The sequence below is a fragment of the Salvelinus namaycush genome, chromosome 19 (assembly GCF_016432855.1).
Source record: "Salvelinus namaycush isolate Seneca chromosome 19, SaNama_1.0, whole genome shotgun sequence".
Lineage (NCBI taxonomy): Eukaryota > Metazoa > Chordata > Actinopteri > Salmoniformes > Salmonidae > Salvelinus > Salvelinus namaycush.
In genome coordinates, this window is record NC_052325.1 from 29,534,910 (window position 1) to 29,606,998 (window position 72,089).

General features: G+C 43.1%; 3 protein-coding genes across 14 annotated transcripts in view; 1 reads left to right on the forward strand and 2 right to left on the reverse strand.

Moving 5' to 3' along the window:
* The first annotated feature begins 5,167 nt into the window (after positions 1–5,167).
* Positions 5,168–12,234, forward strand: LOC120064298 (RCC1 and BTB domain-containing protein 1-like). 7 transcript variants are annotated; one of them, XM_039014761.1, is made up of 13 exons: positions 5,176–5,283; positions 5,385–5,416; positions 6,396–6,624; positions 6,768–6,918; positions 7,095–7,261; positions 7,809–7,967; positions 8,122–8,229; positions 8,297–8,439; positions 8,542–8,735; positions 8,815–8,941; positions 9,485–9,636; positions 9,859–10,018; positions 10,221–12,234. In XM_039014761.1, the coding sequence occupies exons 2-13, from the start codon at positions 5,400–5,402 to the stop codon at positions 10,252–10,254; spliced, it is 1,641 nt and encodes a 546-aa protein (XP_038870689.1). In that variant the 5' UTR covers positions 5,176–5,283; positions 5,385–5,399; the 3' UTR covers positions 10,255–12,234. The 7 variants fall into 7 exon arrangements, with proteins under 7 accessions (XP_038870690.1, XP_038870691.1, XP_038870692.1 ...); XM_039014762.1 differs by lacking the exon at positions 5,385–5,416 and having other exon boundaries at positions 5,168–5,313; positions 9,859–9,989; XM_039014763.1 differs by lacking the exon at positions 5,385–5,416 and having other exon boundaries at positions 5,168–5,313; positions 6,408–6,624; positions 9,859–9,989.
* A 3,492-nt stretch (positions 12,235–15,726) lies between these two features.
* On the reverse strand, positions 15,727–26,613 carry LOC120064299. 3 transcript variants are annotated; one of them, XM_039014767.1, is made up of 17 exons: positions 26,239–26,613; positions 24,922–25,026; positions 24,614–24,747; positions 24,416–24,450; positions 22,882–22,958; positions 21,128–21,195; positions 20,959–21,008; positions 20,742–20,827; positions 20,605–20,627; positions 20,320–20,384; positions 20,115–20,193; positions 18,695–18,729; positions 18,555–18,601; positions 17,178–17,250; positions 16,621–17,025; positions 16,407–16,478; positions 15,727–16,179 (listed from the first exon to the last, which is right to left on the reverse strand). In XM_039014767.1, exons 1-17 carry the CDS (start codon positions 26,356–26,358, stop codon positions 16,103–16,105), a joined length of 1,551 nt encoding a protein of 516 aa, XP_038870695.1. In that variant the 5' UTR covers positions 26,359–26,613; the 3' UTR covers positions 15,727–16,102. The 3 variants fall into 3 exon arrangements, with proteins under 3 accessions (XP_038870695.1, XP_038870696.1, XP_038870694.1); XM_039014768.1 differs by having other exon boundaries at positions 20,748–20,827; positions 21,128–21,198; XM_039014766.1 differs by having other exon boundaries at positions 21,128–21,198.
* Positions 26,614–67,619: 41,006 nt separating this feature from the next.
* Positions 67,620–72,089, reverse strand: part of LOC120063793 — an 8,955-nt gene continuing 4,485 nt past the window's right edge. For 2 of the 4 annotated variants that reach the window (XM_039014089.1, XM_039014091.1), the window contains exons 3-8: positions 69,640–69,677; positions 69,436–69,512; positions 69,230–69,296; positions 68,892–69,089; positions 68,633–68,704; positions 67,620–68,311 (exon numbers count right to left, since the gene is read on the reverse strand). In XM_039014089.1, coding sequence (XP_038870017.1) covers positions 68,208–68,311; positions 68,633–68,704; positions 68,892–69,089; positions 69,230–69,296; positions 69,436–69,512; positions 69,640–69,677 — 556 coding nt within the window. In that variant the 3' untranslated portion in view covers positions 67,620–68,207. The remainder of the gene's footprint in view (positions 68,312–68,632; positions 68,705–68,891; positions 69,090–69,229; positions 69,297–69,435; positions 69,513–69,639; positions 69,678–72,089) is intronic. The other 2 variants (XM_039014092.1, XM_039014093.1) reach the window with 1 other exon arrangement.

Genomic DNA, 72,089 nt, shown 5'->3' on the forward strand with positions numbered 1-72,089 from the left:
CATGCACGCACGCACGTGCACACAGCCAGACATGCACGCACGCACGCGCACACAGCCAGACATGCACGCGCGCACACAGCCAGACATGCACGCACGCACGCGCACACAGCCAGGCGCACGCGCACAGCCAGGCGCACGCGCACAGCCAGGCGCACACGCGCACAGCCAGACACAGGCAGCTACACGCACACACACACAGCCAGCTACACGCACAGACACACACAGCCAGACACACACACAGTGCCCCCCAATTGAAGACGTTTAACCCTAGAGCTAAGCAAAGAATAGCCACGGACCCCACCCCCCTTCCCAAAGACTTAGGACAGGAAAGGGCGGGCTTTAGGCAGGAAGAGGATTCTGTGACTGACTGAAACATGTTATTACTTTTTCCTTTTTTTCCCCCTTTTGTATGATTTGTATGTATCTAAAAAAAAAAAAAAAGGAAATTTGTAAAAAATATACTTATACTGCAAAACTCCTACATAAAGAAGTATACAATTGTTTTGTAATTTTGCTCTAATTCAGGAGAGAGCAAAATAAAAAAGCAACCTGAAGTTGGAGGAAAATACCTCTGGGTATTGTGATGGAATATCGCTACTGTAGCCCTGTTCCCTAGAGGACATTAAATTCTGCTGCACAAGTGATGTCACGTCCTGTGGAAGGGTGGGTAGTGATGTCTCTGTTGGGATATCCAACAAAGTAGTTGACAGGTGAATATCACCTGAATTCTTCAACACCAGAACAGTCAAACTCAAAAAAAACTATATTTGGAAATGCTCAGTGCTATCCGGGATCCTTGGGACGTCCCTACCCTTAACCCTAATCTTAAACATAACCTTTACCCATTTTAAATATCTACTTCAATGGGGGTTATTGACGTCCCAAGGATTCCGGCTTGTACGGACCATTTGGCAAATCAGATTTTTGGGGGGGGTTTCTCTTTTTAAATTCTCCCATTCTTTTAAAAATGTACTTTATGTTGAAATTGAAAAATATCTACTTGGCTTGTTCTGGTCCAGGCTGTGGAGCTTCCAGATTTGCCATTTTTACTTTTATCATTTCGTCCTACGCACACGTCTGAGAGGTAGTTTTTTTTCTCTCTTCCTGCGGAAAGAGACAGATACTGAAGACAGGACTGAGGATAGAACACGACCTCTGACCTTTGCAGAACTTAACTTTTTTTTTTTTTTGGTGCTTTTTATTTTATTTTGTCACGTCATCAACAACCTGAATAATTGTACAAAATGCAATGTGTATCTCTTAAACGAGTCTCTTGAGAATATACAAATATATATTTCCATAATGCCTGTACAAAGCTGCTGCAGCTGACAAGTCATTGTTGGAACTGGACTCACTCTGCAGAACGATAACCTACGTACTATCAAAGACGGACGGAGTGTTCAGTTTTTTTGATTTTTGTTTTGTCTTTATTTTTTAACATTCATGTGTATTATGATGACATGCTGATGAACCTGCTTGTCTATCTGCAGGGACTGACTGTCATTTTGCCATCGCAGAGCCGTCCCAGTTGGTCTCTGGTCTGGACTTGTTTTCCTCTGTTTATGACCTGTTCAAACAGTGCACAGCAAAAGCAGGGAAGTTGTTATTTTCAATGGAAGCCTGGCAGCAGTAGCAATGAAGGTCCAGTCATCTGGTCACTACTGTAGATGGTCAAATAAGTTGCTACTCTGCCACCACAAGGCATAATACTCTTTTGCAGCTGTATGTTTGAATGGGCCATTAGGCTGCTAACTACTGATAGACAGTGGGTGGGGGGAGGCAGGAGTGGGTTTGGATTAGGGGAGGGGGTGGGGGAAAGTTTATTGCTAATGAACAAAACCTTAGGAGGGGGAGGGGGAGGGGGGGGGGGGGGGGGGGGGTGTACAGTCATGAACTATCCGCCTAGACGGACCGAGCCACTTTAAAGAATTACAATTTCTTTGTCTTGTATCGGAAAACGATACAAGCTTATGTTACTTGCAAGATTTTTACTTGCTGGAGAAAAGTTGTTTTAAATAAGAGAATAGAGAGAAATAGCAACAGACTGTGTTTTGGCCTCCAATGTTTATATCTTTTTTATAAATTTTTGATTGAATTCTTCTCTTTAAGGTGGCTCACTGATACTTTCAACTCTTGTGCATATTAAAAACGAGAATGAGTTGAAATTCATTGACATTGTGCCTTTTTGTTTTTCATTTATACGAAACAAACAAGTTTTTTCTCAGATGTATTATGAAAAAAAAATGCTAGAAGCTGTTGGCGCATCTGAAATTGGTGTGTGTTGTCTCCCTAATTACTGGAGTCTGCCATGGGATTAGTCAATGCTGCTCTCTGCTGTAGTGATTGTTCTACTCCTATTTTATTGGCTGAGCCATAGAGATCCTATTAATACTATTCTAATTCCTAATTCTATGGGCTGAGCATTGTAACCCATTATGACATATCCACCCATACCTACATTCACCACAAACAAACCCATCAATGCCACAATCTGCTAACCAATAAGGGGATTATGATATCACTTCCTCCCATCTCGCCCTCAGGACATGGTCTCTGTATTACTGATCCTAACCAAAATAAACTTCCTGTTAGCTGTTGGATCCTCACTGCTGCAAGTGTTCTGATTTGTACACTAAAATCAAGGCATGTGTGTCTGGGGGGGAAAAAGGGGAGAGCGAATGTGTCGTATTAAGGGACAAAGTGACTATGCTCGCATGTATGTGATTGAGTTGCTGTCCATGGTACCTAGAGAAATATACCTGATGTAAAATACCAATCAATCATAAGCTTTACTGAAAGTACGACTAAAGTTTTTTTTTTAAAGTCATTGTATGTCACCAGTCCCTTCAGACTGGCAGAATCAATATGTAAATCAGTAGTAACCGTTAATCCAACTTCGAGAGAGAAACTACAATACCCAGCAGGGTTGAGTTGGAGACCACATTGTGGTGTAGAGGGGTACTGCATCTTCTGTAAATGGTACAAATTAGTGGCACTCAAGTGACATTGCTGTGAGGAGATTTGTTTAATGTATAATTGTTACAATGAGTGTAAAAAAAGGGTGGATAATCCCATTGGATTTTTGTCCTTTTGATAAGTAGCTATTTCATTCCAATCTTCTCTGCAAACAATTCTCGTGTCCCATTTTAACAGTTTCCTTTAGAGTGAATGTCACAACTGGTTCTATATTAAAATAACCTACTGGCCTGATACATTCTGAGGCATGGAGCTAGTTAGTCATAGGAACACAGTATGCTTATGAAAAGCTTCACATCCTCATATTGGTTGTGTGCCTACCCTTTTAGCTCTGTGTGTGTATGAAAGGGCAAGAGGATACTTAGTCAGTTGCACAACTGAAATGTCAACCGAAATGTCTTTCGCATTTAACCCAAACCGTATGGGCATCCATGCTTTGTCTATTGATCAGTTTGCATTGTGTATTTGTGAATGTGTTTCATATCCGTGTGTGTTACCCCTCAACGGTCTCTGAGTGTGGCCAGTGAGCCCAGGGCATCTGCACCTCCCAGTCTATGTCCCAGGACTGCTCCAGTCCATCCATCCATCACTTCCTGGAGCCCCATGGCCTCGGCGAGGTCCATCTTACTAACCAACACCAAGGGAGACCCCTCCCCCCCGCACCCTCTCGTCCCCAAGCACTCTCCCCAATGCCTCCCCCAGTCTACTCCAACACCAGGGCATCGCAGCCCTCCATGTGGTCTTTCCACAGGGCTTGCGTATCCCCCTATGTCCCACACGGTAAGCTCCGGACCAGAGTCCAGCTCCAACGAGCCAACATTGAAGCCCATGGTGGGGGTCACCCTTCTGAAGACAGTGGAGGGGTGGACTTCATTGCCCCATCCAGGCCCACTAGAACCACTTTGGATGTATGCATGTGAGACTGTCTGCACAGGGCCATGCCCATGACAGACAGGATATTGAGGTTTATATGAAGGATGGAGGTTTCTGCAGATCTCTGATGTTTGGAGTCCATCCAAGCTTTTCCCTTAATAGTAAAGAGTGGAGCAGATCAGTCAAGCATCCAAGGCCTTGAAATGTATAATAGCTTCAGTTATCAGCAAGGTCCTGATTCCTCTTCGTAGTGTTGGTTTGTGATCCAGTTGCTTGCCATTACACCTCTGTGCTGAAATGGATGGTCCTACAAGCAGAGCTGAATGCCACTGAACAGTCAACCAAATAAGGAGATAACATCTACTTATTTTCATGTGTTTGCATGCAGCTTTCTTAACCAGCTCTCTCCCTTGGACTGATCTACCCAGCTGACTGGGATTTCAATCACTGGGAATGGTAACCATGGCAGTAGCTTCACCTGGTTATACCTGTGGCACCAGCTGAAGTGAAATTAAATAATTCAATGAGTTGATAAGTTGTTTGTGTGGTTTGTTTATTTCAGAGCTACTAAAGAAATGGTAGATGGATGTGCCATTGACTGACATGAGGATATCATAAGGAACAACAACATGAGGCGGGACAACATGAGTAAAACGTGCTCGTTTAATCAAACAAATAGAAGGGCAGAGTCAAGATTAAATTCGCCTCTGCTCTGGTATTGATTAGAGAAAACAAAACAAAAGAATCACCCACTGAATCACCTGATAACCCCCATGATTAACTGAGAGCAAAACTGGATCAGGAAAGCGATCAGGCTTCTTGCAAAACCTGAAATAAGAGGATTATGTTGAGAAATGTAAATGTTTAACATATGTTTTGGGGGTGTTTATTATATGGTCAGACAGCCATCTAGTGACCTTTGTTCTATTTATTTAGGGTATATTGACAATATACATCTCTCCGCCCCAACAATGGGAGTCATTGTCCACGATCTAGCGCCCTCCTGTCTTTTCTTTAGGTTGATGGATAACCCTATTTTTGAAATCGACATGAGGGTTGTCGGTGTCAACCGCCTGTATTCAATTGAGAGATGCTATACTACTAGCCTCATGTCATGAATATGCATAGCTATCTCGAGACTGATATAAAGTGTTTTTTTTCTCACAAAGTTGCAGTAATGTCACGTGTCCTACTTCTATCAGTGCACTCGTAACAACTGGGCGAAACAACGAAAAAACGCCACCTGCTGGAGGGTGACAGATTTTCCATCGAGTTGGGCCTCTCTTGGTTGAATGTTGATCACGTGACATGTATTGGGTCTCACTTCCGGACACACCAACATCGGAGGGAGATGCTAACATTATCGGAGAGGTGGTAGCGGCGGCGGCAGGAGAAAGCGTTTCAGTGACCGGGAGGCTAGCTACGCGTCCACCGGTAATAGCACCAAACTAACGCATCTCATAGGTAGGCTTGGTGGTGTTACGCTTTTAAACATACTTTCATTTTGATCTATTTTGTTTTCCTCCCCGGAAAAGTTGTCATTATTGACTATGGAACGCTCTTGTAGGTCAGTGAATGCACGTTGTTGTCAGCTGGCATACTCGTTTACTAGCAGTAGCTAACTTAGCTACAACTAGAATGTTTTGTTGGCTTGCTTTCTAGATAACGTTATCTAGCCAGGTTCACAGTAATTTAAGGCGAGTGTGGCACTGTGTGAAATCTCTGATCACTGTATAGGTAACTTTAGATGGCTAACTAATCAGCTAATGTTCCACTAGCTAACTAGCTACTAATTTCATCAATAGACTCAATAAAATGTGTATGCGTTTTCGGTTGTAGTATTAACATTATTTACTCTCTTTTCTGATACACTAAACTGGCTAGTTGAGAGTTTTGCTTGTGTAGAGTCAGAAAATTGACTCTAGTCTTGATCTTTTTCGATTGACGTGTTTTGTGTGGTAATCCCTAGGGGTGAGATCAAGGGTCTGCAATCGATCCTAAAGCAACGCTCTAACTGAGCAACTATTCCCAGCCTAGCTGCCTGCTTTAAAACAGTATCAAGTAATTTTTTTACATATGTCTCAGTTCACTGGACATAGAACCCACCACATGTAAGGTCAGTGTTTCCAAATCTGTTCCTAGGATTGCGCATATTTATTCCACCCCAACACTAACCCACTGGATTCATATAGTGCTTGGCAATTACTCGGGTTTGTGCTGGGATAGAATAAAAATGTGAAACCCTGCGGTTCGTGGGGAACAGATTAAATTATAATCTGGAAACGTTTAGAGATTATAGGCCAGGACAATGGTCTGTTCTCTCTGTTCTGTCTGCTCAATTTCACCAACCCAAAACACTGGTGGTCTGAGGTTGCAGAGTATCTGAGTTATACAGTATGTGTGTGCGTGTCACTGTTTGTGCCCACATGTGCTCTGATGATTGTGAATGCGTGTGTGTTTGATCTCTGACTTCGAGTTGTGTGTTCTCTGGTGGTTGTGTAAGCTCTCTCTGTGTGTTCTCTCGATGTCTCTTGACTAATATTCAGTGTGAAAAGCAGGGATAGCATCACCCACCAAGACCACGCACCTGCTCCTCCCTGTAGCCGGGGACACACCCCTCCACCGTCGCAACGGAGATCAAGACGCACTATGGTGGATGTGACAAAATGGCCGCTGTTTAGCCTGATGGAAGGCGAGGAGCTCTCGTCCATACGACAGGCCTGCGTGTTTGGAACCTCCGCCAACGAGGTCATCTACATCACCCACAATGATGACGTAAGTGGTCAGATGATTGGTGTAGTCAGTGTGTTTTATCTGGAGTGACCCCAAGGTCTCTCTTCTGGAATACACATGCACAGCACATGCTGACTGGTGTCTGCTTGTTCAAACAGTGACCCATCTCTCTTTCTCTTCCTTAGGTGTATGTGTTTGGGCTGAACTGCAGTAACTGCCTGGGAACAGGGGATAGCCAAAGCACCATCCTACCTAAGAAGCTGGACTTTCTGAGTGGGAGGAAAGTGGTCAGCCTCAGCTATGGCAGCGGACCCCACATCCTCCTGGCCACTGAGGGTACTACAGCACATAACAGGGATACACCGTTCAAGAGGATGGCACAGAATGTTGGACATAGAAATGTCTTCAATAGAGCTGACATGATTCCCTAATCCCTATCCCAGATGTCTGTTCAAAGGATTTCTACCACTATTTGGGGTTTCTAACTCACCGTTTTCTCCATTGTGTGTCAGAGGGCGAGCTGTTTGCCTGGGGCCACAATGGTTACAGTCAGCTGGGGAATGGGACCACCAACCAGGGGGTCGCTCCTGTGCTGGTGTCTGCCAGCCTGCTCAACAAGAGGGTGACGGAAGTGGCCTGTGGTTCACATCACTCCCTGGCCCTGACCAACACTGGAGAGGTGAGAGAAGGAAGGATGGAGAGGCAAAGTGAGGGGTAGTGGGAGATAGGTGGCTCGTGACTCCTCACCCCGTGACTCCTCACCCCATGATCCCTATTAATGCTGGAGAGGTTAAAAGATGAAAGGATAGAAAGAGGAGAGAGGTGTGTGTGTGGGGTTCTGCTTATATTGAAAGTAACACTTGTGTCTGTCAGAAACTTCTGAGGGGCTGGCCAACAACATTCCACAGACCATGGATTGAGAAACACTGCTCTAAGCCCCCTTACCACCGTGCCCTAGTCTAAACCAACTTACTGTGACCCGGTAAATCTAAGCTCTGATATAAAGGCCCTATTGTTACCCTCTGTTCTTTCACTGAGTCAGCTTTATGTCACTGGTCCAGTGACTGACACCACTCTAGAGTGAACCTGTTGTATTATCAGGGAAGTGGGCTGGACTTGTATTGCTGTTAGATGTGTGATGTTCTATAGTGTTTTGAACTATATTATTATACCTGAAGAAAATCAAGATATTCAGTGAAATGTGATTCTCTGACCTCCCTGTCCAGGTGTATGCTTGGGGCTACAATAACTGTGGCCAGGTGGGGTCAGGGTCCACGGCCAACCAGCCCACCCCCAGGAGAGTGTCCAACTGTCTGCAGAACAAGGTGGTCGTCAGCATCACATGTGGTCAAACCTCCTCTCTGGCTGTGGTCGAGAATGGAGAGGTGAGTGACCACAGTTTGAATGTGGGTTTGATATTAAATATGTTAAGTATTTGTTGTATTCAATCAGCCGGTGTACTTTAACTTAGTAGGTTCACAAGTATACAGCAACCTTGCAGGACACCTAAGAGAGTGTTTGTGCGTTTGTTTCTCTCAGGTGTACGGCTGGGGATATAACGGAAACGGCCAACTGGGGCTAGGCAACAATGGGAATCAGCTGACACCTTGTCGCCTGGTGGGCTTGCAGAGTCTCTGTGTGCTACAGGTGAGTGCACGCACACACACACACACACACTACCTCCACTAACATTAACCCCTCTCTTCCCGTCCAGATAGTGTCTGGCTATGCCCACTCCTTGGCCCTAACGGACGAGGGGCTGCTGTATGCCTGGGGGACCAACACCTATGGCCAGCTGGGCACAGGCAACAAGAGCAACCAACTCAGCCCAGTCCAGATCATGGCTGAGAAGGAGAGGTGAGAAATGTGTATATACACAGGCAGACACAGTACACATCATGGCTGAGAAAGAGATGAGGCAGTCTCAGAATACAGACTGATCTCCTCCCTCCTCTCCAGCAGGATTGTAGAGATTGCAGCATGCCACTCCACACACACCTCAGCAGCTAAGACTCAGAGTGGCCAGGTGTACATGTGGGGCCAGTGTAGGGGTCAGTCCATCGTCTTGCCCTTCCTCACACACTTCTCCTGCACTGATGATGTTTTTGCTTGCTTCGCCACGCCCTCCGTCATGTGGAGGCTGCTCTCTATGGGTAAGAGTGTGTGACTGAGTACGTCCTCTACTTTTGGCAGAGCGTGATGACTTTCATTGTGTTTGTGTGTTCTCTCCAGAGCATGATGACTTCCTGACAGTGTCCCAGTCTTTAAAGAAGGAGTTTGACAGCCCAGAGACGGCTGACCTCAAGTTCAGCGTGGACGGCAAATACATCCATGTGCACAAGGCTGTGCTCAAGATCAGGTCAGGCAGGTTGCTCACTGGGCTCTAACACAGCACTATCAAATTACCCAGCTAACATCAATAAATTATTTCCAAATCTAAGTACCTTTTTGGATTATTGGGAAAGTTTGAAGTTGAATGGTCTATTATTGAGTCAAGTTGTTTTACCAGACCCATTACAAGTTTATCTCTCCTAGCGAATGAGGAAATGTGGTGTTTTACATTAGTGCTTTTCAAAGACCCAAAGACACTTAAAGGGATAGTTCAGGATTTTGGTATGAAGCCCCTTATCTACTTCCTCAGTCAGGTGAACTTGTGGATAATATTTCTATGTATCTGCGTCCAGTATGAAGGAAGTTAGAGGTAGATTCATGTGCCAATGCTAACTAGCTTGGCACAAAGACTCAAAGTGTTTGGGTACAGCTAGCATGCTTAAATGGTATCCACAAGTTCGTGACTCTAAGTAGATAATGGGCCTCATTGCCAAAACCCTGAACAATCCCTTTAAATTGAGGATATTTAGTGACGCTAACAGCTGTCCTCTCTACCCCTCTCCACTGCTAGGTGTGAGCACTTCAGGTCCATGTTCCAGTCCCATTGGAATGAAGACATGAAGGAGGTGATAGAGATCGACCAGTTCACCTACCCCGTCTACCGCTCCTTCCTAGAGTTCCTCTACACAGACAACATAGACCTGCCCCCAGAGGATGCTATTGGTCAGTCCCACACCTAGCCATGCCTTACTGACAAGGCAATTAATCAATAGGGGAGGGTTAAAGCCTGTGACAGTGCTACCAGTCAAGCTCATATTGGGGTGTACCTCATCTGTAGACCAAGGGTCATTGATTTATAAAAGTCCAGAAACAACACGGATGCAGATACAATGTATGCAAACATCCCAGGCCAACAGTGATGCAGACTGTCTATGGTTGTGTTAGGTCTGCTGGACCTGGCCACATCCTACTGTGAGAACCGCCTGAAGCGTCTCTGTCAGCACATCATCAAGAGAGGCATCACCATAGAGAACGCCTTCTCTCTGCTTGCTGCTGCCGTGCGCTACGACGCAGAGGTCAGTCCCGCTTCCACACCTAGCAACAGGTAACCCTTCACCCAATCTTAACCTTTAGGCGGATTAACACATCTGACCCTGTACCAGTGGCTAGGAGCAACTTCTACCAAGCCTACTCTACCAGGGTTGTGTTCATTGGGGCACACCATAGCAAAGGAAAACTAAAACGAGCGTTTGTTATTGGACAAGTGCTAACTTCATATTTCCTGTTTAACCATGTGGTGTATCTAGGACCTGGAGGAGTTCTGCTTTAAGTTCTGTGTGAACCACCTGACGGAGGTGACCCAGACTGCAGCCTTCTGGCAGATCGAAGGCAACCTTCTCAAAGAGTTCATCTGCCGAGCCAGCCGCTGTGGAGCCTTCAAGAACTGACCGCTGAACTGGCTCATCTGTCTCCATCACAGGGGGCTACGCTAGGCTAACCACGCTCTGGTCTGCCGTCTGATACGAGCCACCAGGCTGTTCCGTTAGCTGTAGCTCCTGCCAGTGGTTGTCTGTTTACTGCACATGAGATGGGTGGCAAAGGATGTTAAGTAGTTACCCTAAACCCTGTATAAGGGGTGTTACAGAACTGTTCAGTGGTGTTATTAGATATTTATATAATCTTCCATCTCCCTCTGTGGGTTGGTAGTTACATCTTGCAGCTTTGGAGGCCAGTGTTTTTTTGCAAGTATTTTGTTTCCATTTTTTCCTTCCAATCATACGTGTGGATTGAGTTCTTCTTGACGAGTGAGGACCACGTTTGCACTTTCTGATATGGTGCAGTGGGTTCTGGGAAAGCCTGTGTGAGATTGATTATATAACTTGTCACTACTGACAGATAGCGGTCTTCAGTGTTCCAATTGAACAGTGGGTCTCATGTTATTAGATCCAGTCTTAGGGATTGATTCAATCAGATCTGCTTTAGCCAACATCTGCATAGTGGTTGTTTTTGGGGTGTCGGAGGTGGAACTGCGTTAGAGCTGTCAAATCCACAAGTGGTTCCCGGCCTTATACCTAAAGCCGACATTGCCATTGGCTGCACGGAGTCCCATTAACAGAAACCCCATGTAGCCTTGTTTACAAGTTTGAACACTGGAATGTGAGATGTAATCTACACGTCGATTAGGACTATAGAAATCCTCATGATTTAGTTTCATGATTTTTCAATTTGACTGCCCACCTTCTTGTTCTGAACTTCTAACACGACTGGGACAGGTGTGGCTTCGTGACAATGATCAAGAGCAGCTGCTCACCGATCTAATGGCTCCAACACAGTTCAACCTCCAACACTGCCAAAACATCCGCTATGCTGGTGTCTGTTATTGCCTGGTAACGCTTGATCTGATTCAATCTAGGCCTTAATCTGTTTGAGCAATACAAATGTTCCACTTGTGAAATCACATCATTCCTAAAAAGAGTAACAAAAAAACCTGTGCATAGGATCAATGTAAACTCCATGACAGAGTTCTTGGAGAACATTGTCTGTGAAGCACATTGGGTTGGCTGGGTTTTTGAATGCAATATTTTCAGCCTATGTTGAAAGATGTTACAGATGACTTCAGACATTTACGGTATTGTTACTTTTCAGTAATGTTTGCACTATATCTCAGCTGTACAGAACTATTATACAGAAATGATAATCACCTATTTTTATGATCATTAAAGACAACTTGTAGATATTTAGTGACACACACTGAGTGTGAGAAAGCTGGGTGAAGGCTGCTTTGTTGTGGGGAGCTGCTGAGATTCCAGTTGAGTTTTTATAATGATTCCAACTGAGTAATTCATTTCTATGACTATGCCAATTCTGTGGAGCGGAGTGCCAGTTAACTTTCCTCAATATGACCAATGGAGTTGTCCTTATTGGATCCTGTTCTGAGGGCAGCACACAGTTGATCTGTTGGATAGAAGCTCTGTGGGCAGAGCCTAAAGTGACAGATCGGTGGGTAGAGTCAAAGAAAAGGGTGGTAGGCTGGAGGTGGGTGTAAGACTGGTTGCAAAACAAGGGCTCGATTCAATCCCACCGCCGAAGTTCAGCACTATAGCGGTAGTTTGACTGAGCCGACATATGCAGCGTTTAACGTCTATGCAGTCTCCGCTACCACGGAAACATTGTGATGCATTGTGCATTTTTTACATGGTTGACATAATATAAGACAAGTACTGGAAACAGAAACCTGAAAAATATGGCCTGGTATTCATAACTTTGAATAAGCTTTTGATAAAGTTGACTGGAGTTTATAAATAAATTCCTGAAATATTGCAATTTTGGAGAATCTCTTATAAAATGGGTTAAAGTTAAGTATAGTAACAGATGTAAATAATGGCTACTTCTCAAAGTTTTAAACTGTCGAAGTAAAACAAGGTTGTACACTATCGGCATATCTATATATTATTGCCATCAAAATATTAACTATTAAAAATCAGATCCAACAATATCAAAGGGTTAGAAAGCCAGGGCTTAAAAATAACGGTGTCATTGTACGCAGACGACTCATGTTCTTTTAAATCAACAGTATGGATCCTTGCACAACCTCATAGGCGATCTAGATAATTTTTCTAACCTCTCTGGATTAAAACCAAATTATGATACGTGTACTAAATTACGTATTGGATCACAAAATACAACTTTTACATTACTGTGTAGTTTACCAATAAAATGGTCAGATGGTGATGTGGACATACTCAGTATACATTTCCCAAAAGAAAGAAATGAACTCACTCCAATAAATTTTAATAGAAAGTTAGCAAAAATATATTGCTACCATGAAAAGGAAAAGTCAGCCTGATTAACTCTTTAGTCATATCACAGTTTACATATTTGTTTATGGTCTTGCCTACACCTTTATAAAACCTAGTTTTATAAATTACATGAGCAAAAATATTCAATTTTACTTGGAACGACAAGCCAGACAAAATGAAACGGGCCTACATAATGAATTTGAATTCGGAGGGCAGAAATGATTAAATATTAAAGCGTTAGACCTCTCACTAAAGGCGTCAGTCATACAAAAGTTATTACATTCCGAACTGGTTCTCTAGCAGATTAGTAAGAATGTCTCACCCCGTGTTCAAGAATGGCCTTTTTCGCTTTATTCAGATTACTTCTCACTTTCAGTTATTTGAAAATTATTTCATATATAACACACTGTTACAGACATAATACACTAACATATTGACCCTTCATCTACCATAGTCCAGCACAATTTTCCTGTATTGTGTCAATGTATATATTGAAAGGTTTCTGGTTTGCTCGGATAAATTATTCAATTTCTTTATTGCATGGCAGCATGACTACAACAGAAGAATCATATCTCCACCTTAAAACAATCCTTGCTGCTTTGTTCTGTGCAATCTGCAGCCTCCTAATGTCACTTGCTGATGCATTTCCCCAGACCACAGAACAGTAGGGGAAGAGGGGAAAATTAAGGAGCTTGTCTGCTGGCCATGCATTAGACCAAAATTGGTTAAAGAAAATTGTGATTAAAAATATATATACACACCAGTTTAATTTAAGGACCAAAAAATTGACAGCTGTGCCATATCGATTGCAAAATAGTTGGGAAGACATTTTTTGATGTACCGATTCCAAGACACATGGCTTATGAACCGATACGCAAAACGCTGAATTTTTCAATTTAAATTACACAAAATTCTTGCGACCAATAGAATGTTATATATATGGGGGAATACAACCTCCCCAGCTCTGCAGATTTTGGTCCAAAGAGACAGAATCATTAGATCATTTGTTTTGGTACTGTCTATATGTAGCTTGTTTTTGGTCACATGTCCATGAATGGTTGAAGTGCAACATTTACCTGGAGCTAACTCTGCAGATAGCACTACTGGGTGATTTGAAAAGTCCTAGTCAATATTTTTGGCAAAAATGTTTCTTTAATTTACAATCTGTAGAAACTATGGAAATAGAAAGGTTCAGAACTTTTGTGAAGCGTCACAGCACAATTGAAAAATATATGGCAAATATAAATAAAACATGGATGATAAGAGATAAATGGGAGGGGTTGAAGGGTGTGATTAAAATGTATATAGTTTCAGAACTTTTGTAAAACAGCAGTTAAAAATATATGGCAAAATAGAAATCAAACTGGATGTGTATCAGAGCTAGATGGGAGGGGTTGATGGTAGCTGAAGGATGGGATTAAAGAAAATTATTTCCGTAAAATGTATATAGTATGTATAAATTGGAAGTAGAAGCCAAAGTGTTGTTGTTCATTACTTTACTCCAATTAGGAGAGAGGTGGTAGGGTTAGGGGAAAATATATATTTGTATTTATTAAGTACCAGTCAAAAGACACCTACTCATTCCGGGGTTTTTCTTTATTCTTACTATTTTCAAACATTGTAGAATAGTGAAGACATCAAAACTATGAAAACACACATGGAATCATGTAGTAACCAAAAAAGTGTTATAAAAATGTTATATTTGAGATTCTTCAAAGCAAGCAACCCTTTAAGTTGATGACAGCTTTGCACACTCATTGCATTCTCTCAACCAGCTACATGAGTCACCTGGAATGCATTTAAATTAACAGGTGTGGTTGTTAAGTTAATTTGTTGAATTTCTTTCCTTCTTAATGCATTTGAGCCAATAAGCTGTGTTGTGACAAGGTAGTGATGGTATACAGAAGATAACCCTATTTGGTAAAAGACCAAGTCCATATTATGGCAAGTACAGCCCAAATAATCAAAGAGTAACAACAGTCCCTCATTACCTTAAGACGTGAAGGTCTGTCAATGCAGAACATTAACCACTTTCAAAGTTTCTTTAAGTGCAGTCGCAAAAACCATCAAGAGCTGATGAAACTGGCTCTCATGAGGCCCGCCACAGAAAAGGAAGACCCAGAGTTACCTCTGCTGCAGAGGATAAGTTCATTAGAGTTAACTGCACCTCAGATTGTAGCCCAAATAAATGCTTCACAGAGTTCAAGTAACAGACATCTCAACATCAACTGTTCAGAGGGGTGAGTAGGTGTGTCCGTGCGTAAAATCAGGGCTTCATGGTCAAATATCTGCAAAGAAACCAGTACTAAAATACACCAATAATAAGAAGAGACTTGCTTGGGCCAAGAAACACGAGCAATGGACATTATTAGACCAGTGGAAATTTGTCCTTTGGTCTGATTAGTCCAAATGTGAGCTATTGTCTTTGTAATACGCAGAGTAGGTGAACGGATGATCTCCGCATGTGTGGTTCCCACTGTGAAGCATGGAGGAAGAGGTGTGATGGTGCTTTGCTGGTGACACTGTCAGTGATTTATTTAGAATTCAAGGCACACAACCAGCATGGCCACCACAGCATTCTTCAGCGATACGCCATCCCATCTAGTTTGCGCTTAGTGGGACTATCATTTGTTTTTCAACAGGACAATGACCCAACACACCTCCAGGCTGTTTGACCAAGAAGGAGAGTGATGGAGTGCTGCATCAGATGACCTGGCCTCCACAATCACCTGACCTCAACCCAATTGAGATGGTTTGGTTTGGGATGAGTTGAAACGGAGAGTGAAGGAAAAGCAGCCAACAAGTGCTCAGCATATGTGTGAACTCCTTCAAGACTGTTGGAAAAGCATTCCAGGTGAAGGTGGTTGAGAGAATGCCAAGAGTGTGCAAAGCTGTCATCAAGGCAAAGGGTGGCTACGTTGAAGAATTTAAAATATATATATTTTCATTTGTTTAACACTTTTTTGGTTACTACATGATTCCATATGTGTTATTTCCTAGTTGATGTCTTCACTATTATTCTACAATAAAAAAATACCCCCAAAAAATAGTACAAATAAAGAAAAACCGTTGAATGAGTAGGCGTGTCCAAACTTGACTGGTAGTGTACATTTTTTACATTGGTGAAGCTATAAAGTCCCTTTTCTGGCAAGTGAAAAAGCCAGCCTCTTCTTGTTTGACAATTGCTTCTACTATATATAAATATGAACACGGTGGTAATATAATATTAGGTTATGCGTTTGGTATTATGATAAGGTAAGAAAGCGGAACAACTTTTTTCAAAAAACATTGAGAAATCAAATGATAAATTTATGGCTGAATAATACACCTTTAAAAATGAGGAAAGGTGAATTGAACTTTGAGTGCTTTAATTTATCTGGCAGTGCTGCTCATCTTTTCAGGGCTGACCTGGCTTCTCTTATGGCTGCCGTAGCTCTCTGGAGCTCCCTTTGCTTCTTCTTAAACTCTGAACAAAGGAGGGAGAATACATTTGATTTATATTTGCATCATTTTAGTTGTTTAAAGGCACACGAAGTGCATGTAGAGCAACTTACAGAGCATACAACAAACAATGGGATGTGGGCTAGAAAAATATGAATACAGGCTTCACAAGCTTTGAAAATAAGAAGACTTACCATTTGCACAACGCTATAAAAACTCCTATAACCCTGTTATTAATCCACTAATTCTCACCTCTCTCCTGCTGTGAAAGCATCTGTGATAATTTTCCAGAGGCCTCAATCACTCTCAGAGAGAGATCATAATCTGTGAAGGAAGACAGAGAAAGCAAAAACATACGAAAGAAAATAAATGAAGCCTGCAATTCTGATTATATGCTCCTAACAGTGTTCAATTGGTGACGGTTTTATTTAATATACCAGCCAACCCCCCCAGCCGTTCCACTCACCCTCCTGACTGGCCTGATCTGACAGGATCCTCTTGGAGATGCCGACCATGTCAGAGATGAAGGTGGTGAAGATGGACTCTGTACAGCCTGCTTCGTTACACTTCCTCCAGAACACACTGCTGGCTGCATTGCCAGAACCACCAGGTGAACCCGGGCCTCCAGGCCTTGCCAGGGGACACTGGGAGACAGAGTGTGGAGAAGGAGTAGCGGGAGATGGAGAGGACACTGGGCCATAACACACAATAGCTGTGCTGGTGAAATTGAGTGGACCAGAGTGTACGGATGAGCAGTCAGGTGAGTGGACAGGCAAGATGGGATACTGAGCAGGTCCAGGTGAGTGAGAGCTGCCGTGTGGTGAACCAGGTGAGTGCGGAACAGAACCATGACAAGACGCAGAACTGCACACTGAGAGGATAGAGAGAATACAGAGGGAGCGAGATGATAGAGAACTCAACCATTTGAGTTTTTCCTTCCTGGCTAGTAGGGAGGGATTGTATGTAAGAATTTAGTAAAATGAAAAGTGAGCGTACAGGTGAGAGGTGAGGAGCTGTAACTACCTGTGGCCTGAGAGGGTTCTTCAGATGCAACACACAGCATCACTGGCAGCAAAAGACTCTGGGACCCAGCATCCTGGAGAGAGATCAAATCAAATTCTATTTGTCACATTCTTCATAAACAACAGATGTTAACTAACAGTGAAATGGCTACTTATGGGTCCTTTTCCAGCAATGCAGGGTTAAAATAGAAACAGTGACACAAGGAATAAATACAGTGAATAACGAGTAGAAATAACATGACTATGTACAGGGAGTACCAGTACCGAGTCAATGTGCAGGGGTACGAGGTAATTGAGGTAGATATGTACATACAGTGGGGAGAACAAGTATTGGATACACTGCCGATTTTGCAGGTTTTTCTACTTACAAAGCATGTAGAGGTCTGTCATTTTTATCATAGGTACACTTCAACTGTGAGAGACGGAATCTAAAACAAAAATCCAGAAAATCACATTGTATGATTTTTAAGTAATTAATTTGCATTTTATTGCATGACATAAGTATTTGATACATCAGAAAAGCAGAAGTTAATATTTGGTACAGAAACCTTTGTTTGCAATTACAGAGATCATACGTTTCCTGTAGTTCTTGACCAGGTTTGCACACACTGCAGCGGGGATTTTAGCCCACTCCTCCATACAGACCTTCTCCAGATCCTTCAGGTTTCGGGGCTGTCGCTGGGCAATACGGACTTTCAGCTCCCTCCAAAGATTTTCTATTGGGTTCAGGTCTGGAGACTGGCTAGGCCACTGCAGGACCTTGAGATGCTTCTTACGGAGCATAAAAATTACAGACCTCTACATGCTTTGTAAGTAGGAAAACCTGCAAACCGGCAGTGTATCAAAAACTTGTTCTCCCCACTGTATAGGTAGGGTTAAAGTGATAGATGGACAGTAGCAAGCAGCGTATGTGGTGAGTGTGTGTGTGTGTGGCGTCAATATGCATATATTATGTTTATGTAGACTGTGTGTGTGTGTGCATAGAGAGTGCAAAAAAAGGGACAATAAAGGTAGTCTGAGTAGACATATGATTAGCTATTTAGTCTTGTAAAGTAGCCTCATGGCTTGAGGGTAGAAGGTGTTCAGGGTCCTGTTGGTTCCAGACTTGGTGCACTGGTACCGTTACCGTGCAGTAGCAGACAGAACAGTCTATGGCTTTGGTGGATGGAGTCAGAAAAATGTTTGGTCCTTTGACACCGTCTGGTATAGAGGTCCTGGATGGCAAGGAGCTCGGCCCCAGTGATGTACTGGGCCGTACTCACCAACCTCTGTAGCACCTTATGGTTGAATCAATGGTTTAGGACCAGTATAGAGATACAGTAATGCCACAGGAGAAGTATTGGACAAGTAGTCAGAAAAATAAAGCTATGTAACTCACTGAGTCGATGAATGTATAGTCCCCATCTACAGGTGCTGGCTGATTTCCTAAGGAAAATGACATTTGGTTTGATATTATTAGGTTTGATATTAAACATCCTGGTAATGTGGTGTGTTAATGTCCGTCCTGACATGTTTTACCTGTGGTGGAAGCTATGGGGGTCTCAGCATGATTACTGTGAAGTAAGAGAGCAAAATTAATAATCTTGTGTCACTGTACGCTACCTCCTTCCCTTTTCACTGAACATTTGGCGTACACGCCTCAACACTGAAATGATAACATGCTATTTGAACAACCTTGACAACAGAGAGCCTTGGTAGGTAAAGAAATTTGTCAGAATAAACCAATAAACCTCCAAACGACCTTCAATGCCATACAACACTCCTTCCGTGGCCTCCAACTGCTTTTAAAAACTAAATGCATTCTCTCAACCGATTGTTGCCCGCACCCGCCCGCCCGACTAGCATCACTACTCTGGACAGTTCTGACTTAGAATTTGTGGACAACTACAAATACCTAGATGTCTGGTTAGACTGCAAACTCTCCTTCCAGACTCACATTAAGCATCTCCAATCCAAACTTATATCTAGAATCGGCTTCCTATTTTGCAACAAAGCCTCCTTCACTCATGCTGCCAAACATACCCTCGTAAAACTGACTATCCTACCGATCCTTGACTTTGGCAATGTCATTTACAAAATAGCCTCTAACGACCTACTCAGCAAATTGGTTGTAGTCTATCACAGTGCCATCCGTTTTGTCACCAAAGCCCCATATACTACCCACCACTGCGACCTGTATGCTCTCGTTGGCTGGCCCTCGCTACATATTCGTTGCCAAACCCACTGGCTCCAGGTCATTTATAAGTCTTTGCTAGGTAAAGCCCCGCCTTATCTCAGCTCACTGGCCACCATAGCAGCACCCACCCGTAGCACGCGCTCCAGCAGGTATATCTCACTTGTCATCACCAAAGCCAACACCTACTTTGGCCGCCTTTCCTTCCAGTTCTCTGCTGCCAATGACTGGAACAAATTATTTAAAAAAATTAAATCACTGAAGCTGGAGACTTATATCTCCTTCTCTAACTTTAAGCATCAGCTGTCAGAGCAGTTTACCGATCAGTGTACACAGTCCATCTGTAAATAGCACACGCATCTACCTCATCCCCATATTGTTATTATTGAATTTTTTTGCTCTTTTGCACCCCAGTATCTCTACTTGCACATCATTATCTGCACATTTATTGCTCCAGTGTAAATGCTACATTTTAATTATTTCGCCTCTATGGCCTATTTATTGCCTTACCTCCCTAATGTCTCTACATTTGCACACTACATAGATTTTTCTATTATATTATTGATTGTACGTTTGTTTATCCCATATGTAACTCTGTTGTTTTTGTCGCACTGCTTTGCTTTATCTTGGCCAGGTCGCAGTTGTAAATGAGAACTTGTTCTCAACTGGCCTACCTGGTTAAAAAATGTAAACAATTAAAAAACATGCGCTGCCTTCATTGAAAGTAGTTTAATTGAAACTAGATGAGAGCACTATCACCATTACCTGTGTTCGGAGTTGAGACGGTCTTCTAGATTGGACTCCAGAGGGGAAAACTCCATATCAATCCTATTCACATCTCCATCTGTCACAGAACACACCAACATACTAATCAATGCAATGTGTCACTCATGTCTTTGTATAAACTTGATTTAAAAAATGACAACAATCAAGGAAATGAAAAAGGAGGCTACAGGAACAATAAAGCAACCTGAGTCTGAGGAGTTATCCAGTATCCTCCTGTGTTTGGACTTTCTTGATGATGTCACTTCCTGTCTGACAAAAAAGTGAGAACGGGCGCAGTGTTCAGAAAATAGTCCCCCAAAGAATCCAGTCCATATTTTATGAATGAGAGAGACACATTTACTGAACTGTTTGTCAGCAAAGAATATACATAAAGCAGCATGAACTCCACACTCAGAACAGAGCAGGTCAGCTGGACAGAATCAAAGAACCAGACCACCGTACGACATGCATACCTCAATTCCATACTTACTTGCTAGAGAAGCTCAACCGTCTCTGTTTCAAAAGCAAAGAGATTACGATTCACTATATTTTCATATCATTACATGAACATATTAAGTGGCTTTCTTTACTGCAGAATATATGCATCCATGTTTAAAAGCTACATACATACACCTTGGGTGTTTGTGTCTGCCGTTGGTTTTCAGGCGTGTTGGAGTCACTCTTGCAAGATGAGGGTCCTGACAGTGCATGTCCTTTAAAATTAAAACATATCCAAAACATACTTTTGTAAATTATGTATCTGATCTACAGAGAAGACCTTTGTGTAACACACAACCAAAGGAAGAGTCTGTTGGTGTGAGTCAGTGGAGACAGAATTACTTACCATTCAGCTCTTTCTGCAACGACAGTGGTTTATGCTTTTCACAATACAACCTGTGACAGAGGCATTCCAGGCTCTTACAACAACATAATAAATCACCCTTACTGACATCAATGATAGAAATGAATGAGCAAAGCCATTGGTTTTGGAATAAAAGACTCCTCATACTCACTTGAAAATGCCACTGTCGATGTGTTCTAGACTGACGCTCTCTTCTTTCATTTCACAGATGAGACAAAACTGCTGCAATTGGGAATGAATATTGATTAACTTTAGGTTATATTATTTTAGGTTATAAACTCAGCAAAAAAAGATACGTCCTCTCACTGTCAATTGCGTTTATTTTCAGCAAACTTAACATGTGTAAATATTTGTATGAACATAACAAGATTCAACAGACGTGACTAACAGAAATGGTATGTGTCACCGAACAAAGGGGGGGTCAAAATCAAAAGTAACAGTCAGTATCTGGTGTGACCACCAGCTGCATTAAATACTGCAGTGCATCTCCTCCTCATGGACTGCACCAGATTTGCCAATTCTTGCTGTGAGATGTTACCCCCCTCTTCCACCAAGGCACCTGCAAGTTCCCAGACATTTCTGGGGGGAATGGCCCTAGCCCTAGCCCTCGCCCTACGATCCAACAGGTCCCAGACGTGCTCAATGGGATTGAGATCTGGGCTCTTTGCTGGCCATGGCAGAACACTGACATTCCTGTTTTGCAGGAAATAACGCACAGAACGAGCAGTATGGTTGGTGGCATTGTCATGCTGGAGGGTCATGTCAGTAACGCACAGCGTTGAGATTGCCTGCAATGACAACAAGCTCAGTCCGATGATGCTGTAACACACCGCCCCCAGACCATGACAGACACTCCACCTCCAAATCAATCCCGCTCCAGAGTACAGGCTTCTGTGTAACGCTCATTCCTTCGACGATAAACGCGAATCCGACCATCACCCCTGGTGAGACAAAACCGCGACTCGTCAGTGAAGAGCACCTTGCCAGTCCTGTCTGGTCCAGCGACGGTGGGTTTGTGCCCATAGGCGACGTTGTTGCCAGTGATGTCTGGTGAGGACTTGCCTTACAACAGGCCTACAAGCCCTCAGTCCAGCCTCTCTCAGCATATTGCGGACAGTCTGAGCACTGAAGGAGGGATTGTGCGTTCCTGGTGTAACTCGGGCAGTTGTTGTTGCCATCCTGTACCTGTCCCGCAGGTGTGATATTCGGATGTACCGATCCTGTGCAGGTGTTGTTACACGTGGTCTGCCACTGCGAGGATGATCAGCTGTCCGTCCTGTCTCCCTGTAGCGCTGTCTTAGGCGTCTTACAGTACAGACATTGCAATTTATTGCCCTGGCCACATCTGAAGTCCTCATGCCTCTTTGCAGAATGCCTCAGGCACGTTCACGCAGATGAGCAGGGACCCTGGGCATCTTTCTTTTGGTGTTTTTCAGAGTCAGTAGAAAGGCCTCTTTTAGCATCCTAAGTTTTCATAACTGTGACCTTAATTGCCTACCGTCTGTAAGCTGTTAGTGTCTTAACGACCGTTCCACAGGTGCATGTTCATTAATTGTTTATGGTTCATTGAACAAGCTTGGGAAACAGTGTTTAAACCCTTTACAATGAAGATCTGTGAAGTTATTTGGATTTTTACGAATTATCTTTGAAAGACAGGGTCCTGAAAAAGGGACGTTTCTCTTTTTTGCTGAGTTTACAGGACCATTATTTGGAGGGAGAAATGTGATTTGTATTAATTTCTGAGCCTTCAGCTAGATGATGTTGTTCAATGATGACCAGAAGACTGGAATAGTGACCAGCTAATCAACCATACATAGTCCTAGCTATTAACTATCCATTTTCATAAATGACCTGTGTGCGTGTTATTAAATTCTTACATTACACTGTAGTCAGTGGCATACAGACCTTGGATGATGTTTCTCCATTGTTGTTCTTCTCTGTGTCTGAATCACCGCTGCAGGACAAAGCTCTACCATTGGATGCTGTGTTGAGACAGAAACAATCCTCAAGAACAAGTCAAAGTAACACCTCATTAACTTATAGTTTTTCGTTGAAACTGCCAGCTGGACTGGCAGAGGCTGCGTGTTTGTGTACCAAGCCAGGAAGATTTGCCCTGATGGACTAACAGCTACTTAATAAACTAAATACATCCAGATGAGTATTGGGATGGACAATTAATTGATTCCTGCTATGGGCTTGGGTGGTATACTGTGGTATTTTGAAATACGGACGGTATGATTTTTCAATAACGTCCCAATGTATTTTGTCATGTCCCCCCCCCCCCAAAAAAATGATACTGAGCCAGGCACATGGCATGGTATGTTTGTTTACAAAGAACTCATGGAGCAAACGGAACACCCCCTTGAACTTTTTTCACATTTTGTTGCATTAAAAAGTGTAATCGAATAGATTGAATTGTATTTTTTGTCATTGATCTACACAAAATACTTAATGTCAAAATGAAAAGAATTCGACACATTTTTACAAATGAATAAACAAAAATATAGTCATTGCATAAGTATAGTTCAGAAGCTTAAATTAGTTCAGAAGTAAAATTTGGCTTAACAATTCACATAATACGTTATCTGGACTCCCTCTGTATGAAATACATTTTAAATTCCTCTGTCCTCCATACATACAACATCTGTAAGGTCCCTCAGTCAAGTATTATTACTTTGTTTAATATATTTTCTATAAAAAATTATAATAATTGTATCCCCTTTTTCATGATATGGAATTGGTAGTTATGATCTTGTCTCATCGCTGCAACTCCAAAACGGGCTCGGCAGAGGCGAATGTCGAGTCATGCATCCTCCGAAACATGACCGGCAAGCTGAGCTTCTTAACACCTTAACATGTATTGACTCAGGGGGTGAAAACTTACAGTATCTAATCAAGGTATATTAGTGTTTTATTTTTCATTCATCTTGAAAAAATGTGAGACTTTATTCCACTATTTTGTTTAGATCGTTGACAAAAAAATGACAAATCCATTTTAATCCCACTGTGTAAAACAATAAAATGAAGTCATCCAAGGGGGGTGCAGTCTTTCTATAGGCACCGTACATTTTCTCCAGCTCAGGGTTACAGCTGTCTATTTGGTTTGCTAGCTATAGGTGGCTAGCTTGCAAGATCAAGCTTCTTGGCTACAGCAGAGAAAATCAATCCCCTCCTGGATCAAGTGTGAATAGCCTTTTGAGATAATTGTACAACTTTATGCACTGGGTTGTCTGTCCTTGCATTTAGTTTATTTTCGCTAGCGCTTGTTAGCTTTTAGCTTTTTATTTAGTTTAAGAAATGTGAGCACTGCTGGAAATACCGTATTCCCCAGTATGGTACAGGAGAATGGTATTGAAGGTTTGGAAATCTGGATACCACTCAAACTAGCCTACAGGCATGAATCAGATGGACACATAAAACTAACCAGCAGCCACCTCACCTGCTATCTCTGGATTATGCTTCTGACAGTACACCCTGTAACAAACACAGAGACACGGTCATAGAGACCCAGTCAATAACATGTTCATTAACTTTATCTATTAAATTGGTCAGTTGAGACCCATTGTCCTTTACAATGAAGTTCAAAAATATATTTCACAGTTGTTTAGGAAGAAAACGCGTTATGCCTTGCACTTACGTATACTTCCCTTCAATACGGTCTTCGACGTTGTGGGCCCCGTCTTCCACAGCACAGGGGTAATGGTAGGACTTCTGACAGCATTTCACCTCACACCCCACCGTGGCACCCTTCCTCTTACACCTGTAGCAAATCTGTGGGGGGGGGGGTACAGTTTGCTTGTACAGTGACATTAGGCCAACAAAACCATCAGACATTACTGAAACATAACACACACACGACTTAATTACTTCAAACTTTGTTCAAACCATGATAGTGTTTGACTTAATTTGTTCAAACAACTAAGGAAAACATTAAAATAACCTCACCAGTCTGTTTCCCCTCCTCATCTCATTCTGGACATCTTTTACAGTGAAACCAAACAAGTCGTCAAGCTCTGGCGAGTTCTGGCAAATAACCCCAGATGAATAAAGCTGCAATTCAAACACATGGAAGAGTTAAAGGGGCAATCTGGGATTCAAACACCAAATGGCAGCCCCAACAGTTTTATTTGATAAATATTATGCAACCAATCAAATTCATAGATGGAGCTATGGATGCATGGACTGGCCATTCATGGGATCAAAATGATAGTTTTAACCATGTTTTGAAGATATACAGTGTTTGTTTACAAATCACATTGTTTATAAACAAAGAAATACAATGTTATTTGGGGTTCTGATGGGGTAAGATGGCTCATAAGGCATGTCAATTATATTATCATAATAGGAAAATCAGTGTCCCCAAACGAACTGCATTCAGGATTTAAATGGGAAAGGAAACGACAAAGACTATCATATAAGGTAAGGTGTCATTCTGTAGTGTTCACTCCCTTTGAGTCAATAAACCAGGGGTTCTCAAACTTTTTGAGTCCAGGGAACCCTTTCGTGATATCAAATTCTTCAGGGACCCCCTCATAAATCAGAACACAACTCAAGTGAGATAAATAGCATACAAGAAGTTCTACTATGACTGTCAGTGCATGGCCGGACGAACCAAGTCTCGGGCCCTGGGAAGTAACATTTTAAAGGCCCATCTCTTGGCATTGTAGAGAAATTATTGCAGTTTAAGCTAATTTCCTGCAATTCTACACATTTTGTCATGGGGCAGAGAAAACTTTTCAGTTTTAAAGCTTACATTACAGTGCATTTATGTAAAAAAAATAAATAAATACAATAACATTTTGGGGAATACAAGAATAATTGAGATGTCAAATTAATAAGTACTGTGGATACCAATATCCCTGTGAGCCTTCCGGGCCCATGTTGCCCAGGGTTATTAACATCAATTGTATATTAATAATATTACATTGTATAACTCTAAACTTATTCCTAAAATCCCTTTGCCAAAATTCGTTTAATCTGTTAGTAATATAAATTTTAAAAAATGCAGTACCTCGGGTCTGAGAACCCCACTTTGAGAACCCCTGGCTGCAATAGACAAATCATAACACTAGGTAGGGTCAGAGCCCCACTGTTAACTGTGTCAATCGACAGCTGTTTACCACATGCTGTTGTCTACTAAATCTGCACATTTGATTGACTCGTTTTAGTTCCTTTCCAAAAATTATCGTGGCTAGCCTAGCAGTGCCAAACTATTCCCCCAAAGCAAAATTACAGGTCACGGCAGAGCTTTTCGAATCTTACCAAGCAGTTCTGATGAGCGGTGACGGAATCTTTCGTCGATAGCGGTCCAGTTGTCAGATTTTCCTTGGAACTTTTACAAAGTACGCATCGAATTTTCCTACTATGTCGCTCGGGACCCATTTATCCATGCGTTGTTATCTTTAGGAATTTGACAGAAAACCACAGCGTGCTAGAAATGTAAGTATGAGCGGATCGCGCTAACCTCCGTCCGTTCGTACCTTCGAATTTTTGTGCTGTTGGACATCCAGTTCGCTTCGTCCACACTAATACAGAAATCACGCGATATGAATCAGATAGTAGGGCGCCGCCTGGTTTAATATTTGTTCAGAAGGGTCAACGTTTTGTATCGTAATTTACGAGTAGGCAAAAAGAATAATCCTGCTTCTGCTTCTATGGTATAATAGATTTAGCATACATTAAATGTGCATTCCGCCACCTGTAGGTGAATAATAAAGATCCAACAAAATTAAAATATTTGGGTAAAATAAATAAAATATCATACCAACTACCAAAAAATAATTAATTACTAAACAAAATCAATCTGCTTTTCTGTAAAAAAAAAAAAAAACTCATTCTAATCAGGTCCCAACACAGGCTCAGAAGCCTCTTCTGAGAGCGGGACATTTCCTAGCGACAAAAGTCCGTAGTGCTTCTGTAAAGTCTTGGAGCCCCAAAAACGTATCGGCTGCAGTTATCATGATATCTAGCTTCTTAGACTCTTAGACACTTGTGCTGTACAATTAATCACTGTGGCTATAAATTACACAAAATCCACCCTCTTCACAATGATTGTTTCGAGATCACCTGATTGACTTAAAACACTAGCAACTGGTTGCAATGTATCCACTGCCATATCTTCAACGCTGTTGTCTCTTGCCCCTTCGAACCTCTTCACCGCCTCCAAATAGGAGATCTGCTGCACAGCCCTGATCATAGACACCTCTACCTCCTTCACCCTAACAGGGCACTCATTGAAGTCCGGAGTATGATCCCCACCACAGTTGCAACATTTTCCATTCACATATTATTCAATATCATACTTCTCCTGTCTGCAAACATTTGACGCATGACCATATCCTTAACAATTTCCACACTGTAATGGTTTGGACACAGACAGTCTCACAGCATACTTCACATATCCAAGCTTCACATATTCAGGTAGAATCTCCTCAAACAACAATAATATCCACAGGCTTTTCTCCTTCCATCCATTTACCATACGGGTCAGGCGACGTGCACTGACCACTCCTAGGATTTTCTGTCTAAGGTACTCATCATCTACATTACCGTTCAAAAGTTTGGGGTCACTTAGAAATGTCCTTGTTTTTGAAAGAAAAACACTTTTTTGCCATTTTAAAATAACATCAAATTGATCAGAAATACAGTGTAGACATTGTTAATGTTGTAAATGACTATTGTAGTTGGAAACGGCAGATTTTTAATGGAATATCTACATAGGCGTACAGAGGCCCATTATCAGCAACCATCACTCCTGTGTTCCAATGGCACGTTGTGTTAGCTAATCCAAGTTTATCATTTTAAAAGGCTAATTGATCATTAGAAACCCCTTTTGCAATCATGTTAGCACAGCTGAAAACTGTTGTTCTGATTAAAGAAGCAATAAAACTGTCCTTTAGATTAGTTGAGTATCTGGAGCATCCGCATTTGTGGGTTTGAATACAGGCTCAAAATGGCCAGAAACTAATAACTTTCTTCTGAAACTTGTCAGTCTATTCTTGTTCTGAGAAATGAAGGCTATTCCATGTGAGAAATTGCCAAGAAACTGAAGATTTCGTACAATGCTGTGTACTACTCCCTTCACAGAACAGTGCTAACTGGCTCTAACCAGAACAGAAAGAGGAGTGGGAGGCCCTGCTGCACATCTGAACAAGAGGACAAGTACATTAGAGTGTCTAGTTTGAGAAACAGACTCCTCACAAGTCCTCAACTGACAGCTTAATTAAATAGTACCCGCAAAACACCAGTCTCAAAGTCAACAGTAAAGAGGCGAGTCTGGGATGCTGGCCTTCTAAATGCCCCAAGATGGCATAGCAGTCAGACATCCTTTGTCCTCGTCTTGTCGTGTCCCGTGTATATATTTACATCTTTCTTCGCATATCTTTTATATATTTTATTTTCCAAAAACTAAACTTCAAAACACTATCCTACAACCCGCCTCACCAATTATTTTTAAAAAGTATTATTTACCTCAAATCTGAAATCCACAATAGAAGCTAGCCAGAAGCTAGCCAGAAGCTAACCAGAAGCTAAACAGAAGCTAGCCAGAAGCTAGCCAGAAGCTAATCAGAAGTTAGCCAGAAGCTAGCCAGAAGCTAATCAGAAGCTAGCCAGTTTACTGGCTAACGTTAGTATTCAGCTAACCACGGTTTGTGGTCATCAGCTATCCTTTAACTCGAAAAGCTATCGCCAGTTTTGTACAACGCGACTCAGACCAGAACATACCGGACCTATTTTTCTTTCCATATCCCCGGATTTCAACCGCAAGCTCTGGACATTTACACCTGGATCTCGCAGCTAGCTAGTTGCTATCAGTGTGACTATTGGCTTACGTCGATCCCGGAGCAAACATAAATTATTCCAGAGCTAGCCAGCTGAAGAGTTCCATCAGCCACTCCTGGGCTACAATCACCTATCCGGAGCCGTTTTACTGCCGATGCGGAGCCCCACCGGGCCTTCACGACTGGACTACCGACGTTATCTGCCCGAGGGAGTTATCCAACTGGCCCCTCCATCGCGACTTTACCTGAACGCCCATCTGCGGCCCGCTAATCGTTAGCTGTCTTATCGGCTGCTATCTGAATAGGTCTATCTATCGGACAATTTTTCTTGGGTCACTATAACTATATCTATTTTGCCAATTGGATTGATCCCCTCTACCACACGGAACCCCACTAATCTACCGTCGGAAACGCACGAGGTGGCTAAAATCAGACTTCCATCCTATGCTAGCTTGCTACCGATGGCTCAGCTAGCTGTCTGAATCGCCGTTACCCAGACCAACCTCACTACTCACTGGACCCTTATGATCACTCAACTAAGCATGCCTCTCCTTAATGTCAATATGCTTTGTCCATTGCTGTTGTGGTTGGTGTTTATTGGCTTATTTCACTGTAGAGCCTCTAGCCCTGCTCATTATACCTTATCCAACCTTTCAGTTCCACCACCCACACATGCGATGACATCACCTGGTTTCAATTATGTTTCTAGAGACAATATATCTCTCATCATCACTCAATACCTAGGTTTAACTCCACTGTATTCACATCCTACCATACCTTTGTTTGTACATTATACCTTGAAGCTATTTCATCGCCCCCAGAAACCTCCTTTTACTCTCTGTTCCGGACGTTCTAGACGACCAATTCTCATAGCTTTTAGCCATACCCTTATCCTACTCCTCCTCTGTTCCTCTGGTGATGTAGAGGTGAATCCAGGCCCTGCAGTGCCTAGCTCCACTCCTATTCCCCAGGCGCTCTCTTTTGATGACTTCTGTAACCGTAATAGCTTTGGTTTCATACATGTTAACATTAGAAGCCTCCTCCCTACGTTTGTTTTATTCACTGCTTTAGCATACACTGCCAACCCGGATGTTCTAGCAGTGTCTGAATCCTGGCTTAGGAAGACCACCAAAAATTCTGAAATCTCCATTCCTAACTACAACATTTTCAGACAAGATAGAACGGCCAAAGGGGGCGGTGTTGCAATCTACTGCAGAGATAGCCTGCAGAGTTCTGTCCTACTATCCAGGTCTGTACCCAAGCAATTTGAACTTCTACTTTTAAAAATCCACCTCTCTAAAAACAAGTCTCTCACCGTTGCCGTCTGCTATAGACCACCCTCTGCCCCCAGCTGTGCTCTGAACACCATATGTGAACTGATTGCCCCCCATCTATCTTCAGAGCTCGTGCTGCTAGGCGACCTAAACTGGAACATGCTTAACACCCCAGCCATCCTACAATCTAAGCTTGATGCCCTCAATCTCACACAAATTATCAATGAACCTACCAGGTACCACCCCAAAGCCGTAAACACGGGCACCCTCATAAATATTATCCTAACCAACTTGCCCTCTAAATACAGCTCTGCTGTTTTCGACCAAGATCTCAGCGATCACTGCCTCATTGCCTGCATCCGTAATGGGTCAGCGGTCAAACGACCTTCACTCATCACTGTCAAACGCTCCCTGAAACACTTCAGCGAGCAGGCCTTTCTAATCGACCTGGCTGGGGTATCCTGGAAGGATATTGATCTCATCCCGTCAGTAGAGGATGCCTGGTTATTTTTTTTAAATGCCTTCCTCACCATCTTAAATAAGCATGCCCCATTCAAGAAATTTAGAACCAGGAACAGATATAGCCCTTGGTTCACTCCAGACCTGACTGCCCTTAACCAACACAAAAACATCCTATGGCGTTCTGCATTAGCATCGAACAGCCCCCGTGATATGCAATTTTTCAGGGAAGCTAGAAACCAATATACACAGGCAGTTAGAAAAGCCAAGGCTAGCTTTTTCAAGCAGAAGTTTGCTTCCTGCAACACAAACTCAAAAAAGTTCTGGGACACTGTAAAGTCCATGGAGAATAAGAACACCTCCCAGCTGCCCACTGCACTGAGGACAGGAAACACTGTCACCACCGATAAATCCACTATAATTGAGAATTTCAATAAGCATTTTTCTACGGCTGGCCATGCTTTCCACCTGGCTACCCCTACCCCGGTCAACAGCACTGCACCCCCCACAGCAACTCGCCCAAACCTTCCCCATTTCTCCTTCTCCCAAATCCAGTCAGCTGATGTTCTAAAAGAGCTGCAAAATGGACCCTTTCTTTCTAAAATTATCTGCAGATAATTGCAACCCCTATTACTAGCCTGTTCAACCTCTCTTTCGTGTCGTCTGAGATTCCCAAAGATTGGAAAGCAGCTGCAGTCATCCCCCTCTTCAAAGGGGGGGACACTCTTGACCCAAACTTCTACAGACCTATATCTATCCTACCCTGCCTTTCTAAGGTCTTCGAAAGCCAAGTCAACAAACAGATTACCGACCATTTCGAATCCCACCATACCTTCTCCGCTATGCAATCTGGTTTCAGAGCTGGTCATGGGTGCACCTCAGCCACGTTCAAGGTCCTAAACGATATCCTAACCGCCATCGATAAGAAACAATACTGTGCAGCCGTATTCATTGACCTACAGTGTAAATTACCTATGCTTCCCAAAGAGCAAAAGCGTTTAAGTAACGCCCTTGCAAATGTCCCTTCCCTGTATCCCTAATAATTGTATAATTAATTATTTATCAAATTATTGCAACTGATGCCCTATTTGGGCTTGCCAGGAAAATATCATCTGGGACCAGCATTGAGGGTCCCAAACATGCTGGGCAGTTCTTTTCTGACCAAGACAAAGTCAACTGCTTTGTAGGAAGAGCATCCGACACACCAACTGAGGTATACTGGATTTTGAAGAATGTGATGTATCTCACAATCAGTTAGTTTCACTAGCCCTCTTCTGTGTGACGTGTTTTTGTGTGTATAACCAACAGCTGGGCTAATGTTGGAGACATTAAAAGGTTTGATTAATATCAGGAGAAGCCATTTATCCTTGGTGATGCGATTAGATAATGTATTTAATCACCGACACCGATCACCGACAACGATGAGACAGCCTATAGGGAGAAGGTCAGAGACCTGACCATGTGGTGCAAGGACAACAACCTCTCCCTCAACGTGATCAAGACAAAGGAGATGATTGTGGACTACAGGAAAAGGAGGACCGAGCACGCACCCATTCTCATCGACGGGGCTGTAGTGGAGCAGGTTGAGAGCTTCAAGTTCCTTGGCGTCCACATCACCAACAAACTAACATGGTCCAAGCACACCAAGACAGTCGTGAAGATGGAACGACAAAAACTATTTCCCCTCAGGAGACTGAAAAGATTTGGCATGGGTCCTCAGATTCTCAAAAGGTTTTACAGCTGCACCATCGAGAGCATCCTGACGGCTTGCATCACTGCCTGGTATGGCAACTGCTCGGCCTCCGACCGCAAGGGACTACAGAGGGTAGTGCATACGGCCCAGTACATCACCGGGGCCAAGCTTCCTGCATCCAGGACCTATATAACGGTACCGTAGCGCCAAGTCTAGGACCAAAAGGCTCCTCAACAGCTTCTACCCCCAAGCCAACCTTCCTGCCACCCAAGCTTCCTGCCATCCAGGACCTCTATACCAGGCAGTGTCAGAGGAATGTCCTAAAACTTGTCAAAGACTCCAGCCACCCCAGTCATAGACTGTTCTCTCTGCTGCCACACGGCAAGCTGTACCGGAGCGCCAAGTCTAGGTCCAAGAGGCTTCTAAACAGCTTCTACCCCCAAGCCATAAGACTCCTGAACAGCTACTCAAAAATGCTACCCAGACTATTTGCATTCTCCCTCACCCCCTCCCCCTCTTCTACACCGCTGCTACTCTCTGTTATTATCTATGCATAGTCACTTTAATAACTCTACCTACATGTAAATATTACCTCGACACCGGTGCCCCCACACATTGACTCTGTACCGGTACCCCCTGTATATAGCCCCACTATTGTTATTGACTGCTGCTCCTTTCTAGGACACACGTTCCGCTAGTCGAACCCCTCGACAACATTCCGCTGAAAAGGCAGCGCGGGAAATTCAAAAATATTTTTTAGAAATGTGTAACTTTCACACATTAACAAGTCCAATACAGCAAATGAAAGATAAATATCTTGTTAATCTACCCATCGTGTCCGATTTAAAAAATGCTTTACAGCGAAAACACAACATATGTTTATGTTAGATCAACGCCAAGTCCAAAAAACCATTTTCCCAGCCAAAGATAGGAGTCACAAAAAGCAGAAATAGAGATAAAATTAATCACTAACCTTTGATGATCTTCATCAGATGACACTCATAGGACATAATGTTACACCATACATGTATGTTTTGTTCGATAATGTGCATATTTATATCCAAAAATCTCAGTTTACATTGGTGCCATGTTCAGAAATGCCTCCAAAATATCCGGAGAAATTGCAGAGAGCCACATCAAATAACAGAAATACTCATCATAAACTTTGATGAAAGATACATGTTTTACATAGAAATAAAGATACACTTGTTCTTAATGCAACCGCTGTGTCAGATTTCAAAAAAACTTTACGGAAAAAGCAAACCATGCAATAATCTGAGACGGCGCTCAGATAGAAAACAAAATTCTCTGCCATGTTGGAGTCACAGAAATACGAAATTACATTATAAATATTCCCTTACCTTTGATGATCTTCATCAGAATGCACTCCCAGGAATCCTAGTTCCACAAATTGTTGTTTTGTTCGATTATGTCCATTATTTATGTCCAAGTAGCTACTTTTGTTAGCGCGTTTAGTACACATATCCAAAACGCTCGTGCAAGTCCAGGCGAACGTCGGACGAAAACTTAAAAAAGTTATATTACAGGTCGAATAAACTTGTCAAACTAACTATAGAATCAATCTTTAGGATGTTGTTATCCTAAATATTCAATAACGTTCCAACCGGAGAATTCCTTTGTGTCTGTAGAAGTAATGGAACGCAAGTCGATATCATTTGGAATGCGCGTGAGCAGGACCTGGCACTCTGCCAGACCACTGACTGAAACAGCTCCCATCCGGCTCAACATCACGGTAGAAGCTTCATTCAACGTTCTACAGACTGTTAACATCTAGTGGAAGGCGTAGGAAGTGCAAACAGATCCATATCCCACTGGGATTTCAATAGGCGTTGAGTTGAAAATCGACCAGCCTCAGAATTCCCACTTCCTGTTTGGGTTTTTGTCTGCCATATGAGTTCTGATATACTCACAGACATCATTCAAACAGTTTTAAAAACTTCAGAGTGTTTTCTATCCAATAGTAATAATAATATGCATATATTAGCATCTGGGACAGAGTAGGAGGCAGTTCACTTTGGGCACGCTATTCATCCAAAGTGAAAATTATTTGTTATTCTTATCGCTTACTTTTTTTTGTGGTATTTTCTTAAAACTGCATTGTTGGTTAAGGGCTTGTAAGTAAGCATTTCACTGTTGTTTTTGGCGCATGTGACAAATACGATTTGATTGAATATTTAACCACCACCCTGTAGTAAGAGATTCATGAATCTTTTGATACGGTTTTATGAATGGCTTGAAACAGATCGCTCCATACCTGCTTTGTAATCATAAGTAATGTTTTACACAAAAATTCACCAAAAGAACTGCTCGTACACTAAATTGATTTGGCATTTTGATAAACAGTCCCGATCTGAAACACCATATTTGCAGTGCGAGCCTTTCATGCCTATGCTCATGATGCTGACTATCAGGTAACAAATATTTTTTTCTTTATCATTTATTCTGTTAAACACCACTTCTTTGTAGTTGTAGACAGTTACGCTGACAGTATTAAGAAACAGCTAGTTGTAATTTGTTCTAGTACCTTAATTAATCATCATCACCCATTGTAATGCTCATTATGGTTTCTGATTGTACTTTCCATTTCAGGCCACTGATGGTACCATGTGACTGGTAGTGGGCTTGCTGACGGAGAACAGATGGAGGGGTTATGGTCCTACCTTTGAAAATGTGGGAAGATCACAAAAGAGATGACACCGTCTCATCGTATTGACACCCTCACTGATGCCCTCCTAAAACAATATATGAAATGTATCTTCACCTTCATATGTTATAGCACCGGCAATAGAACTCTGTCGGTGGAAGGTCCTGAAGGAGGAAACCAAGGCAAAAGAGGAGTTGATGGTGCTGCTAAACAGCATTCCAGGTTAGATTCCATGTGTTTTGCTCATAATTTTTGTTTATATGTAATGATTATTTTCTACTAATTCAATCAGATGAATTAGAAGCAGGGCTTCAGTAGCTGGAGGCTTTGTCCTACAGAGCGCCTCTTTCTGGAATGGTTTGCCATTGTGAGAGAATCAGACTCGGTCTCAACCTACAAGTCTAGATGGAAGACATAACTTTTCTGTTAGTCCTATGATTGCGTGTAGTCTGGCCCACAACCCACCCCACCCATAAACCTTGACTTCCTAAAACATGAAAGCTATCTGACCCTAGAGTCTTGAAGTGTTTGCACCCTCTATAGCCATTATGGTCTTTTCCCTTGACCCTGCTGGTCATCTATCTGCGTTTGAACGTGTTTTTGTGTGCTCTATCCTGTTCTGGTTATCCATCAGTCTGATAAGCACGCACACCATGAACCGCTTTTATTGTGCTTCTGCCTCTACATTGCTTGCTCTTTGGGGTTTTAGTTAGGGTATCTGTAAAGCACTTTGTGATGCTGTTTTACAACTGCTGATGTAAAAAGGGCTTTATAAAATACATTTGATTGATTCGATGATGAAATCCTTGCTGTGGTTTCACTGACAATTCAATATTTTAGTCAAATTCCTAACATTTTCAATAAGAGATTTTTCTGTAGCTTGTGAGTTGCACATGTAGAACTCAGCACAAAACTGGCAGTGTGGTTTTATTTGTTCTGCAATAGATTTAATTAGGCTCCTGTCGTAGGCAGCACATAATCGGACATGGAAGTTTGGACCCGTCAGATAAAGAAGACCCTCATAAACAAGAAGACGTTGTCCCTTACCCGACAGGAGAGAGATGTGGAAACTCTGGCAGAGTAACAGCGAGTCGCGTTATTAGTTGCTACATCTCTGACCTTAGGTTTTACCCCATCTCTAAACAGCCCTTTCTGTCTGGCTTAGCCCTACCAGTCATGACTGACACGTTCCTATAACCTACTGTCCTGTATCCTGGTCCCACCATCTCCTGGATCTGCTTAGCTACTCCCTGTTACTTTATACTCTTATCACCACCTCCTGCCCTCACTTGTTCTTTTCCTCTACATATCCCAGAGACTGAGTGCCCCTCTCCCCTGCTTAATCTATTTTACATGAAGTCTTCTAACCTGTGTGCCAACACTTCATGCTGCATAATCCACTCTACACTCAAATCTACACTCAAATGGATTTTGCCTTCATAACTGGTTAGTTTTATGTAGAGATGCTTTCATACTGTTATATATTTGCTCATATATTTGTATAATATTTTCTAGATCTGAGGTGATGTCCCCGTCAGTCACTGATGATAGGAACACTCAGTTGACTACTCGGCTTGAAAAGTAAATCACTTTTTTAGGATGTTGTCTCCATCATATTTGTCACACTGTATTGGGGCTAGTTAATATAGGTTTTAAACCTTTTAACATATATTTTCACATTTCAGCCTGGAGAAAAGGTTGAAGGGCATGGAGAAGAGAAACTGGATTGTACGCTGGTCTCTTCAACACTGTGCAGCAATTTTGGAAAGTCTGCAGACTAAGAAGACTCACTGTCTTGGAGCGCTCTTTCTATTGTGGCCTGGTCAGAAAGTATGCAGGTACTGCAGCCAATTCAGTGTCGTCACACCCTGAGATATCACTGCTGTTGCTATCTAAGTCTCATTCACCCAGGTGTTTTGAACTATATGAAAGATTTCTATCAAACTTCAAGATTTTCATTTTAAAATTTAAAAAAGAAGGATGGACAAACCATTGCTGTGTGGCTCTCCAGAAAAATCAAGCAGACATCGGAGAGAGAAAAAACAGCAGATCACCGCCTACAATGGAAGAAACAAGTCACCTCAATTCCCTCCAAGACTGGAGTATGTGGATGTTCTCTAGCAAGACCATCCAGTCTGGTCCCAGGTGTACAACAGCTGGGGTGGCAGTCTGCTCTGGGCAAAGCAGGGTGCAGTAATTCTGCATAACATGTGCCGTAGGACAGCAGAGGAGTGGCACCTTTATACAGGCAGACCTACACAATAGCCTTTTGTATTGCCAGAGAGAGCTGGGGCTTTTGGAAGAGGTTTCTCTTGGGCAGTGTGAGGCCGAGCCAACATGCTTTCACCTGGGTGCCTCTGTGCTGTTATAATAAAATGCAGAACATATTAAAGCTCCAGCAAGCATTTTCAATGTTGGCTGGTGATGGCTCAGTCAGCACAGATGTAGAGAAGGACAGTAAATCGGAGGACAGTAATTCAGAAGATGAAAGTGGTTGAGGTGTGTGTGGATTCACCTGGTCAGTCTATTGTATGTCATGGAAAGAGTGGACACAAAAATATTGCTCCACCAACGCAGCTTTTTATCTTGTAGAAGATTGAAAAAGGTGCTCTTATATCCTATGAATTATCTGCATTGTGTCACAACCAGAGGGGCAGTGAGGGGTGTTTTGAATCTAGCTTTTACCGGGCAATATGAAACTAGAGGCAAAACACAAATAGGTACTGGAAAAAGTTTAAACAGAAGAATCATCATTATTATCACAACAGCAGAGGATGGATTGATAGGAATGACTCATGTCCCCGGTTTGTTCTACAGTGTGAGGTTAGGAACCTTCGACCTGACAGCAGCAGTTGGTATTGGTCATATAGTGTGGGTGTCTTAGTAAAATTGTCTGGATGGTTCTTGATTTGTAGATTGATGGGATGCTTTCAGACTTGACGCTGCCAAGCCATACCGCCCAAGGAAGCAGAAGGTTAGGATGTTTTCAATTAATGTCTTATTTAAAAGGTGAAATATCAGTAAAGCCATAGGAAGTTTCTTAAGTAATCCTAAACCAAATGTTTTGCCAAAACACAGGAGATATTACAAAAAGACAAAAACATTTCTTAAGTTCACAGAATACAAAACAGAACATGAATGACCTTCACACCCTGATCTGTTTCACCTGTCTTCACCCCCCTCCAGGTGTCACCCATCTTCCCCGTTATCCCCTGTGTATTTATACCTGTGTTCTCTGTTTGTTTGTTGCCAGTTTGTTTTGTGATACCTACCAGCGTTTGTTCCCCTGCTCCTGTATGTTCTTGCTCCTGTTTTCTAGTCTTTCCCGGTTTTGACCATTTTGCCTGCCCTGACCCTGAGCCTGCCTGCCGTTCTGTACCTTACCCCACCTTACTGGATTATTGACCCCTGCCTGCCCCGAGCCTGCCTGCCATTCTATACCTTGCCACACCTCACTGGATTATTGACCCCTGCCTGCCCCGAGCCTGCCTGCCATTCTATACCTTGCCCCACCTCACTGGATTATTGACCCCTGCCTGCACTGACCCTGCCTGCTGTTCTATACCTTGCCCCACCTCACTGGATTATTGACCCCTGCCTGCCCTAACACTGAGACTGCCTGCCGTTCTGGACCTTTTGCACCCTCTCTGGATTACTGACCTCTGCCTGCCTTTGACCTGTCGTTTGCCTGCCCCTGTACTAGAAATACACTTTTGTTTCTTCGACACTGTCTGCATCTGGGTCATACCTGAAACCTGATATGACCCTCACCTCCACCACCTCCGACAGTCCAGTTTTGGTGGGTGCCTTAGCCAGCAGAGGCAACCCTCTCCTGATTATTCCCTGGTTAAATAAGGCTTTCAAAACCTCTCTTTGATCAGAAGAAATTGATGATCTTCTTTGTCCTAAGAACAGAATGACACTTGTTAAGACATATCATAATCCAGTGTTATATATGGCTCAGTATACATAACAGATTTCATATAAGTGAACCATAATCACTAAGGCATAATACAAGATGACACGCAAGGTAAACCCTATGGTAGATGATACTGATGTCACATTATTCACATCCAGGATGCAATAAGCCATGTTTCAGTATAAGCTTTGTGCCCTTAGCCATTAACACACTGAGAACCTACTCCACTGATTATTGCTAGGACTTACGAGTGAGGTTGTTTCCATGATATGTTGGCTGATGCAGTACACTATTGTTATGTTACTGTGTTGTGTTGCTATTAATATGGGGAATTTGCTTCAGTTTGTAACTAACTTTGTAACAATGGGCTGTAAAATCAGAACAAACTTTATTCACCACGAACATTTACATGTACCAGGAATTTGACCTGGTGACGATATACAGTATATGGAGTATAAGAATATTATAACAATATTACAAGGGCTCATGTATTCAAGTATGCTGTGCTGGAGTATGGTGATGTTCAGCTTGTCAGTTGCACCAAAGAGTTAGAGAAGGAGCTTGAGCGAGTACAATGCAGATGGCTATATTTTGCCAACCTGCTCCCCAACTCTATCCTCACGTTTTTGGCCAGGGATGGTGACTTTAACGGAATGTAGATAGTAAGCCACAATTTTACTCCTCAAAGGCTGTGTTTCAAACTCATAAAATACACACCCTCGTCCACTTACCCTCACCTTATGCCCTTGGGGGAATCCCCGCGGCCATATTTGTGGTCTGTCCAAATGATTAGCCAAGCAAGGGAAGTTTGCAATGTAAAACCCCTCAGCCCCCATTTTTAATGGATACAAGCTGTGATATCTGTTTTTTATTTTTAATAAATTTGCAAACAATTCTACAAACCTGTTTTTGCTTTGTCATTATGGGGTATTGTGTGTAGAATGATGAGGAGGGGAAAAAACGATTGAATCCATTTTAGAATAAGGCTGTAACCTAACATAATGTGGGAATAGTAAAGGGGTCTGAATACTTTCCGAATGCACTGTGTGTGTGTGTATATATGTTATTTTGACATGAATACGTGTCACATCAGTTTGCAAAAAAAATGTATTACTGAAAAAATGTATTACTGAGTTAATAAAGCCGCATACAAACATGGTCTCTTTTTTTACTTTCTTGAGTAAGGCAGCGCCAAAATGCAGGTGCTTCAGCCCAGCTCAGTGCTTTCTGTAGTGGTGGGGCAGCAAGCGGAAAATACGGAGCGTAGGGGTTGGTAATGTTCTCTAGTTGCGCCGTGATTGGCTCAGTGTTCTGTCACTCATGGGGACACTACTTCACCACAAAATATATGGGGAGAGCTCGAAAATTCAAGCCCCTTGGGTGCTGCCATAGAGATACATTAGAAGTGCCCATCCAAGAAGGTTCAAGGTCATTGGCCACAGATAAAATGACGTCAAATCACGTTATATCTACAGTAGCTTTGATTGGACTGACCATACATCATACTTTCAAAATCTTAGCTAGCAAGCTAGCAATCATCATCATGAATCAAGATGACAATCTACTGGCAAATCCTTGTCATATGAAGAGAAATTATAGATAAAACGTATCGGTGTTCATCGACATTTGGACATAAACATTACACAAGTTGTAAATTGAATATTCAACAATGAGTGGTTTGGATGGAATCAGTGGCTAACTGCAAGCATTGCAAAGCAATCACTAGCCTGCTATTCAGTGGAGTGGATGTGTGGTCCAACTCTGGGTGTAAGGGTCTCTTTTCCAACCTTAAGAGGATAAACATTCAACATTGGCCATGCTGTCAATCCAGCATGACTTCTGCTGCTTTTGGAACTGGGAAATCTCAGACTTTTTATTTTGTTTATTTAACTAGGTAGGCCAGTTGAGAACAAGTTCTCTTCGGTGAAACTTCAGTGAGTTCAAGACAATTGGGAACTCTGGGGGGGGGGGGAAATGAGCTCCGACTGGGAAAATTAGTTTTGAACGGTCATCCAACTCTGAATTTTGAGTCGGGAACTTGGGCCTCTTTCTAGAGCTCCAGAGTTCCCAGTTGTCTTGAAAGCACAATAAACCCAGAGAATGCCAGACTTTGATGACACAATTTGCCCACGAAGGATCGTCGCTCCATCTTCCTGTTCAAGTGAGCACAACAAGGTCCAAAAATCTTGTATGCTGCTGCATAAATTATGTAATATGCCAGGGAGATACAGTGCCTTGCAAAAGTATTCATCCCCCTTGGCGTTTTTCCTTTTTTGTTGCATTACAACCTGTAATTTAAATGGATTCTTTTATTTAGATTTCATGTAATGGACATACAAAAAATTGTCCAAATTGGTGAAGTGAAACGATTAAAAGAAAGAAATCTGGTGCAACCAATTACCTTCAGAAGTCACATTAATTAGTTAAATGAAGTCCACCTGTGTGCAATATAAGTGTCACATGATCTGTCACATGATCTCAGTATATATACACCTGTTCTGAAAGGTCCCAGAGTCTGCAACACCACTAAGCAAGGGACACCACCAAGCAAGGGACACCACCAAGCAAGGGACACCACCAAGCAAGGGACACCACCAAGCAAGGGACACCACCAAGCAAGGGACACCACCAAGCAAGGGACACCACCAAGCAAGGGACACCACCAAGCAAGGGACACCACCATGCAAGTGGTACCACCATGCAAGTGGTACCACCATGCAAGTGGTACCACCATGCAAGTGGTACCACCATGCAAGTGGTACCACCATGCAAGTGGTACCACCATGCAAGTGGTACCATGAAGTCCAAGGAGCTCTCCAAACAGGTCAGGGACAAAGTTGTGGAGAAGTACAGATCAGGTTTGGGTTATAAAAAAATATCAGAAACTTTGAACATCCCACGGAGCACCATTAAATCCATTATTAAAAAATGGAAAGAAAATGGCACCACAACAAACCTGCCAAGAGAGGGCCGCCCATCAAAACTCACAGACCATGCAAGGAGGGCGTTAATCAGAGAGGCATCAAAGAGACCAAAGACAACCCGGAAAGAGCTGCAAAGCTCCACAGCGGAGATTGCAGTATCTGTCCATAGGACCACTTTAAGCCGTACACTCCACAGAGCTGGGCTTTACGGAAGAGTGGCCAGGAAAAAAAGCCATTGCTTAAAGAAGAAAATAAGAAAACACGTTTGGTGTTCGCCAAAAGGCATGTGAGAGACTCCCCAAACACATGGAAGAAGGTATTCTGGTCAGATGAGACTAAAATGGAACTTTTTGGCCATCAAGAAAAACGCTATGTCTGGTGCAATTCCAACACCTCATCACCCCGAGGAATACCATCCCCACAGTGAAGCATGGTGGTGGCAGCATCATGCTGTGGGGATGTTTTTCATCGGCAGGGACTGGGAAACTGGTCAGAATTGAAGGAATGATGGATGGTGCTAAATACAGGGAAATTCTTGAGGGAAACCTGTTTCAGTCTTCCAGAGATTTGAGACTGGGACGGAGGTTCACCTTCCAGCAGGACAATGACCCTAAGCATACTGCTAAAGCAACACTTAAGTGGCTTTGGGGGAAACATTTAAATGTCTTGGAATGGCCTAGTCAAAGCCCAGACCTCAATCCAATTGAGAAACTGTGGTATGACTTAAAGATTGCTGTACGCCAGCGGAACCCATCCTACTTGAAATGGCTGGAGCAGTTTTGCCTTGAAGAATGGGTAAAAATCCCAGTGGCTAGATGTGCCAAGCTTATAGAGACATACCCCAAGAGACTTGCAGCTGTAATTGCTGCAAAAGGTGGCTCTACAAAGTATTGACTTTGGGGGGGTGAATAGTTATGCACGCTCAAGTTTTGTTTTGTTGTCTTATTTCTTGTTTGTTTCACAATAAAAAAATATTTTGCATCTTCAAAGTGGTAGGCATGTTGTGTAAATCAAATGATACAAACCCCCCCAAAAAAATCAATTTTTAATTCCTGTTGTAAGGCCCCAAATAGGAAAAATGCCAAGGGGGATGAAATCTTTTGCAAGCCAGTGTATGTACAGTTGAAGTCAGGAGTTTACATACACATTAGCCAAATACATTTAGACTCCGTTTTTCACAATTCCTGACATTTAATCCTAGTAAGAATCCCATGTCTTAGGTCAGTTAGGGTCACCACTTTATTTTAAGAATGTGAAATGTCAGAATAATAGTAGAGAGAATGATTTATTTCAGCTTTTATTTCTTTCATCACACACCCAGTGGGTCAGAAGTTTACATACACTCAATTAGTATTTGGTAGCATTGCCTTTAAATTGTTTAACTTGGGTCAAACATTTTGGGTAGCCTTCCACAAGCTTCCCACAATAAATTGGGTGAATTTTGGCCCATTCCTCCTGACAGAGCTGGTGTAACTGAGTCAGGTTTGTAGGCCTCCTTGCTCGCACACGCTTTTTCAGTTCTGCCCACAAATTTTCTATAGGATTGAGGTCAGGGTTTTGTGATGGTTACTCGAATACCTTGACTTTGTTGTCCTTAAGCCATTTTGCGACAACTTTGGAAGTATGCTTGGAGTCATTGTCCATTTGGAAGACCCATTTGCAACCAAACTTCAACTTCCTGACTGATGTCTTGAGATGTTGCTTCATTATATCCACATCATTTTCCTCCTCATGATGCCATCTATTTTGTGAAGTGCACCAGTCCCTCCTGCAGCAAAGCACCCCCACAACATGATGCACTTCCGGGTTGGAGCGAGTAGTCGCATTTCGCTTCGCTCCACGGGTAGTATTACATTTCATTTCATTTCATTACAGTACAACGGTTTGATTTGTTTGATCTTAGCACTTTTTTTTCTTAGCTAGCTACATAGCCGTCTTTGTATCAAAGATAATTGTGTAGTTTAGATTATTATCGAATTATCGAATCTTCTAACGTTGTCAACACTGCTAGCTAGCCAGCTAGCCAGCTAGCCAACTTCTACAGAATCATTACAACGGAACGATTTGATTAGTGTAGTGTTAGCTAGCTACATAGTTGTCTTTGCTGTCTTTGTATCTAAGATAATTGTGTAGTTTAGAGTAATTATCTAGCCAGTTATCGAGGTTACCTAGCCAGTTATTGAGGCTACCTAGCCAGCAACACTTTCAAACAAAGTCAACAACGCAGCCACTGCTAGCTAGCCTACTTCACCAGCCAGCAGTACTGCATCATTTTAATCATTTTAGTCAATAAGATTTTTGCAACGTAAGCTTAACTTTCTGAACATTCGAGACGTGTAGTCCACTTGTCATTCCAATCTCCTTTGCATTAGCGTAGCCTCTTCTGTAGCCTGTCAACTATGTGTCTGTCTATCCCTGTTCTCTCCTCTCTGCACAGACCATACAAACGCTTCACACCGCGTGGCCGCTGCCACCCTAACCTGGTGGTCCCAGCGCGCACGACCCACGTGGAGTTCCAGGTCTCCGGCAGCCTCTGGAACTGCCGATCTGCGGCCAACAAGGCAGAGTTCATCCCAGCCTATGCTTCCCTCCAGTCCCTCGACTTCTTGGCACTGACGGAAACATGGATTACCACAGATAACACTGCTACTCCTACTGCTCTCTCCTCGTCTGCCCACGTGTTCTCGCACACCCCGAGAGCTTCTGGTCAGCGGGGTGGTGGCACTGGGATCCTCATCTCTCCCAAGTGGACATTCTCTCTTTCTCCCCTGACCCATCTGTCTATCGCCTCCTTTGAATTCCATGCTGTCACAGTTACCAGCCCTTTCAAGCTTAACATCCTTATCATTTATCGCCCTCCAGGTTCCCTTGGAGAGTTCATCAATGAGCTTGACGCCTTGATAAGTTCCTTCCCTGAGGATGGCTCACCTCTCACAGTTCTGGGTGACTTTAACCTCCCCACGTCTACCTTTGACTCATTCCTCTCTGCCTCCCTCTTTCCACTCCTCTCCTCTTTTGACCTCACCCTCTCACCTTCCCCCCCTACTCACAAGGCAGGCAATACGCTTGACCTCATCTTTACTAGATGCTGTTCTTCCACTAATCTCATTGCAACTCCCCTCCAAGTCTCCGACCACTACCTTGTATCCTTTTCCCTCTCGCTCTCATCCAACACTTCCCACTCTGCCCCTACTCGGATGGTATCGCGCCGTCCCAACCTTCGCTCTCTCTCCCCCGCTACTCTCTCCTCTTCCATCCTATCATCTCTTCCCTCTGCTCAAACCTTCTCCAACCTATCTCCTGATTCTGCCTCCTCAACCCTCCTCTCCTCCCTTTCTGCATCCTTTGACTCTCTATGTCCCCTATCCTCCAGGCCGGCTCGGTCCTCCCCTCCTGCTCCGTGGCTCGACGACTCATTGCGAGCTCACAGAACAGGGCTCCGGGCAGCCGAGCGGAAATGGAGGAGAACTCGCCTCCCTGCGGACCTGGCATCCTTTCACTCCCTCCTCTCTACATTTTCCTCTTCTGTCTCTGCTGCTAAAGCCACTTTCTACCACTCTAAATTCCAAGCATCTGCCTCTAACCCTAGGAAGCTCTTTGCCACCTTCTCCTCCCTCCTGAATCCTCCTCCCCCTCCCCCCCCCTCCTCCCTCTCTGCGGATGACTTCGTCAACCATTTTGAAAAGAAGGTTGACGACATCCGATCCTCGTTTGCTAAGTCAAATGACACCGCTGGTTCTGCTCACACTGCCCTACCCTGTGCTTTGACCTCTTTCTCCCCTCTCTCCCCAGATGAAATCTCGCGTCTTGTGACGGCCGGCCGCCCAACAACCTGCCCGCTTGACCCTATCCCCTCCTCTCTTCTCCAGACCATTTCCGGAGACCTTCTCCCTTACCTCACCTCGCTCATCAACTCATCCTTGACCGCTGGCTACGTCCCTTCCGTCTTCAAGAGAGCGAGAGTTGCACCCCTTCTGAAAAAACCTACACTCAATCCCTCCGATGTCAACAACTACAGACCAGTATCCCTTCTTTCTTTTCTCTCCAAAACTCTTGAACGTGCCGTCCTTGGCCAGCTCTCCTGCTATCTCTCTCAGAATGACCTTCTTGATCCAAATCAGTCAGGTTCCAAGACTAGTCATTCAACTGAGACTGCTCTTCTCTGTGTCACGGAGGCGCTCCGCACTGCTAAAGCTAACTCTCTCTCCTCTGCTCTCATCCTTCTAGACCTATCGGCTGCCTTTGATACTGTGAACCATCAGATCCTCCTCTCCACCCTCTCCGAGTTGGGCATCTCCGGCGCGGCCCACGCTTGGATTGCGTCCTACCTGACAGGTCGCTCCTACCAGGTGGCGTGGCGAGAATCTGTCTCCTCACCACGTGCTCTCACCACTGGTGTCCCCCAGGGCTCTGTTCTAGGCCCTCTCCTATTCTCGCTATACACCAAGTCACTTGGCTCTGTCATAACCTCACATGGTCTCTCCTATCATTGCTATGCAGACGACACACAATTAATCTTCTCCTTTCCCCCTTCTGATAACCAGGTGGCGAATCGCATCTCTGCATGTCTGGCAGACATATCAGTGTGGATGACGGATCACCACCTCAAGCTGAACCTCGGCAAGACGGAGCTGCTCTTCCTCCCGGGGAAGGACTGCCCGTTCCATGATCTCGCCATCACGGTTGACAACTCCATTGTGTCCTCCTCCCAGAGCGCTAAGAACCTTGGCGTAATCCTGGACAACACCCTGTCGTTCTCAACTAACATCAAGGCGGTGGCCCGTTCCTGTAGGTTCATGCTCTACAACATTCGCAGAGTACGACCCTGCCTCACACAGGAAGCGGCGCAGGTCCTAATCCAGGCACTTGTCATCTCCCGTCTGGATTACTGCAACTCGCTGTTGGCTGGGCTCCCTGCCTGTGCCATTAAACCCCTACAACTCATCCAGAACGCCGCAGCCCGTCTGGTGTTCAACCTTCCCAAGTTCTCTCACGTCACCCCGCTCCTCCGCTCTCTCCACTGGCTTCCAGTTGAAGCTCGCATCCGCTACAAGACCATGGTGCTTGCCTACGGAGCTGTGAGGGGAACGGCACCTCCGTACCTTCAGGCTCTGATCAGGCCCTACACCCAAACAAGGGCACTGCGTTCATCCACCTCTGGCCTGCTCGCCTCCCTACCTCTGAAGAAGTACAGTTCCCGCTCAGCCCAGTCAAAACTGTTCGCTGCTCTGGCACCCCAATGGTGGAACAAACTCCCTCACGACGCCAGGTCAGCGGAGTCAATCACCACCTTCCGGAGACACCTGAAACCCCACCTCTTTAAGGAATACCTAGGATAGGATAAAGTAATCCTTCTAACCCCCCCCCCCCCTTAAAAGATTTAGATGCACTATTGTAAAGTGGCTGTTCCACTGGATATCATAAGGTGAATGCACCAATTTGTAAGTCGCTCTGGATAAGAGCGTCTGCTAAATGACTTAAATGTAATGTAAATGTAACATGATGCTGCCACCCCCGTGCTTCACGGTTGGGATGGTGTTCTTCAGCTTGCAAGCATCCCCCTTTTTCCTCCAAAACATAACGATGGTCATTATGGCCAAACAGTTACATTTTTGTGGATATAGATACTTTTTTACCTGTTGCCTCCAGCATCTTCACAAGGTCCTTTGCTGTTGTTCTGGGATTGACTTTCACTTTTCGCACAAGTACGTTCATCTCTAGGAGACAGAACGCGTCTCCTTCCTGAGCTGTATGATGGCTGCGTGGTCCCATAGTGTTTATACTTGCGTACTATTGTTTGTACAGATGAACGTGGTACCTTCAGGCGTTTGTACAGTAAATTGCTCCCAAGGATGAACCAGACTTGTTTTTTTCTGAGGTCTTGGCTGATTTCTTTTGATTTCCCCATGATGTCTAGCAAAGAGGCACTGAGTTTGAAGGTAGGCCTTGAAATACATCCACAGGTACACCTCCAATTGACTCAAATGATGTCAATTAGCCTATCAGAAGCTTATAAAGCCATGACATCATTTTCTAGAATTTTCCAAGCTGTTTAAAGGCACAGTCAACTTAGTGTATGTAAACTTCTGACCCACTGGAATTGTGATACAGTGAATTCTAAGTTAAATAATCTGTCTGTAAACAATTGTTGGAAGAATTACTTGTGTCATGCACTAAGTAGATGTCCTAACAGACTTGCCAAAGCTATAGTTTGTTAACATGACATTTGTGGAGTGGTTAAAAAACTAGTTTTAATGATTCCAACCTAAGTGTGTAAACTTCCGACTTCAACGGTATACTGTAGCTAAGAATGTAATACTAAGTGTATGTTGTATAGTGATCTATTAGTAGCCCATGTGCCTCATCCTAATAATTTGGTCCCTTTTCCCCTCATAATTTAGCCTATTGTTCTGACTTGGTGGTGCACATGTAGCCTATAGCCTGTTTTAGAGAAATATCATCATCGAATATTGTAAGAGCTTTCAATGTCTGCTTATATGCCCCCTTTATTTATCCTACGGTTCTGACTTGGTGTACACAGAGAATAGTGTAAGAACGGGCCATGTTCTGAATTCTGTCGCTGTACATTTAAAAAGTGCTGAACAAATAGTTATATTGACCACGTCCGTTCTAGCACGCTCATTAATGTCTTAATCAAAATGACGGATTGCCTCTTATCCACTCGTCGTCCCCTTATGCCATTGTTTGTACATCTCAATTGTCAGTAGAAACAATATTTGTTTAAGCAAGTCAGCCATATGAGCTTTGTTTTTGCAGTAAATGAGGCTGAATTAATTGTTTTGCTGCCAGACAAGGTTCCGCTGATAGCCAGGTGTAACAGTGGTAAGGTGTTGGGACTCTGTTGTTGGGACAGCTTTATGTAGGCCCTAACAGTTTGTGGCGACCGTTTGTCACGTTATAGTCCAATTAATGTATTGTTTAGTGTTGTGTTGTGTAGTGGCTTTGCTGGCATGCATCTACACATTTTGGAGGGAGTTTGCCCCACCAAGATTTACATGCTAAAATCGCCACTGAAGTTGCAGTGGGGTTTTATTGGGGATTTTACATGCTGTGTAATAATAGGTAATTACCACTAATTACTTCATGTTACTTTGATAAGTTTCAGCCATATGTCCTACTGTATGCCTGTTAGTATCTTTAATGTTACAGTTGCCAATACTGCTTTGCGTATTGCTTATCATATGCAGTATTATTCCATACTGCTATAAGTGTTATTGCATTGGTTTTGCAGAAGTTGTTTAATTATTGTATTGATAAACATAGTATTTTGCATGCACACGCTATCACACCGTTTTCCATAGTGGCCTTTATTAAGGTGTTTCATTGTACTGGCATGGGTGAGCTTCTAGAGTCATCCCAGACAGTTCTTGGAGCTTGCTCATCCGCAGAGTAATTTATGACCCTGTGGCTCCAGGGCAGATCTGATAAGGTCTCAGACTGGCAGATTCTTATACAAGGCTGGAGAGAGAAGGTGCCATAAATCGTGACCCTTTGTCAATCCAAGCAATTTGTTTCTCTCTCTGCATGTGTGTGTGTGATAGTAACTATCAAGAGTACAGTGATGAGCCTCAACATCATGTTCTAACCATACAGCACTATAGAGGACAGAACCAGACCAATCAGTTTTAAGTACATAGCGGGTGAGGGCATTCACAGCCGTCCACTCAGACGGATGAGGGCATATCAGCCAACCGTTTTTACGTGGTCCTTCTAGACGGATTTAGTGACCAACAGTTTTTTACATGGTCCGTAATTTTTCCGGATTTAGTGATCAATAGTTTTAGCGACCACGCCTCAGTGGTCAGGGAGTGACCACAGCTTCACCAGTTGGGAGCTGATGAGGGAATACGTGTACCTGTGTCATGAGCAGCAAGAGATCAGGAGGGCATACTCTAGGCCCTTCCCGCCTGAGTCAATGCTGCGGGAGCACTGGTACCGGCGCTAATCTCCTGAGCACCACCGCTCTAGGCCTCCCCAGCTAGAGCCATCGTCACTGCCACGGGAGCGCCATCACTGCCGGTAATCTCTGAGTCGGACCAGCTACTCCCCTGAGAGACACTACTCCAGGCCCTCCCGGCCTGAGTGTTCACCACCTCCACGGGACCATTGGGACCCCCACTACGTTCCGAAGTGGCCCAGCTATTCAACAGATCTTCGTCGCTCCAGGCCTACCCGGCTGGAGCCTACGTCGTATCTGCCAGAGCGTCAGGAGCACCACCTCCCCCTGAGGTGGTCCAACCACTCTCCCGACCGACATCACTCTAGGCCCCACCGGCTAGAGGCACTGGAGTGTTGGGACCACTTCTACTCCCCTGAGCGGCCTAGCTCCCAAGCAGATAAAGACTCCAGAGTGCATAGTCCACAACACCAAGGTCTGCACCCTCCTCAGCCAGCTCCTCGACTCCCGCTCCAGTCATGGAGCCACAGCCAACGGCTGCCATGGGGCCTGTTCTGGTTGCCGTTGCAGAGTCGTCCTCTCCTCCCAGTGCGGATCCCCTGCTAGTCGAGGCAGACGCTCGGGTGCCCGAGGTTCGACTGTCTGCTACCCTGGAACCTTCAGCCTCAATACTCCACATACTCTCCCTCAGGAGCCCCTCACTGCCCCTGGCCCAGAGCCCAAGCCTGCGCTGAATTTGTCGCCTGCTCCTTGAATGGAGCCACAGCCTGTGGCTACTGCTGAGGTCAAGTACAGCCCAGATGTTGGGGCATCTTCAGTGACAGCCTGGTGGGACCTGCTGGTTCCAGGCCTGGAGTCCCTGCCCGGCCCCACCTGCTACCACTGTGATAGTTCAAGGCCCGAGGGTCCCGCTACCTCCAGACGTCGCCTCAGTGGACCTGCAAGACATCACCCCGGGTGACCCACCAGAAGTCATCCCTGATGTCTCCCCTGACCTAGCTGTACAGTTCCCTTCTTTCCTGGTAGGGTCAGAGCTCCCTTCCTTCCTGGTAGGGTTACAATTCCCTTTCTTCCTGGTAGGGTTAGAGTTCCCTTCTCACCCGGGAGGGTTAGAGTTACAGTTTTTGGCCTACCTGGCAGGTGTAAAGTGTCCAAGCTTTGAGTTTCCTGCCCCTCAAGTAGGTCCAGTGTATCTAGCGTCCTTGGTAGGTTTAAAGTCTCTATCCTTCCCGGTAGGGTTACAGTTCCCCTCCTTCCCTGTAGGGTCAGAGTTCCCTTCCTTCCCTGTAGGGTCAGAGTTCCCTTCCTTCCCAGTAGGGTCAGAGTTCCCTTCCTTCCCAGTAAGGTCAGAGTTCCCTGCCTTCCCAGTAGGCCAAGTATGTCCTGACCTTCAAGTAGGTCTAGTATGTCCTGCCCTGCATGAACCGCAGATCCCTTCCTATTGGGTATGCAGCATCCTATCCCGCCAGGCTTAGAGCTGCCTGCCATGTTAGGCCATAAGTTAGCTGCCCCGTCTGCAATCTCCTGCCCTACTCAGATCCCAGCCCCCTGTGTTAGTTGTTAGGCAGTTGCCTATACCACCAGATTTAGAGCCTCCTGCCTTACTAGGCTCCAAGTTCATTGTACTAGGCTTGCAGTCTCTAGACATAGTCAGCCCACATCTCCTTAGTTCACAAGGCTTAGAGCCTCCTGCACTGCTAATCCACAAGTTACCTGTGCTAGGTTCTCAGTCATCAGCCCTTGTCTGCCCTCAGTCCCAAGCACTAGGTCATTGGTCTCCAGTTGCACTAGGTCATTGGTCTCCAGTTGCACTAGGTCATTGGTCTCCAGCTGCACTAGGTCATTGGTCCCCAGCTGCACTAGGTCATTGGTCCCCAGCTGGACTAGGTCTGTTGTCTCTAGCATTGTCACCCCTCAGTCCCTAGCCCAGGTGCGTCATCGGGCTCCTGCCCCTCTAGACTCGGGTGTACCAGTTTCTCTAGTAGGACCAGAGCTCTACTATTTTCCAAGACCAGTTTACCTGTCAGGTTCAGAGTCAGTTCTCCCTGTCAGGTTCAGAGTCAGATCTCCCTGTCAGGTTCAGAGTCAGATCTCCCTGTCAGGTTCAGAGTCAGATCTCCCTGTCAGGTTCAGAGTCAGATCTCCCTGTCAGGTTCAGAGTCAGATCTCCCTGTCAGGTCCAAAGTTATCAGCACTAGGCTCCGAGCCTTCAGCCGTTGTAGTTTCGCTGTGTCCAGCTCTAGTCAGCCCTCAGTCTACTGCTCTGCCAGGCTATAGGTTCTCTGCCCCACTAGGTCTGCATCATCTGCCCTCAGTTGGTCGGCAGCTCCCAGCCTCAGTCAGCAAGCAGTCAGCTCTCTCAGTGCTACATGCCAAACCACATGCCCTAGTTCTGGGCCATGGGTCTCCCGTCCCGCTAGACCCGGAGTTATCTGCTCCTGTAGATGTGCAGTTAGACAGTTCGCAGCCCTCAGTCTGCACCCAGTAGCCTATAATCGCAGTAGACAATATGTTCCCTGCTTGGCTAGGTTTGCAGCCTCCCACCATGCCTGGCTTGCAGTCCTCAAATTTAGTAGTGTGTTCCAAGTCACCTGCCCTGCTTGGCCCTCAGCTCCCTGACCTGGGGGAACCACCATTCCCTGACCCGTGGCAGCCTGCTATCGCTAGTTCTGGGGGGCCGCCCGCCTCCTGCTTTGAACAACCCTTCCCACATGGAGACCACCTGACCTCGTTTCTGGGGCCCAGCTGGCCCCTGCCTCCAGATCCCTGATGATCCTCGCCCGGGGGTCCACACATGCTCCACCATGAGAGTCATCACTTTCAGCAGTGTTGAAAGAGTCAGCCAGTGAGCAGCCAACGAGAGTTCTGGCCGCTATGCCACATTCCTAACCCGCAGTAGGCGAGCCACCTGCTTCAGCCGTGGCCAGCCTCCAGCATTGCACTCAGCATCTAAGGATGGGGCCCAGGTTCCCTGTACCAGCTGAGTTAAAGAGCCCTCCCCCACCCACATAGCGTTCCACGGCGCTGCCCAGGACTGTCTCCGCATATCCGTGCAACCCTTCGCGGGGCGGCACCTAAGCCCTGCCTGTCCTGCAGGGTAGGATAAGGCCCGCTAGGAATAAGCTTCCCCTCGAGGCCTGTGGCTTTTCAGTGACTTTGGCCCTTAAAATACTGTGGCCCTCAAAGACTGTGGCATTTATGTTAGAGGCCTTATCGTAGATGTTAATATTTCCATAAGATATATTGGGCTGGCTGTAAAAAAGACCATCCTGCTCCTCTCCTCTCCATGTAACTTTCCTTCACAGTCCCTTAAGTCCCGTTAGTTTGGCTGCTAAGCCTATCTTAGTTATCCCTCACCCATCATAGCCCTGCAATTCCCAACCAATCAGAGTGCTTGGAAATGGATATCTGGACACTGCACCCGCCCACTCAGGTCAGAGCGTTATCGTCGTCCGAAGGGAGAAGATGCATGTTTCTGAGGACTTTTTATTGTCGACTTTAACACGAATGTCTGAATGTTGTGTGTGCATCGAATTTTAAGTTGCGGCAGGGTTTTATTGTGGATTTTACATGCTGTGTAATAATAGGTAATTACCACTAATTACTTCATGTTACTTTGATGATAAGTTTCAGCCATATGTCCTACTGTATGCCTATTAGTATTCTTTAATGTTACAATTGCCAATACTGATTTGCGTATTGATTATTATATGGCATTAGGGAATAATACTACATAAGTGTTATTGCATTGGTTGCAATAAGTACTTTTGTAGAAGTGGTTTAATTGTTTTATTGATAAACATAGTATTTTTCATGCACACGCTACCAGAGCTGTGGAGGAAATGATTTAATGACTTATTAATTGGACATACTATGCTGTGTTTACTTGGAGAATTGTCCATTGTTATATGTTAGTATTTTTCTGATACATCCTTGTCTTGTGTGACGTAGTCATGGGTCTGGGAGTACAGATAAGAGCCGTTTGTGTGACGTAGTCATGGGTCTGGGAGTACAGATAAGAGCCGTTTGTGTGACGTAGTCATGGGTCTGGGAGTACAGATAAGAGCCGTTTGTGTGACGTAGTCATGGGTCTGGGAGTACAGATAAGAGCCGTTTGTGTGACGTAGTCATGGGTCTGGGAGTACAGATAAGAGCCGTTTGTGTGACGTAGTCATGGGTCTGGGAGTACAGATAAGAGCCGTTTGTGTGCGACTGCAGTATGTGACATCCTGTTTAAACAATCTACAGGAACTTCAATGTGTGGAAGCATGCAGGAGGGACGGACAATGGTGGCAACGTGACCTGCTATCTTAATCTGCACAGACAAGCGTATTCATCTTTTACACTCCATGTCCCGTCCCTGTTTCCGCCTATCTGCTAAACTGCCACGAGAGACAACTCTGTTCTTTGGGCTTCCCTAATGATGCACTGTTGAATGGTTGTTATTGATTGCTTCATTTTTGCAAATCTTAATAAATAATAAAGTTGTTTGGAAGAATATGCCAGAATTGGACAAGAACCTGACACCCTCAGCACACAGGGGGACAAACACCTACCTGGAGGTGACAGCATTCCCTCATCCATATGCCCCCCTAGACACAACTACAAAAATATAACCAACAAAAATGGGTCACACCTCCTGCAGCTCAGTCGGACGCTGGGTATGTACATAGTCAATGGTAGGCTTGGAGGGGACTCCTTTGGTAGGTACACCTATAGCTCATCTCTTAGCAGTAGTACTGTAAACTACTTTATCACTGACCTCAACCCAGAGTCTCTCAGAGCGTTCACAGTCAGTCAGTCCACTGACACCCCTATCAGATCACAGCAAAATCACACTCTACTTGAACAAAGCTCTGCTCAATCACGAGGCATCAAAACCAAAGTAACTGAATAATCTTAAGAAATGCTATAGATATCAACTATTAAAGACTACCGGAACCCACTGGATTCTCCAATTGCATTGAATGAACTACAGGACAAAATACCAACCCTCCCCAAAAGGCCTGTGGGGATGGTGGTATCCTAAATGAAATGATAAAACATACAGACCACAAATTCCAATTGGCTATACTAAAACTCTTAAATCTTCAGCTCTGGCATTTTCCCCAATATTTGGAACCAAGGACTGATCACCCGAATCCACAAAAATGGAGACAAATTTGACCCCAATAACTACCTGGGGATATGCGTCAACAGCAGCCTTAGGAAAATCCTCAGCATTATAATTAACAGCAGACTCATATTTCTTCAGCGAAAACAATGTACTGAGAAAATGTCAAATAGACTTTTTACCAAATTACCATACGACAGACCACGTATCCACCCTGCACACCATAATTGACAAACAAACAAACCAAAACAAAGGCAAAGTCTTCTCATGCTTTGTTGATTTAAAAAAAGCTTTGACTCAATTTGGCTTGAGGGTCTGGTATACAAATGGGTGATGTTGGGGAAAAACATACGACATTATAAAATCCATGTACACAAACAACAAGTGTACGGTTAAAATTGGCAAAAACACACACATTTCTTTCCACAGGGCCGTGGGGTGAGACAGGGATGCAGCTTAAGCCCCACCCTCTTCAACATATATATCAACTAATTGGCAAGGGCACTAGAACAGTCTGCAGCACCCGGCCTCCCCCTACTAGAATCTGAAGTCAAATGTCTACTGTTTGCTGATAATCTGGTGCTTCTGTCCCCAACCAAGGAGGGCCTACAGCAGCACCTACATCTTCTGCACAGATTCTGTCAGACCTGGGCCTTGACAGTAAATCTCAGTAAGACAAAAATAATGATGTTCCAAAAAGGTCCAGTTGCCAGGACCACAAATACAAATTCCATCTAGACACTGTTATCCTAGAGCACACAAAAACTATACATACTTCGGCCTAAACATCAGCGCCACAGTTAACTTCCACAAAGCTGTGAACGATCTGAGAGACAAGGCAAGAAGGGCCTTCTATGCCATCAAAGGGAACATAACATTCAAAATACCACATTAGGATCTGGCTAAAAATACTTGAATCAGTTATAGAACCTATTGCCCTTTATGGCTGTGAGGTCTGCTCACCAACCAAGAATTCACAAAACGGGACAAACACCAAATTGAGACTGCATGCAGAATTCTGCTAAAATATCCTCAGTGTACAATGTAAAACACCAAATAATGCATGCAGAGCAGAATTAGGCCAATGCCCGCTAATGATCAAAATCCAGAAAACAGGTGTTAAATTCTACAACCACCTAAAAATAAGCGATTCCCAAACCTTCCATAACAACGCCATCACCTACAGAGAAATTAACCTGGAGAAGAGCCCCCTAAGCAAGCTGGTCCTGGGACTCTGTTCACAAACACAAACAGACCCCACAGAGCTCCAGGACAGCAACACAGTTAAACCCAACCAAATCATGAAAAAACTAAAAGATAATTACTTGACACATTGGAAAGAATTTACAAGAAAACAGAGCAAACTAGAATGCTATTTTGCCCTAAACAGAGAGTACACAGTGGCGGAATACCTGACCACTGTGACTGACCCAAAATGAAGGAAAGCTTTGACTATGTACAGACTCAGTGAGCATAGCCTTGCTGTTGAGAAAGGCCGCTGTAGGCAGACCTGGACCTCAAGAGAAGACAGGCTATATCCACACTGCCCACAAAGTGGTAGAAACAGAACTGCACTTCCTAACCTCCTGCCAAATGTATGACCATATTAAAGACACATATTTCCCTCAGATTACACAGACCCACAAAGAATTGAAAACAAATCCAATTTTGATAAACTTCCATATCTACTGGGTGAAATACCGAAGTGTGCCATCACAGCAGCAAGATTTGTGACCTGTTGCCACAAGAAAAGGGCAACAAATGAAGAACAATCACCATTGTAAATGCAACCTATATTTATGTTTATTTATTTTCCCTTTTGTTCTTTAACTATTTGCACATTGTTACAACACTGTATATAGACATAATATGACATTTTAAATGTCTTTATTCTTTTTGAACTTTTGTGAGTGTAATGTTTACTGTACATTTTTTATTGTTTATTTCACTTGCTTTGGCAATGTAAACATATTGTTCCCATGCCAATAAAGCCCTTAAATTGAATTGAAATTGGGAGAGAGAGAGACCATATTAGAGACAGATATTTCCCTCAGATGACACATATCCACAAAGAATTCGAAAACAAACCCAATTTTTAATAAACTCCTATATCTATTGAGTGAAATACCAGTGTGCCACAGCAGCAAGATTTGCGACCTGTTGCCACAAGAAAAGGGCAACCAGTGAAGAACAAACACCATTGTAAATATAACCCATAGTTATGTTAATTTATTTTCCATTTTGTACTTGAACTATTAGCAAGACATTTGAAATGTCTTTATTCTTTTTGAACTTTTGTGAATGTCATTTTTACTGTAAAAAAAGATTGTTAATTTCACTTTTGTTTATTATCAATTTCACTTGCTTTGGCAATGTAAACATATGTTTCCCATGCCAATAAAGCCCCTTAAATTGAATTGAATATAGCAATGTAATGCCCGATCGTTGATGACGTGTCGCACAACCATTGGTTGATGCAATGCAACGTCTTTACCGTCATCAGGCAGGGACACCATCAGTGTGTGGCTAGATGATATATTCAACCTTAGCCTTGCATGGCCATTATTCCAAATCTTGCCGGAAGTCTGGAGAAATGCAATATAGGATTCTGAGTTTCAATGGGTGTAGGTTTTTGTTCAAACCCTTATCTAGGGCACCTAACTAACTGGTCGATAAACTTACCTATGTTAGTTACTATGGTGGTTGGATCGAAAACCCAGACGAGGTGGTAGCTCTCCGGTAACAGACCGAGGTAAAGACAGTTTTAACCTTTACTGCTCCAGCGTTCCGCCAGCGGAACTCCTCCCACATTCCACTGAAAAGGCAGAGCGCGAAATTCAAAATATATTTTTTTGAAATATTTAACTTTCACACATTAACAAGTCCAATACAGCAAATGAAAGGTACACATCTTGTGAATCCAGCCAACATGTCCGATTTTTTAAAATGTTTTACAGCGAAAACAGCACGTATATTTATGTTAGCTCACCACCAAATACAAAAAAGGACAGACATTTTTCACAGCACAGGTAGCATGCACAAAGCCAACCTAACTAACCAAGAACCAACCAAACTAACCAAGAAACAACTTCATCAGATGACAGTCTTATAACATGTTACACAATAAATCTATGTTTTGTTCGAAAAATGTGCATATTTGAGGTATAAATCAGTTTTACATTGCAGCTACCATCACAGCTACCGTCAAAAATAGCACCGAAGCAGCCAGAGTAATTATAGAGACCAACATGGAATACCTAAATACTCATCATAAAACATTTCTGAAAAATGCATCGTGTACAGCAAATGAAAGACAAGCGTCTTGTGAATCCAGCCAATATTTCCGATTTTTTAAGTGTTTTACAGCGAAAACACAATATAGCATTATATTAGCTTACTACAATAGCCTACCACACTACCGCATTCATTCATCAAGGCACATTAGCGATAGCAATAGGCACGTTAGCGTTAGCGAATAAACCAGCAAAAGATATTAATTTTCACTAACCTTCATAAACCTTCCTCAGATGACAGTCCTATAACATCAGGTTATACATACACTTATGTTTTGTTCGAAAATGTGCATATTTAGAGCTGAAATCAGTGGTTATCCATTATGCTAACGTAGCTTCTTTTTCCCAGAATGTGCGGATATTTCTATTAGACTCTCACCTATTCTGACCAAATAGCTATTCATAAACATTACAAAAAAATACATGTTGTATAGGAAATGATAGATACACTAGTTCTTAATGCAATCGCAGTGTTAGAATTCTAAAAATATCTTCATTACGACATAAGGCTTATGTTATAGCGAGAGAGTGGCCAAAACCTGGGCGCAAAACTACTAGTACACAGTTTGACAGATATATGAAATAGCATCACAAAATGGGTCCTACTTTTGGTGATCTTCCATCAGAATGTTGGACAAGGGGTCCTTTGTCCAGAACAGTCGTTGTTTGGATTTAGAACATCGTTTTTCCCTCTTGAATTAGCAAGCACACTGGCCAAGTGGCGCGAAGCTCTCCTTTCTGAACAAAGGCACACAACGCAACACGCCTAACGTCCCGAATAAATTTCAAAAATCGAATAAAACTATATTGAAAAAACATACTTTACGATGATATGGTCACATGTATCAAATAAAATCAAAGCCGGAGATAGTAGTCGCCTATAACGACAGCTTTTCAAAAGGCAATCCCACTGTCCTCCTCGCGCCTTCCTGAAAACAGGAAATCGGTGACACGTCATTCCAAAAGGACGTATTCCTTCTCAGACCAAGATAAACACTCAATTTCTTCTCTCACTGCATCTTGACATCCAGGGGAAGGTGTATGACGTGCATGTATACTAATAGGTATCATGCCCATTTATAGGCAGGACCCAGAAGAGAGCATCGATTTCAGATTTTCCACTTCCTGGTCAGGAAGTTTGTGCCAAATGAGTTCTGTTTCACTCACAGATATAATTCAAACGGTTTTAGAAACTAGAGAGTGTTTTCTATCCAATAGTAATAATAATATGCATATTGTACGAGCAAGAATTGAGTACGAGGCCGTTTAAATTGGGCACGTTTTTCCCCCAAAGTGACAACAGCGCCCTCTGTCCTCATCAGGTTTTAAGTTGGATATTCAACGGATATTCGCGCTTTCAAACCTCAATAGCTTTCAAACCACTTGAGCCACAGACTCCAAATAAGTGTCATGATGTTGGAAAAATTGCGCACAACATTACACAGGTCTTATTTTCACGATTTTGACATTAATTCGCTTTCCAAAGCTAATACACTTGTGGAAATGTGATCAGTATTTTGTATTCCAAGTTGAATTAGTTAGGGAGCATAAACAAAGTACAAACTGTTTTTACATTCAAATGTCAATAGCTCCTTGGTCATGTGACCTACTGACTTCAAAGTTCAGAATGTCCATTGACTACCCTTCTATATTGTACACCCTTTAGTTTGTCAATTTTCATCTCACAGGATTTTACATGCATTTTTCTAACTAAAGTTTCAATAGCTCCTTGGTCATGTGACCTGGTGACTTCAAACAAGTTTCAGAATGTCCACTCAGTGGCCCTACACATTGCACACCCTTTAGTTTGTCCATTTTTATCTCACATGGTTTTACATGAATTTTTCCAAATGTAGAATTTCAATAGCTCCTTGGTCATGTGACCTACTGACCTCAAACAAGGTTCAGAACGTCCACTGACTATACCTTCATATCGCACACTCTGTCTACTTTCATCTCATGCTATTAGACTTAAATCTGTAAGCTTTGCAGGCCTTCATTTTACATGGGTGTTACATTTTTTTGTTTAAGTCAACAAATGTTCCATCGTCGCAAAAACTATCTTTCACATGGACACTGAAAAGATCTGCAAATGGCTGTATGTGGAATGGATCAAGGACAGGAGAGGTTTTCAAACAGAGGTGCTTAAAGGAAGGCGCACAGGTAGGCCTCATGAAAAACTATGTTTTATATGCTCTTTTTAATCACAGTAATAGGCAGGGATTTGTCAGTCACAGTGAGCTTGATAACGTGAAAGAATCCTTTTCATAGCATCACTTTCATATACTGTACATTAAGACAAATCCTACGTTGAGTATTAGAACGCAGTTTACATAACCTGATAATGACTTGATATTTGAGTGCATTCACAACAAGCCACCTGCAGACAACTTACAAAATGCAATATTGCATTTGAGGGTTCGTTTTTCTGATGAAAATAGTTATTTGATGCATGGCCTACTATTTCTAACTGGGAAAATAAATTCCTACGTCTTTTGTGAGTAAAATCCCTTTTCCAAAATTGATTTAGGTAAATTTTTGTGAAGGGGTATGAGGGTTGTGAAATGGGTCATTTAATAGTAAAATCATTTAAGGGATCAATACATTTCTATATTGCTTCCATAGTATCTGCATGAACCATCAGGCTAAGTGTTTTTGGTTGACCCTGCTGGACAGAAAGAGAAGGAGGAATCGGAACACGCTGCATTCAAATTCAGGTCTTAGTTATTCCATTGTACTGGATCTAATACATATTAGCATTTTACATACATTCATAAGTGTAATACTTTTTCATGACATACTGTGAAAAACTCTCTTGGCTGCTGGCTCTGTCACTTTCAGACATGTGCAGAGCAGACTTGAACCACAGGGGTTCTCTGTAAAGAGAGAGTAATCCAAAAGGCACAGACACACCCCTTGACTTTCAATTGGCACCGTTGACCTGTATGTATTCTCTCCTGATTGGCTCTGTGGTGCACAGTCTGGCAGTCTGACTAAAGTGCCAGAGGTATGAGGAGAGACATCCTCCTTTGTATTTATGGGAACAAATATTTCCTAACACTTTGGATCCTATTCTTGGACAGTTAGAAGACACAATGCATCAATGCAAAAAAAATGTATTACTAATTACTGTCCATGAGTAACCTCAACCTTGTGGGTCTATGTGTTTGGGCCAATAAAGTGCCAACTCAATTCTACCACTGACTAGTCTCTCATGCCCCTATGAACGGGGACACAGGGCAATAGTTTTTAATCTAAACCAGCCCTTTTTTACTGGAGTACACTAACCCCTAATTGGGGCTCTTTTCTTGACACATAGTAGCAGTTTACCAGATAAGAAGTCAAGAAGATCAAAAAGTAGATTGTTGTAAGGGTGTATTACGTCCTGTGCTGCCCCATTGTCATATCCATTCTGGATTCTGAGTAGTAAAATCATAGCTGAAAAATGCCACTATGTATGTGTATACATTTTCCGCCAAGACAGAACTGCCAAAGGGGGGGAGATGCAATCTACTGCAGAGACAGCCTGCAGAGTTCTGTCATGCTATCCAGGTCTGTGCCCAAACAGTTCGAGCTTCTACTTTTAAAAATCCACCTTTCCAGAAGAAAGTCTCTCACTGTTGCCGCTTGTTACAGACCACCCTCAGCCCCCAGCTGCGCCCTGGACACCATATGTGAATTAATTGCCCCCATTTATCTTCAGAGTTTGTACTGTTAGGTGACCTAAACTGGGATATGCTTAACACCCAGGCCATCCTACAATCTAAGATAGATGCCCTCAATCTCACCCAAATTATCATGGAACCTACCAGGTACAACCCCAAATCCGTAAACACGGGCACATCCTGACCAACCTGTCCTCTAAATACACCTCTGCCGTCTTCAACCAGGATCTCAGCGATCACTGCCTCATTGCCTGCGTCAATTGCCTGCGTCAACGACTGCGTCAACGACCACCCCTCATCACTGTCAAACGCTCCCTAAACACTTCAGCGAGCAGGCCTTTCTAATCGACCTGGCCCGGGTAATTTCAATAAGAATTTTTCTATGGCTGGCCTTGCTTTCCACCTGGCTACCCCTACCCCGGTCAACAGCTCTGCACCCCCCACAGCAACTTGCCTAAGCCTCCCCCATTTCTCCTTCACCCAATTCCAGATAGCTGATGTTCTGAAAGAGCTGCAAAATCTGGACCCCTACAAATCAGCTGGGCTAGACAATCTGGACCCTCTTTCTAAAATTATACGCTGCAATTGTTACACCCCCTATTACTAGCCTGTTCAACCTCTCTTTCGTATCGTCTGAAATCCCCGAAGATTGGAAAGCTGCCGCGGTCATCCCCCTCTTCAAAGGGGGAGACACTCTAGACCCAAACTGTTACAGACCCATATCTATCCTACCCTGCCTATCTAAAGTCTTCGAAGCCAAGTTAACAAACAGATCACCGACCATTTCGAATCCCACCATACCTTCTCCGCTATGCAATCTGGTTTCAGAGCTGGTCATGGGTGCACCTCAGCCACGCTCAAGGTCCTAAACGATATCATAATCGCCATCGACAAAAGACAATACTGTGCAGCCATATCCATCGACCTGACCAAGGCTTTCGACTCTGTCAATCACCGCATTCTTATCGGCAGACTCAACAGCCTTGGTTTCTCAAATGACTGCCTCGCCTGGTTCACCAACTAATTCTCAGACAGAGTTCAGTATGTCAAATGGGAGTGCCTGTTGTCCGGACCTCTGCCAGTCTCTATGGGGGGTGCCACAGGGTTCAATTCTCGGGCCGACTCTTTTCTCTGTATATGTCAATAATGTCGCTCTTGCGGCTGGTGATTCTCTGATCCACCTCTTCGCAGACGACACCATTCTGTATACTTCTGGCCCTTCTTTGGACACTGTGTTAACTCCAGACAAGCTTCAATGCCATACAACTCTCCTTCCGTGACCTCCAACTGCTTTTAAAAACTAAATGCATGCTCTCAACCGATTGTTGCCCGCACCCGCCCGCCCGACTAGCATCACTACTCTGGACAGTTCTGACTTAGAATTTGTGGACAACTACAAATACCTAGATGTCTGGTTAGACTGCAAACTCTCCTTCCAGACTCACATTAAGCATCTCCAATCCAAACTTAAATCTAGAATCGGCTTCCTATTTCGCAACAAAGCCTCCTTCACTCATGCTGCCAAACATACCCTCGTAAAACTGACTATCCTACCGATCCTTGACATCGGCGATGTCATTTACAAAATAGCCTCCAACACTCTACTCAGCAAATTGGATGCAGTCTATCACAGTGCCATTCGTTTTGTCACCAAAGCCCCATATACTACCCACCACTGCGACCTGTATGCTCTCGTTGGCTGACCCTCGCTTCATATTCATCGCCAAACCCACTGGCTCCAGGTCATCTATAAGTCCTTGCTAGGTAAAGCCCCGCCTTATCTCAGCTCACTGGTCACCATAGCAGCACCCACCCGTAGCACGCGCTCCATCAGGTCAATGACTGGAATGAATTGCAAAAATCACTGAAGCTGGAGACTCCTATCACCCTCACTATCTTTAAGCATCGGCTATCAGAGCAGGTTACAGATCATTGCACCTGTACGTAGCACATCTGTAAATAGCCCATCCATCTACCTCATCCCCATATTGTTATTTATTTTTTTGCTCCTTTGCACCACAGTATCTCTACTTGCACATTCATCTTCTGCACATCTCACTCCAGTGTTTATTTGTGAAATTGTAATTATTTCGCCACTACGGTCTATTTATTGCCTTACCTCCCTAATCTTACTTCATTTGCACACACTGTATATAGACTTTTGTAATGTGTTATTGACTGTACGTTTGTCTATTCCATGTTTAACTCTATGTTGTTGTTTGTGTCACACTGCTTTGCTTTATCTTGGCCAGGTTGCAGTTGTAAATGAGAACTTGTTCTCAACTGGCTTACCTGGTTGAATAGGGGTGAAATATATATATTTTTAAATACTGTATGTGGGAATGTCTTATGTCCGTCCTACATGTAGTGTTGGACATTGGAATATTCCTCAACTGCATATATCATAAATTGCTATTGCAAATAGAAGTATTATGTTCAACAACTGACATTTTCAGATATTATTTTGACACACACACTTTGCTGCTTACAATTCAGTCTCTATTGTCATAGATTTGGTGGGCACTGTCATCTGTGATCTTTATGATATGACTTTCTTTAAGCACGTACTGATGAAACTGTCACTTAATATTTTTTTCTTAAAGTCTACAAACGCTCTACATTTATTCACTCTGTGATAGGGTTGGATCCTATATGCTACTTTTATTATTGTCCTGTAAATGGTTCAGTGCCTATAATTTAGGCTGTGTGTAGAATGGGGCATAAAGGAAATTACCTCTACTAATAAATTACTACTAGATTATAGTGATAAGGAAACTAATCATAATACCATTATTTTTACATTAAAAAAGAGAATACTTCAAAATGAGAAGATCCTGCCATGGAAAAGACTGGGCAGACAAAGTGTAAAGGAGGGTAAATAACTCACACCATGCAGCAGGACACCTTCAGCTGTGGGGTCTTTATAATGCAGGTTTGATAGTTATATTTTCAATAATGAATGGTTAGCTGTTATGTGACAATTAGGTCAAAAACTCTATTTTATGTTTTGGTGTAGATGGCCAAGGAAGTTGCACAGAACTTCCACAACATCCCAAATTGATATAGAACCTTCACTAAAACACATGGAGCAACTGCGAAAAGAAATGGCTGAGGATATACTAAAAATGTCTGGTATGTAATGACATTTCTTTATTTTTATGTAGTTGTGTCGGATGGCCATATGTTCAGTTCATGCCTATGATTTCAGCGTTCAACAAAGCCAACAACTGCTTCATGGGTGCCACTGATAAAGAACCTGGATGTGGCCCAAAAACTGACTGGGTTAGTAACTTTATTTAACATGTTTATAATCTTTTGACAACAGTGACGGCATGTAAGACAATTTATGATATAACACAATGGATGGCGAATTCATCATTCGTCATACTGCATTGATATTTGATATTATTTATAACGTGTTACGCTTTGTTTTGTTTTAGATTGAATGTTTTGCATGCCAACAGTGGTTCCATGTGCTGTGCCTAGGAATGAAGACAAAAGAGTTCAACAGAGTAAAGAACACAAACTGGAAGTGCTGTCTGTGTTGTTGAAAATGTATGCTATACCCCATCCACACTGAAGAGGCTCTGAAATGCACATCAACCAGGCATAAAGAGAAAGTTAACACTGTGAAATGTTTTGTACTTATTTGAAGTTAAGTGTCTGTTGACATGTTGGAAAATATTAAATGTCTACAATTTCTGTTTAATTTGTCAATATTACATTTTTATTAATTGATTTACTGGCCACTATTACTGTGGTTACATGTTCAGTATATGTATAGACCAGCAAACCCACTGCAGCCTACCTCACTAGCTCACTCTCCATCCCTGCTTTGGAAAATTAATAACATGACTCTCGTACTTTGCCCTTTTCCTTTATGGTTGATATTTTACGACGAAAGGAGATATTATCTGTCTCTCTCCTATTGTGTACCACTGTTAAATACTGTGGAAAAAAAAAAAAAACAGGGAAAATAAGTACTTAGAACTACCAATTATTGTAGATAAATATTAAAGAAAAGGGTAAACACAACACTGGACTGAACCCCCTAATTGTCAAACTAATATTAATGTACAACAATATAGAAGATACATGACTAGAGGTTATGCAATATGGGTGTATATCCGCTGCACGCTTCTTAGGTGTGTAATTGACATGACCAAGGAGCTATTGAAATTCTACATTTTGAAAAATTGTTTTAAAATCATGTGAGATGAAAATTGACAAACTAAAGGGTGTGCAATGTTTAGGGGCACTGCGTGGACATTCTGAACCTTGTTTGAAGTCACCAGGTCACATGACCAAGAAGCTATTGAAACTCTACATTGTGAAAAATTATTTTAAAATCATGTGAGATGAAAATTGACAAACTAATGGGTGTGCAATGTTTAGGACCACTGGGTGGACATTCTGAACCTTGTTTGAAGTCACCAGGTCACATGACCAAGGAGCTATTGAAATTCTAAATTTGGAAAAATTCATGTAAAACCATGTGAGCTGAAAATTGACAAACTAAAGGGTGTGCAATATAGAAGGGTAGTCAGTGGACATACTGAACCTTGCTTGAAGTCACTAGGTCACATGACCAAGGAGCTATTGAAATTTTACATTTGGAAAAATTCATGTAAAAACGTGTTAGATGAAAATTTACAAACTAAAGGGTATGCAATATAGAAGGGTAGTCAGTGGACATTCTGAACATTAAAATCATGATTTTAAAATCATGTGAGATGAAAATGGACAAACTAAAGCGTGTGCAATGTTTTGGGCCACTGAGTGGATTCTGAACCTTGTTTGAAGTCACTAGGTCACATGACCAAGGAGCTATTGAAATTTTACATTTGGAAAAATGCATGTAAAACCATGTGAGATGAAAATGGACAAACTAAAGGGTGTGCAATGTGTGTCTATGCCATCGGGTTAGCTACAACCAATTTTGAAAGTGTTAGGAGTAATGGTTAAAGAGCTATTGAAATTTGAGAAATTTGATTTGTGACTATGTGGACGGTCCCTAACTGCTGTTGGTGGACGTAAGGAAAACTACAGGCGAATATCCAACCTGAAACTGTCTTTACCCTGGTCAGGAACCGTTGGTCAGCCTGCCAATAGTGATTTTGGATTTGTAAAAAATAAAAGTAGAGGCCAATAAATCATCTGAACCGATTATGCTAATCTGTTATGTTAACTATCCAAGCATTGTAGTACACCCATAAATTAAGAGGCAGACAATTAAATCCAGCTGGAATGCGCCCGCGGGCCAGCAATGTCAGTCAAGCTAGCCAGCTGAACACGAGTTGCCGGAGCTCGTTCAGAGGTAACTTAACTTTTAAAACTACGTTTTAATTGTTTTTATTCATTTATGAGCTGCAAATGCAATGCTCATTTATTTCTTAATTGCCATTTTGCGTCCTCTGGTGGTCAACGGAGGTCCGGTTGTCGGCCATGCTGGAAATGTGATCTCACGTTAGTGTCATTGTCAATAGAGTAAATCTACACCACGATATGAAATGTTGATTTGATGATAGTTCTCGATTATATCGACTGATTGCTATTGTATGGGGTGCTCTGACAAGTCTGGGTGTGGTGCTAGTTTCAGTACACTTAGGTGCAAGCGGGCGTTGTGCCAACCAAAGTAATATCTCGAAAACGCTGCTACTACAACCACAATATTTGCTACTAGGCTAATTGCTGTCAAACTAATGTACCATTTCAATTCTGGAAGTGAACTGATATTCCTATTTAAAAATCCATAAACAAAGAATTATGGCATTTAGGATTTCAGTTTAAATGTCCCCATCTCATACCTTCCCAGGTTTACTGCCTACATCTCCCATTCCACTGTCACCCATAAGCAGAGCAGTTACTTTATATTACTGTAATAGAAAAAGTTTGTTTACAGGACATTTCAGATCTGAAATAATGTCATCACATGACTCATTTACAAAAGAGGTTTAATGCGTTCAACTTTCCTCAAGTATGCTATATTACAGTGTATTCCAAATTAATTTATCTTACAGTAAATGTAGTACCCATCCATCGATAAATGTAGATACTGGTTCACACATACTGTATAAGGACATATTTAACCTGTGAAGGGTTAGTAAGCACAAAGTACATACAGCACAGATGGACACAAAAGATCACCTACTAACATCACTACAACGCCAATAACCTTGGAACCCAGAACCAATGTATGTCACAAGATTATATCGCCTATTACTCACTTCAAGTATAATATATCACCCATCTCAGTAGCCAGGGTACAACAAACTGTTTTCAAATATCAGAGTTAAAATGTTTGAACACAAAGGTAGAAAAATATGGCAAATATAAAATGTTTCAAATATTTACATTCTACTAAAACTGGGGTGAGGTTTTTCCTGTCCACGTGATGGGAAAAACTCTGTCCACATGAGCAGACCAGGAAAACTTCAGGTCCTATACATTCCTAGTCCGGTCAGGGAAAACCCCAGGCCCTAATTATAACGTCTTATAAAACCGTTTTTATCTTCAGCAGTGATCCGTCATGATGGGGTGAAGCTCATGACACAGGCATCTCTCATGGCAGACCTGGCAGTCCTCACCGCTTCAGTCTCTCTCTGCAGATCCTTCAGTCTCTTCTCCATTTCTGAACAAAGGAATAGAAACAGCATTAGGGTGAAATTAATTATCTGGGCACTGTGTCTGCCTACTGGTCAGTGCTGAGGTCATAATGCATGCGGGTGTTACCGATCAGAGCACGACGGGTCTCCTGCATTCCACATAACTGTGTTAGCCCACTGAGCTTAAGCTTTAGCTCGGGGAGCTAACGTAGGTCTTCTCATGTCAGGCAAGGTTACTCGTGCTTCCGAACCAGAATTCCTATATGAGGAACTAACTTATGGGGACTTTATTCCACACACCACAAAGAGAGTATTCTGCACTTTATGTGGATGTTTTAATACTTTACCTTGGTCTCTCTTTGCAAAGATCTCTGGCAGCATCCCAGAGGCCTCCAGCACTTTCAGGGTGAGGTTGAAATCTGTGGACACAGGATATTTTGTTAATATTTATAAATATTGTTAAAAAAAAAAAATTATATTACAAGCTCAGTTTCACAATGGACAACAGTACAGTTCTTCATAATTGCATGCTCCGGTTTAGTTAGCCAACACTACAGTTCCCATCCAATGTATTTAATAGTAGTCTATTGTATTATTCTGTCTTACCTTCTTCGCTGGCCTGCTGGGATGAAATCCTCTCAGTGATAGTGTTGAGGCGGGAGGAAAACTCAGAGAAGATTAACTGTATGCAGCCTGCCTGGTGGCACTTCCTGAAGAACTGTGCAGCTGGACTCATACTGGACCCAAAACCAGACGAGCCAGGAGGCCCAGGATCCCCAGGTGACCCAGAACCACAGCTGGAGTCTGGGGAAAGAATTGAGTTGACTCCTGATAAGTGCACATTGGATATGTAGACAGGTTTACCTATCCCAGTCCAAACACACCTCCTAATATGATGGTCCTTTATTCTCCTTCTGTTATAATAGACATGCACACAAACGTACTGTTTTGGTCAGGGAGAAGGGGGTCCAGTTGTTCCACTTTGATGATGGACAGATGGCTCTTGGAGCACTGCACAGAGAAAAGAAGGGGTTTTGAGTAGAAGAAAAGAGCAAAGGTACTGTAGCTAACTACATGAGTGAAAGAGGTAGGAGACAGCAAATAACAACCTGCTCATTCGATCACTAATTTGCGTTAAGTGCCAACTCACCTCCCCATTCTCATTCTCATTCTTAAATGTTGGTCCCTCCAGTCCATACTGAAACTCAAACTGCTCTGCAGTCCCGTCTACAGCATAAAAACAGGAATATTGTGAGTGACATAAGAACAGGGTTCGTCCTATGAGACCATCTGAAAGTTGACATTAGTGACTATACAGGACATCTTGGATTGAAACTGATACAACAAAAACAACCTTCTGTCATGGCTACCTCTGAAGTATTGGGATCTTGCCTGGGGGAAGTTAAAACACAGAAATACAATGTTAACAAACCATTAGAACACTGAAGAACAGTCTTGCAACGGCTTGGCCATTTTTTACTTTAAAAAGCTAACTTTTATATGAAAGAAATATGACCTATAGTCTGTCATAAGACACAGTTTGGTTCTGGGCTCTGAGATTGTCTAATACAGTGGGCTAGGGCTGGGCGATATGGCCAAAATCTCATATCCCGATATAGGTCATTTCATATCCCGATAACAATACATATCACGATATAGCACATTCTGTAAATTCAATTAATAGTTGATATAAAATGACCACATGTAAAGGCCTATTTCTTATTACATTTTGAATTATACTCAACAAATAAAAAGGTAGTTACTCATATTTATTATTTCTCTGTTTATTTAGAACCTTTGTGCAAATGTTCAATCAAGTATGTAATAAATTATTAATTAATAAAATCTAAAAATGGTTAAACTAAAGTTGCAAACAAAATAATAGGCCTAAAATGTGCAGTTATAGGCCTAATGTACAGCTGAAGTCGGAAGTTTACATACACCTTAGCCAAATTCATTTAAAACTCAGTTTTTCACAATTCCTGACATTTAATCCTAGTAAAACTTCCCTGTCTTAGGTCAGTTTCGATCACCACTTTATTTTAAGAATGTGAAATGTCAGAATAATAGTAGAGAGAATGATTTATTTCAGCTTTTATTTATTTCATCACATTCCCAGTGGGTCAGAAGTTTACATACACTCAATTAGTATTTGGTAGCATTGCCTTTAAATTGTTTAACTTGGGTCAAACGTTTTGGGTAGCCTTCCACAAGCTTCTCACAATAAGTTGGGTAAATTTTGGCCCATGCTGACAGAGCTGGTGTAACTGAGTCAGGTTTGTAGGCCTCCTTGCACGCACCCAAATTTTCTATAGGATTGAGGTCAGGGCTTTGCGATGGCCACTCCAATACCTTGACTTTGTTGTCCTTATGCCATTTTGCCACAACTTTGGAAGTATGCTTGGGGTCATTGTCCATTTGGAAGACCCATTTTAGACCAAGCTTCAACTTTCTGACTGATGTCTTGAGATGTTGCTTCAATATATCCACATAATTTTCCTCCTCATGATGCCATCTATTTTGTAAAGTGCACCAGTCCCTCCTGCAGCAAAGCACCCCCACAACATGATGCTGCCACCCCCGTGCTTCACAGTTGGGATGGTGTTCTTCGGCTTGCAAGCATCCCCCTTTTTCCTCCAAACATAACGATGGTCATTATGGACAAAAAGTTATATTTTTGTTTCATCAGACTAGAGGAATTTCTCAAAAAAAATACAATATTTGTCCCCATGTGCAGTTGCAAAACGGAGTCTGGCTTTTTTATGGCGGTTTTGGAGCAGTGGCTTCTTCCTTGCTGAGTGGCCTTTCAGGTTATGTCAAAATAGGACTCGTTTTACTGTGGATATAGATACTTTTGTACATGTTTCCTCCAGCATCTTCACAAGGTCCTTTACATTTACATTTAAGTCATTTAGCAGACGCTCTTATCCAGAGCGACTTACAAATTGGTGCATTCACCTTATGATATCCAGTGGAACAGCCACTTTACAATAGTGCATCTAAATCTTTTAAGGGGGGGGGGGGGGTTAGAAGGATTACTTTATCCTAGGTATTCCTTAAAGAGGTGGGGTTTCAGGTGTCTCCGGAAGGTGGTGATTGACTCCGCTGTCCTGGCGTCGTGAGGGAGTTTGTTCCACCATTGGGGTGCCAGAGCAGCGAACAGTTTTGACTGGGCTGAGCGGGAACTGTACTTCCTCAGAGGTAGGGAGGCGAGCAGGCCAGAGGTGGATGAACGCAGTGCCCTTGTTTGGGTGTAGGGCCTGATCAGAGCCTGAAGGTACGGAGGTGCCGTTCCCCTCACAGCTCCGTAAGCAAGCACCATGGTCTTGTAGCGGATGCGAGCTTCAACTGGAAGCCAGTGGAGAGAGCGGAGGAGCGGGGTGACGTGAGAGAACTTGGGAAGGTTGAACACCAGACGGGCTGCGGCGTTCTGGATGAGTTGTAGTGGTTTAATGGCACAGGCAGGGAGCCCAGCCAACAGCGAGTTGAGGTAATCCAGACGGGAGATGACAAGTGCCTGGATTAGGACCTGCGCCGCTTCCTGTGTGAGGCAGGGTCGTACTCTGCGGATGTTGTAGAGCATGAACCTACAGGAACGGGCCACCGCCTTGATGTTAGTTGAGAACGACAGGGTGTTGTCCAGGATCACGCCAAGGTTCTTAGCGCTCTGGGAGGAGGACACAATGGAGTTGTCAACCGTGATGGCGAGATCATGGAACGGGCAGTCCTTCCCGGGAGGAAGAGCAGCTCCGTCTTGCCGAGGTTCAGCTTGAGGTGGTGATCCGTCATCCACACTGATATGTC

Coding starts and splice junctions, on each gene's coding strand:
- LOC120064298 (XM_039014759.1), top strand. Junction 8,942..9,484: donor AAGGCTGTGCTCAAGATCAG/GTCAGGCAGGTT, acceptor CTCCACTGCTAG/GTGTGAGCACTTCAGGTCCA. Junction 9,637..9,858: donor GCCCCCAGAGGATGCTATTG/GTCAGTCCCACA, acceptor TGGTTGTGTTAG/GTCTGCTGGACCTGGCCACA.
- LOC120064299 (XM_039014766.1), bottom strand. CDS start 26,358: ATGGGTCCCGAGCGACATAGTAGGAAAATTCGATGCGTACTTTGTAAA. Junction 21,009..21,127: donor ATCGACAGTGGCATTTTCAA/GTGAGTATGAGG, acceptor CCTCTGTCACAG/GTTGTATTGTGAAAAGCATA. Junction 20,828..20,958: donor GTTGCAGAAAGAGCTGAATG/GTAAGTAATTCT, acceptor TTAATTTTAAAG/GACATGCACTGTCAGGACCC.